The sequence below is a fragment of the Humulus lupulus genome, chromosome 2, assembly GCF_963169125.1.
Source record: "Humulus lupulus chromosome 2, drHumLupu1.1, whole genome shotgun sequence".
NCBI lineage: Eukaryota > Viridiplantae > Streptophyta > Magnoliopsida > Rosales > Cannabaceae > Humulus > Humulus lupulus.
The window spans coordinates 285707402-285779490 of record NC_084794.1 but is presented as its reverse complement, the minus strand read 5'-3'; the positions used below and the strand labels follow the sequence as shown (position 1 = coordinate 285779490).

Below are 72089 nucleotides of genomic sequence, written 5' to 3'. Positions count from 1 at the left end.
GAAAGAAGGAATGTCCACAGCTCAAGTAGAAAGAGAAAGGGGATTAAACGATGGTTCCAGACCAAAGTCTTTGCCTTGACCCAAGGAGGAGCCAATGCTAGTAACAAGCAGTTACATGTCAGATTCCTATCCTCGATAGTATATGTTCTAGTATCGCTTGATTTGGGAGCAATATACTTGTATATCTCGTTAGGAATGATAGAGAAATTAGACAAACCTTGTAGAACTAGGTTTGTGACATATTTGCCTTCGGGTAAAATAGTCCTATCATCACGGATAGTATGAGGCGTACCGATCAAAATTGAGGACGTAAGAATTAGAAGGAGACCTGATAGAACTGGAGATTAAAGATTTCAACGTGATATTAGGAATGGACTGGCTAGCAAGGCATGGCGTAACCATCGGTAGCAGACGTAAGCAAGTGATGTTCGAGACTCCTGACGGTAAAAAACGATGCTATATGGGAAAAGTTTTAGGACTACATACGTCGCTTATTTCATCTTTCAAAGCTCATAGGATAATAGAAAAAGGATGTCACACATTCTTAGCTAGCGTTACGGATGTAGTTTAGGGAACACCACTAAAGGTCGGAGATGTACATATTGTAAGGGAATTTCCAGAGGTATTTCCTGACGACTTGCCAGGATAGTCGCTGACGCGGGAAATGGACTTCACAATCGAATTAGTACTGGGCACCGAGCCTACTTCCAAGGCACCATACCGGTTGGCTGCTACCGAACTCAAGGAGTTAAAGATGTAGTTAGAAGAACTCTTAGACTTGGGTTTCATTAGAACGAGTCATTCGCTATGGGGGGCACCGGTACTATTTGTGAAGAAGGATGGAAGCATGCAGATATGTATAGATTATCGCGAGCTGAATAAGGTGACAAATAAGAATAAGTACCTGCTACCCCGAATTGACGACTTGTTTGATCAACTCCGAGGGGTAACCATTTTTTTTAGATTGATCTACAGTCCGGGAATCACCAGCTCAAGGTACGGGAATAGGATATTCCCAAGATGTCTTTTAGAACTCGTTATGGACATTATGAGTTTCTAGTTATGTCTTTTGGTCTTACCAATGCTCCAGCCACGTTTATGGATTTAATGAATAGGGTCTTTATGGATTATTTGGATAAATTCGTCGTAGTGTTCATCAACAATATCTTAGTATACTCCAAGGATGAAGTAGAGCACGCGGAACATTTGAGGTTGATTTTGACGCGATTGAAGGAGCATCAAATCTACACCAAGTTCAAGAAATGCAAATTTTGGCTTTCGCAAGTGGCGTTCCTCGGGCACATTATATCAAAAGATGGAGTTGCAGTAGACGCATCAAAGGTAGAGGCCGTGATGGATTGGCCCAGACCAAAGAACGCATCTGAAGTAAGAAGCTTTCTAGGGTTAGCAGGTTATTATAGAAGGTTCGTAGAGGGATTTTCTAAGATAGCCACTCCACTCACCAACTTGACCCGAAAACAACAAAAATTCAACTGGAATGATAAGTGTGAAGAAAGCTTCCAGTTGCTTAAGAATAAGCTTTGCTCAGCACCAATACTCTGTGTACTGACACCCAACGATAAGTTCGTAGTTTACTGCGATGCATCGAAGCAAGGGTTGGGTTGCGTGCTGATGCAGAATGACAAGGTGATAGCCTATGCCTCACGGAAGCTGAAGGAGTACGAGCAGCGCTATCCCAACACATGATATGGAGTTGGCAGCAGTGGTCTTTGCGTTGAAAATCTGGCACCATTATCTTTACGGAAAACGGTGCAAGATTTATACGGACCACAAAAGTTTAAAGTACTTCTTCACACAAAATGAGGTCAACATGAGGCAGCGCAGGTGGTCAGAGCTAGTGAAGGATTATGACTGCAAAATCATATACCACCCGGGAAAGGAAAACGTAGTTGCCGATGTGCTAAGTAGGAAGAGTTATGGAAGTTTAGCAGTGCTAGCAGGAATAGAAAATACGCTACAGCAGGAGCTGATTAGTGTCGGAATAGAAATAGTTGTCGGTAAGCGGGCTAATTTGTCTGTCCAGTCAAATCTGCTAGAAGATATACGAATTGGGCAAGGGCATGATGACACACTAGCGGCACAAATGGATGCAGTCAGAGAAGGCAAGGCCATAGATTTCTCAATATCAAGTCAAGGATTATTGAGATATAAGGATCGGGTATGCGTGCCAAATGATCAAAGGATTAAGATGACGATTCTAGTAGAAGTGCAAAGTACCCCGTACTCAGTTCACCCAGGGTCGACCAAGATGGCACACGACATCAAGGCAATGTATTGGTGGCCAAGGATGAAGAAGGACATAGCAGAATTTGTTTCTAAGTGTCTAGTATGCCAGCAAGTGAAAGCAGAACATCAGCAGCCTGTAGGCTTATTGCAACCACTTAGAATTCCAAAATGGAAATGGGATGATATAGCCATAGATTTCGTGATGGGTTTGCCACGAACAAGTAAGCAGCATGATTCGGCTTGGATAGTAATAGATAGATTAACCAAGTCAGTCCATTTTCTGTCTGTTAAGACTTTGTACACAACAGATCAATACGAAGACGTTTAAGTCCAAGAAATAGTACGACTACATAGAATCTTTAAGAAAATAATATTCGATAGAGGATCAGTGTTTACATCGAGATCTTGGAGTGAGTATTTGCCGCTGATAGAATTCTCCTACAATAATAGCTACCAGTCAACGATCAGGATGGCACCTTATGAGTTGCTTTATGGAAGAAGGTGTCGATCAATATTGCATTATGACGAGGTAGGAGAAAGGCAATTACTTGGAACTGAAGCTGTTAGAGGAGCTCAGGATGTAGTAGCCCTAATTAGAAAGTGTATGCTCGCTGCTCAAAGCCATTAGAAAAGTTATGCGGATGCCAAGCGGCGTGATGTGGAATTCAAAGTCGGAGATCAAGTTTTCTTAAGAATATCTCCTATGAAAGGTGTGAAGCGGTTTGGGAAGAAAGGCAAGCTTAGTCTCCGATTTATAGGTCCTTTGGAGATTTTGGACAAAGTGGGAGCAGTTGCGTATAGACTAGCCTTACCGCCAGCACTAGCAGATAGTCACAACGTGTTCCACATCTCAATGCTATGCAAGTATGTGTCAGACCCATCTCACGTCCTCAAGTACGATATGATAGTACTCCAGAAAGACTTGAGTTACGAGGAACGACCGATTAGCATCCTAGATAGAGGGATGAAAGAATTACGGTCTAAGAGTTTTCCGATAGTCAAAGTCCTATGGAGAAATAGTTCTGAATAAGAGGCAACGTGGGAGTTGGAGGAAGACATGTTAGATCAGTATCCGGAATTGTTTGATAAGTAAATTTCGAGGACAAAATTCTTTTTAGTAGGGGAGAATTGTAGAGTCCAAGTACTTTACTTAGCTAGTTAGATAGTAGTAGTAATAGTAATAGCTAGTAGTAGTTATAGTATGTTATTACTGTGGATTTTGTTCTCATCATCTCTGTATATTGGTAAGGAAAATAGGATAGTTTTATATGCTTATATGTTATGTTGATATGTTATGATAAGTTATGCTATAGTATGTTATGTTATGTTTTCTTATGTTTCATGGTTATGATTTACCCTACCTCAGATATTAGACAGAGGACGTAGATGGGTTATCATAAACCTACCATGTGATCTAACCTACCTCAGATATTAGAAAGGGGACGTAGATGGTTTATCACATGTTTTAATGGCCATTATTAGTATAGTCTTATATAGTATATGTTATGATATGTTTTTAGCATATGTTATGATATGATTTTATGTGTATGTTTATGTGGTTAGTAATTTTTCCTTGCTGGGCATTAGACTCATTCCTTTATGTTTATATGTGCAGGAAAATAGTTATGGCGGAGGAAAGATTCTTGGCAGCTTGAGGATGTGTATTGAGGCAGGATGGAATCGGTGGATTGCGCGTTCGATTCGAGGATGAAGTTTTTAAGTCTTTTAGTTATGATTTCTATGTATTATTATTTTTTCGCACTTAATTTTGTAACCAATTTATTTAAGTTATGTTTTGTTTTCAAAACAATGGGATCCCATATCCTAAATGAATTTTTATGTATTTAACCTTTACTTAAAGTTATGGTTATTTCATATGTACGTTTTCTTAAGATTAGTATAGTAGTCATTAATGGTCCAAAGTCTAGAATAGTTGGGTCGTTACAGCAGCACTCCCTGCTGGAGCCTGCTGTCGTAAAAGAAGAATATGTTCATCTTGGCTCTGTAATCGCGCTTGCATATCTGCCATAAGTTGCTGCCAGTTTTCAGGGACTGGCGGAGGAATCTGACCCTGGTCATCACCTCCGGTCCCAGTCCTAGTGCCGGCTAGTCGCGTAGATTTTCTTGGATGCATAGCTATCCAAGTCAATCTCCAATCAACGACTCGGCAATCAGACCATGATGACAGGGTAAAAGCTTCTCCAAAATCCACCAAAGGAACATAACCAATCACAAACAATCAAGATATAAGAATTTATTCACATGCACCGACATTGCTAATAAGCATACCCCAGCATTTCCACACAACAGCTAAGATACAAACACCCATCCATACACAATATACAGTTAATCACTTATATATTCATTTACATGCACGGAAATGCTAATAAGCATGCCTCCATATCTTCACACAACAGTCAAGGGCCAGGCTCTATCAGTATCTCATGCTTCCTATTAATCCAATAAATAACAACATTCATAAGTCATTTCAAGCATGCAAGCACATATACACATTACCAAACCCTGAATCGAGCTTGTCTCTAGCAGCAAATGTACATGTCCAACCGGTCTTTAGGGACCCTTAAACCTAGGACGCTCTGATACCAAGTTGTAACGCTCTGGATAGCCAAGACCGTTACACTATGTATTTATAAAGGTGCAGGACTTGCTAATAAAGTCAACTAGTTGAAAACGTGTTTGCTAACGTCGTTAGTGCGCTAGGGTTAAAAGGTTTTGGTCTCAAAAGATACTTTTTATATAATTAGACAGCATTTAAAAGTTTGTTTACAAAATTTCCAGCATATAGACAACCACTAGCCATTCTAAAGGCAAAACAAATGTTTATGGTTCTCTTGTCCCTGTCTCCCCTCAACCGTGGCAGCTGAGCAGCTGTTCATGTACATTCTGCTCCTAGAGCTCTCCAAATCAGGGCTGGTCAAGCTTGCCCTTGCCTTTACCTGCACCACGAAGCACCCATGAGCCAAGGCCTAGGAAGAAAGCGTAATATCATAACACATGTACTGATAATAATCATAAACTGTTTAAGCATGTCTAAACTGTGACAGTCAGAATCCCGTGATCCGTAAGGGGAAAGACCGGGTAAGCTGTGCAATCCCACACCGCCTGGGGAAGGTCAAGTGTGATGATTCTAAGACTGTTTAGGTATGGGACTGCACAGTTGAAGATGGCTTAAATGGATTGGTGGGTACTACCTATATCAGCAAGATGCATCTTCTTTTCGGTAGCCCATCACTTGAGAACTCCAAAGTTAAGTGTGCTTGACCTGGAGTAATCTTAAGATGGGTGACATCCTGGGAAGTTTTCCCAGGAAGCGTGCGAGTGAGGACAAAGCACGCTGGAAAGACTCGTGTTGGTTTGTAGGGCCAGTCGTCATTCCAGAAAGCAGCCATAGTGACGTGGGGCGTTACAACTACTCATCTTTGTTCCAAAGTTAACCATATTGAGGGAGGGCTGGGATCAGTAAAATCGTTCCCACTACTATGGCCCCCTAACTCTCAATATAGAAACTTGGTTCATTGATTTGTATCCACCCTCACCGAACTTAGTCATTATTTATTTTATTTATTATTTATTATGATCGCGAAATAAAAATCAAACTCATACATGATAACAAAATAACATGATATTAATTTGGAAAAGAGTTTCACTTATTACAACCATAAAACAAACAATGAAACTAACTATTCTAAAAACCAGGATCTTCTACATCCGATCCTTCATCTAGCATATCATCATCTAGCTCTTCATAATCTTCATTATCATGTGCCTCAAAATGTCCTCGAGGAAGGTTCGTAAAAATCCTATGTTTTTCCTCATTTGTAAACTGAAATTCTGATTTTGAAGTGAACCTAATTAAGAGAAAGTAATATCGCATTGCTGCTGGCAGTTCATCTTCATCATCCATTGTTTCCCATATCTCCTCTAAGGCTGCAATTACGGGATGAAAATCTCTAAATAGTCTAATTACTAAAACTGTAACGCCCTACTACCTTAGAGCCGTTACTAAGTGAGTTTAAAACGAAAATTGTGCAACTAACTGACTCTACGAGGTTTCTAAAACCAAAAGTGTGACTAAACCAGAAATTAAGGCTGTAATCTTTGAAAATGCTTAGCTTCATTGAAAACATTAAGTATCAAACATCTGGGATCCCAAAAATAAGGTTTACAAAATATTTACAACTCAAAAATAGATTTACACTTGGTTAACTATCAAAAGAACAAGTTAATACAACCATATTCAAAAATGCCCCCAACCAAAGTAGTCGGGCAGGCCGAACATGTACGCGCCGCCCCCACGCTCTCCATACTCATGGCTAGTTGACTTTTTCTTTGCCTTTTCCTGCAACACGGAGCACCCGTGAGCCGAAGCCCAGCAAGAAAACTCAAACAGTATATAGCATATGCATATTATATAGTTAACATATAATCCACAGATAAACAGGTCAACCATCAGACTAAGCAAACACGGCCATGCCGCCCCAAAAGCCTTACCAAGCTTGGGGTCTCGGTCCTTACCGTAAGGATACCCCAAGTATCCATTGGGTCCTACCCTGACTATAAGCACTCCATGTGCTAAGTGTTACTTCCAGCCTCACTGCCATTCCCGGCCTTCGCCACTCTCGACCTTGCCGCTCTCGACCTTAGCCGTTCATTTCACTATAATTACACATATCGTGCAATTCGAAATAATCCTTGAAACGTATAATAATTCAAATAACGTTATATCCTAGCATGTAATACAATCTAGGGCCATGCCCTGCAATAACACTATGGGCCCACCCCCTGTTCTCGAGTGCTACAGTTTTCTTACCTTTCAATTCGATAGCTTTGATCACTTGACTTCTCGAGCACGATCCCACTCGAGCCCTAGCGCTCACCTAAACACAATTCATAGGTCAAAGTCATCACCAAAACTCAAGTCCAAAACCTAGCCTCGGGACCAATCCCGAGCCCCCCAGGAAGTCCTAGATCCACAAAACAAGGTGGTGGAATCGAACCCCGAACCCTAGGTCAAAATCCCTCAAAAATAACCCAAAAACCCCTTTCTGGGAATAGGGTAGCGCTACACGCTCAAAAGAGGGCGCTATAGCGCTACAAGTAGAACCGAACCTCCCCAGAAACAGGGCCTAGCGCTACAGCGCCCAAGGACTAGCGCTGTAGCGCTAGTTGCAGACAGGCAACACCCAATTTCATTTTCTGTGATTTCTTTCAACCAATTCAACCCCAAACTTGTCCAAATCTTTCCCAAACCCAAAAACAAACTTATCAGCACCTCCCACTCATCCCAAGCATCCCAAGAACTCATAACCCAAGCTCAAGCAACCCAAATCTCAAAGTCTACCATAGTTAACCCTAAACCCAGAAATTCAGTCAAACATCAAAGTTAAAGACTTAGAATTCATACCGTGGATGGAAATTCGACCTTGAGTTCAACCCTAGACCTCCTTAGCTCGATCCTCCTCAACCTTGGCCTGAATTCCCCTAAAATCCCCATCAATTCAGCTTAAATACACAACTCAAACCAGTCAAACCCTAAAACTAAAATTTCTAAAAACTTACCTCAATTTTTGATGTGTTCTTGCTAATCCCTTGCCAATCTTCAAGTCTAGCTTAGGATCCTTGATGCTCAGCCTACCATAGCTCTCCTCTGAGCTTTTCTCCAAGAAAAATGAAGGGAAATGGTGGGAGAACCACAAACCGTTCCTTTTGAGACAAAACCCCTCTGTTTTTCTCTCTTTTCTTTTTCTTCTTTTTTCTTTTTTTCTACAGCCTTATAACTCTTTTCTACCAATCCCAATAAGTATAAAGCTTAAATAAACTTAACTCTAATAAGCCTATTGAACAAAATGCCCTCCCTATTAATTCTACACCCTTCTATCCATGTAGGGCCACTTTAGTCATTTTACCCAATTCCCACTAATTCCTCGAGTGTCTATAATAATTTCTCGCTTTGACTTTTCCACTAATCCACTCATTCTAGGATCGTCTCGAGTCACAGATCACAGATATCAAAACAGTTGTGCCCAAAATGGACAAAATTACAATTATGCCCTTTTTCACACAATCAGGGCCTACATGCATACTAATACACATAGTCATGCATCTCAAATAGTCAAATAGTCATATAACATGCTTTAAATCATAATCATGCATTTAACTCATTAAAGTCACACACATAAATCCCATTATGCTCTCCAGGCACACTAATCAAGGCCCTTAAGCCTTATTAGCGAATTTGGGTCGTTACAAAAACATATTGTTCCGTTGCTCTCATCATGATTTGCTTAGACTCTTGAAGGTGACCTATTTCTCTGTGGAACAAAAGCAGTCTCCGAGTGATTCTCTCTAGTGTTCCTATGGTGTTTCTCAGTTCTCTTATTCTCTTTAAAGCCTTAATGGCTCGGATATCCTCATAGGTTAATGCTCCGTTCATACTTAACTGAAAACATAAATGCTAAAATCGTTAGCTATACATATAAGCATAATAACTATAACTTAAATACTTACTTGGCGGTCAGATTCCGAGCTTTAAGTGTGTGTATTGAGGAGAACTTCATGTAAATGGACCGTTTCTCTTATACCAACTGTAATGACCCAACTACTCTAGACTTTGGACCATTAATGACTACTTATACATAGACACTAATCTTTAATAGAACTCACTAGTGAAATAATTATAACTTCATTAAAACTTGTAAGACAAATGTTAAACTACATAAAATTTATAGTAGGATATGGGATCCCATGGTTTTTAAAATAAAAACATAACATAACTTTAAATAAATGGATTACAAAATAAAGTGCGGAAAATACATATAAAGCATAATTTTTTTAAAAGACTAAGAAGTGACTTCATCCTCGAACCGAACGCTCAATCCAACCATTTATTCATTCATCAAGCTAAGTTCAGAGGCTGCAAGCTGCTAGGTTATTTTTGAGTGCTTAAACACTTGGGTTGGGAATATAAGCTTTAACTTTATAAGCTTAATAAACACTCGGGAAGTAAGGTTCATAGTATTTTTCGGTTCGAGGTGTAGTTCGGTTATAGAAGCATTCGAGGTATTCATTATTCTAATTCATTTCTATATTGTTTCCTTAAGTTCTTATAGTTTTCTACTCAAAATCCTAACTCTATTGTTTATTCTTGGTTAGGAAATCTAAGATCTTGAACATAAGATTCTTGGTAAGTATATTTCGATGGTTTTTAGGAGTGTTTCCAAAGTCCCAATCATGTTCTCATATCCCGGTATATTTGGTAAGGAAAATAGGATAGGATATTATATGTTATGCTATATGTTAACTTATGATTTATGTGTTATGTTATGTATGTTGTAGACTTGAGCATGTGACTTGTAAAACTAACAAGCCCCAGGTATATGACTTGCTTAGCTAGCAAGCCCCACAAATCTAATGGGCATATGACTTGTTCAGTTTACGAGCCCCAAGTAATAATGGCCATTATAGTATATGTGACATATGTTTATGATATGTTTTAGTATATGTTGCGGTATGAATTTTATGTATATGATTTATGTGTTAGATTTTCCTTGCTGGGCATTAGGCTCATTCATTTATGTTTTTATGAGTAGGAAAATAGCTATGGTGGCAGAAAGGTTCTTGGCAGCTTGGGGATTGTGTATTGAAGCAGAATGGAAATGGATGGATTGAGCGTTCGGTTCGAGGATGAAGTCACTTCTTAGTCTTTTAAAAAAAAATTATGCTTTATATGTATTTTTCGCACTTTATTTTGTAATCCATTTATTTAAAGTTATGTTATGTTTTTATTTTAAAAACCATGGGATCCCATATCCTACTATAAATTTTATGTAGTTTAACATTTGTCTTACAAGTTTTAATGAAGTTATAATTATTTCTAGTTCTATTAAAGATTAGTGTCTATGTATAAGTAGTCATTAATGGTCCAAAGTCTAGAGTAGTTGGGTCATTACATAAACATTCAGCAATCTCTAATAAACATATAACTCATTGACATAAACATGAAATCACAAGCTAACACTTAGCCATTCAGCATATCATATTCAATAATCAACCACAACAACCAGATTACACAACAAATAGGGTCGACACCCTTAGGTCGCACCCTCTGTTTACCCCACTGACTCCGGCCCGCTTAAACCGAGCTCAGTGCATAATAAGTTGTCCTCAGCTACCAGTGGCTGAGTCGCACCCTGTGCGCTAATGTAAACTCCAGCACTCTTAGACCGTTTGTCTACTATTTACATGGCATAATACCATCCTCTATAGATAATACAAACAGGGGAGCCCTTAGTCCCATTATGAATCTACAACCGGGTGCACTTTTCTTACCTTTAATTTCCAAATGCTTCGATTACAAGAAATGCCCCTTGAGCACGATCCGTCTCCCGAGCCCTAGCTTTTACCTAGTCACAACCAAGATAAGGGATTCCATTAATATTCAAATAAAGGTTTCCGGGTGAAGTTCTAGCTTCCGGGACATCGAATTCCACCAAGCACGGTGGTGGAATCGATCCTGAGCACCCTAGGTTAGGTTCCCGCGCTTAAAACCTTCAAATAGCCAAAAATGCTCTTAAGGGTCGCGGCCCCAAGAACCTGCGCTGCGGCCCGCCCCCTAAAACAGAGGCTAGGCCTCTCTGATCACAAACACGCGCCGCGACGCTTCCCTACTGCAGAGCCTCCTTGGCTCTTCTTTGATTCGCAAGGCCATGGAACTCTAGAACAGAGCCGCGGCCCATCCCCTCGTGCCCAGAAAATCCACCATTTTTAACATCCCAACCTTGCTCAAAACCACCCCAAAGCACCCTAATTTCAAAACCCATTGATCGCAAAACTTCTAACGTGATTCTAGCAACATAATCCAGCAAAAACCTAACTTAGAAACTCATTAAAATCCCATTTTAATTTCTGAAACCTAGAAGCTCAAGAACATAAAAGCCAGCTGTGAAACACCAGAATTCAACCATTAGATCATAGATTCAAGCTTACCTCCATTGCAAAACTAACTCCCTTAATGATTCCTGAGCTAAAACCCAAGCTTTCTAGCTTCAATTCAGTCCTTAAATTTCAAAACCATAAACACTTTAAAACCCAGCCAAAACCCAGAATTAATCGCCATGCACAAAGCTTATATCTTACCTACGTTCTTGATTGAACTCCTTAGCTGAACACTGGACTAATCCTTCAGGATTCCAGCCCAAACCACTGAATTCCCAGCTGAATTCCTTAAGTTTTTTGTGGTTTTTCTTTGAGAGAGAAAGGGAGAAAGAAGGAGGGTCGGTTCCTTGTGTTCCACTATGTTCTAAGATTTTACTTAGTCTATCCCTAGGTGATTAAGTCAATCCCAAGGCTCGGGGTGCCGGAAACGTCCCCGAGGGCAAAATGGTCAAATTCCCCAGTATTCCCGCCTAAGCTTCTTAACCGAAAATATATCTCCAATTATTTATTTCCATAACCCGTTAATCTAAATAGCCTTCCAGTACTTAAATTACCCCTTGACTTGCCCAAAGTCAAGTATTAAGCCTCGTTGTGACTTTTCCGCTTACTAGCTCCCTAGGATCGCCTCAAGTCGCATGCTGCAAATTTACCCACATGATAATGTGGTTCTCACAATTATAGCATATATTCAAATTTATATTCATATAACCATACAAGCATGCTTATCATATAATCATGCATTAAATTAATAATCGCACACACATAAACCACGTATGCCCTCACGACACACTAATCAAGGTCCTTAAGCCATATTAGTGATTTTGGGTCGTTACATAAATTATATGACATTAACTCAAAACAACTTTTCATATTAAGAAATGTTGTATTTCATGAATCTATATTTCCTTTTTCTAAATTACAAAACACTGATGTTATTTCAGATCCTTTTCCTCAAATAATTTTGCTTGCTATTTCTATTTCTCACACTCCTATCATAGATTATAATACTACTACTTCATCAAAAGAAAAAAAATTAGCAACTAACTCCTTGCAGCGTGATGGTAACTCTTCGGATCCTGCTAGTATTCCCAGTAATACTAACTATTCCATAGATGCTTCTCATCACTCCATTCCTACTGCTTCAGATACAAGCTCAACTATTGTTCCTACAACTCCTCCCCTATATCTAATTCAACCAATCATCCTATCTGCAAGTCTACTAGAAAACAAGACCTCCAACTTATTTACAAGATTTTGAGTGAAATTCCACATCTACACATATTTACTCTACTCCATATCCCTTATCTAATTATTTGTCATATTCTAAACTATCATCTCCTCACAAAGATTTTGTTTTTGCAGTATCAACACATACTGAGCCAACCATATATAATAAAGCTGCTCAACAAAGTCAGTGGGTAGAAGCAATGAACCAAGAACTTGAGGCATTACAAGCAAACAATACTTGGACCATCACCACCCTTCCTAAACACAACAGTCCTATAGGTTGTCGATGGATATACAAAATCAAGTATCATAGTGATGGCACTATCGAATGATACAAAGCTCGTTTAGTTGCCAAAGGTTATGCTCAACAAAAAGGCCTTGATTTCTTTGACACTTTTTCTCCCGTGACCAAAATGGATACATAAAGATTCTACTTGCCATTTCATCCATTAAAAATTGGCATACACTTCAATTAGATGTTAACAATGCTTTTTTAAATGGTGATTTGAATGAAGATATTTATATGTCAATACCACAAGGTCTTACTATTTCTTCTTTTCCTTCTACAGATCCACCACTTTTCTGCAAGTTGAACAAATCCCTCTATGGCCTCCGTCAATCATCTAGACAATGGTACACCAAGCTATCTGAGGCACTTATTCATGAAGGCTTCCAACAATCACAATCTAACTATGCATTGTTCACTAAAGGCTCGATTGATTCCTTTATTGCTCTACTAGTTTATGTCGACGACATCATAATTACGAGACCTAATATCTCTGCTCTACACCAGCTCCAACATTCTCTAGTTCAAACTCAAAACCTTAGGAAATCTCAAGTATTTTCTTGATTTTGAGATAGCTCGTTCACCTACTGGACTGTTCATCACTCAACGATAGTACACCATTCAGCTTCTACTGGAAACCGGTTACTTAGGCAGTAAACCCACCTCTACACCTATAGATCCTCAGGATAAATTGAATGCTACTTCAGGACATCCTCTATCTGATCCATCACAATACCGTCGCTTAATTGGTCGTCTCTTATACCTCACACTCTCCATACCAGACATAACTTATACGGTCCATTGCCTAAGTTAATTTATGTCAACACCTCGGACTGCACATCTGCAGGCCATTCACCATCTTTTGCAATACCTTCAAGGCAAACCGGGTCAAGGGTTGTTATGTCCATCTTCTTCTTTTCTTAACCTTTGTGCATACTCTGATTCAAATTAAGCTTCTTGCTCACTCTCTAGGCGCTCCACAACCGGTTACTATGTTTTCATTGGAGATTGCTTAATCTCCTAGTGATCTAAGAAACAACCCACGTATCAAAGAGCTCTGCTGAAGCAAAGTATAGGGCTTTGGCTGCTACTACAAGTGAAATCACTTGGATCCAGTATTTGTTGGATGCATTCCAAGTTGCTCAACTATCTCCTGCATTTATTTATTTTGACAACAACTCGGTGGTTCACATAGCAAACAATCCCACTTTCCATGAACGAACGAAATATATCGAGCTTGATTGTCACTTCATTAGAGAGAAGATCCGAGCATCCAAAATCAGACTCTTCTCAGTTAGTAGTCAGCACCAACTTTCAGTCTCTTTCACCAAACCTCTTCCTTCACCAACTCTTTTATCTCATATTTCCAAGATGTTTGTCTATGACATACATAGTACATCTTTAGGAGGGCTATTATATTTTATTTTGCTTATTTTTATATGATATTTTAGATTGTTATTTTTCTCTATACTTTTCTTTTATTATTGTATTTTCCTATTAGGAAAGGTTTGTTAGGTTTGTTACAGGTTGTTATTCTAAGCATAATATTGTTACTCTGCTTTATAAGGCATATCCTCTTTTGTATCGACTAACTGAATTAAATTCAATCATCAATGAAAGCTTTTCTAATTTATCTCCTAAATTCTCTCATGAATTCTTGCTTCCATTCGCTATGCAATAGATACAAACAAGGGTTAGTAAAATTGTATCACTGCTCTTATAAATTAGAGTGATTGATGAAAATAAATCTTTTTTATGTCACTTAGAAATATGAAATTCCTTTGATGAATTTTTGTAAAGTGGCCTCCAAAATGGGAGTTGTAAAAGGGAAATTTGATAAATCATGCTTATATTAGCTTAATAATTAAAATTTGAACCAAAGTTAACCACCATATGATACCAATGCTCATCTTTCATTTAATACCAAAAATACCCCTCTCATAACACCTTTCCTCTCTATTCTCCCTCTTCCTCTCTACCTCTCTTCCCCATACATTCTCTCTCACTCTCTCTTAACCATACGTATTACACACAATATTTTCATACTAAAATCTTGCAAGAAAGATACACATTCGGACATTGTGGATTGTTTGAGGAGAAACACCAAGCTTTGTGTTATTTTTGCTCATAGTGAAGAGATTAAATGGGTAAGTGATTTTCTTTGATTCTTGTTGTTGTTGGTTGTTTTTATGATTTAGAATGTTGTTTAGATGTTGGATCTGTAGTTTGTTGGTATTTTTTGCTGTTTTTTGGGTGAAAATCGTGTTATGTGAAAATCTACATTTTTTTTGGGTTCCCTAAGTTTTTTCTAAATGCCCGATAGTGTCCGATAGAGGCCCGATTCGGGCACGATAGTTGTTGAGTTTCAAGGTTAAGGATGAAGTTCCGATGGCAACTCGATGGTTGCCCGATAGTTTTGGTTACCCGATGGTCATAAAGGTCCAATGGCTACCCGATGGTTGCCTGATTATTATTTTGAATCTATACGCCCTTTAAGTACGATAATGGATCAATAATAGTATGATATATACTCGATTTTTGTTTTTAAGCTACTGTGGACCTAATAGTACGATGGTACACGATGGTACCCGATACTTGCCCAATATTAGTGTTTTAAGTGATCAAAAACATAAATAAAACTTTGCCTGATACCGCCCGATATGGCCCGATACTGGTACGATGCTAAAAAATGCCGAACTAAATTTCGACATTTTGTTGCCATTTACTGATTTTTTTTTCTTTGTACATGATAGGGTCAACTTTGTTCGCGTACTTGATGTATAATGGTGTTTGGGAGCGTGAAGGTAGAGATTGGGTTTTTAATGGAGTCGAAAATTTAACGTTCGAGTTGGAGAAAGACATAACTTACTCACAACTTGTTGAACTTTTGTACTCAGAGCTGGAGGTTGACAAAGTGCAGTATGACCTGAAATTAGAAGTGAATTATAAGTACATGAAATGGTTAATGTATCGGCCTGAACTTATAAGGAATGACAAGGGTGTAAGCTTATATTTGTCAATGCTTTTGAAGAAGCCAGATGAATTTGTTCCCCTTTTTGTGACTTTGGTGGAGAAGAATATCATTGTTGATCGTAATCCTCCACCAAGTACTGTTAAGGATACTCGTAGTGAGGTTGGGACTTATGTTCCAGAAACAAATCCGGAGGTGCTGGTAGCCACTGCTGTACCTGAATCAAACCCTTTCATACCAAAAGTTGATCATGTAGCACAAATGTCATTTCATGATGATATTCCTAATTGTCCTGACCCTGAAGATGATTTTGAGGGCAATGACGATTTTCCTGATTATCCTGAACCTGATGCTGATTTTGATTGCAATGATGATGTAAGAGACAACCAAGAAACAGAGGTCTGTTCTCAAGCTTTGAGCCTGAGTCCACTGTCGTACCAAATACCGAGGCAAACAACATGTAGAAGTAGACCCCGTAGAGAAGATCGCCAAACACCTGGTACTAGTAGTAGTCGTCCAGACGGAACAAATGATGCTAGAGAATTTAGTGATCCACTCTCTTCTTCGACATATTATAGTAAATTCAAAGCTCAGATGTTTACAAGAGAAGACATTGAGGATAATAGTCACTATATATCTATGGGTGGCACATCGGGCGGAGAGATTCATTTAGGAAAGTTTTTCAGAGGCAAGGAACATTTAAAGAAGGTTGCTGGCTTGTTTGCAATGAAGAAGGGATTTGACTTTATAGTTAAGAAGTCTGGTATTGATGTTTGGTACATTACATGCAAGGATCCTGATTGTGGGTGGAGGTTAAGAGGGAAGAAGAAGCAACTTTCTAACATGTTCGAGGTGACTGCATTTGAAAATGTACACACATTTTCCCTCGATGTTCAAAAAAAAGATAACCGTCAAGCATCACCTTTGGTAGTTGCCAACTGATCAAGGATAAATTCTCAGTTAACGGTTCAGATTATTTAGCCTCCAAAATAAGAGAATATATGAAGAATTCTTTCGAGATCGAAATGAGTTATGAGAAGGCTTGGAGATGCAGAGAGAAGGCACTCCACATAGTTAGGGGTACGCCTGAAGCTTCATATTCGAAGTTACCTGGGTACTTGCACATGCTGCAGTTGAACAATCCCGATTCCATTACTGATTTCAAGGTAGACGAGGGTCGCTTCAAGTATTTCTTTTTTTCTCTGGGTGCTTGTAGGCGGGGATTCAAGTTTTTTCGACCTGTTATATGTATTGATGGGTCCTTCTTGAAAACTAGGTATGGTGGCCAAATGTTGTGTGCTATGGCATTGGATTCAGACAGCCACATATTTCCGATTGCTTTTGCAATAGTTGATAGTGAGAACCACGACTCTTGGACCTATTTCATGAGGAAGTTGAAATAAGCGATTGGTGATGTTGAGAACTTAGCATTCGTATCGGATAGGCATCAAAGCATTGTTCATGCTTTGGAACCTGTCTTCCCTGATGCACCCCACGACGCATGCTACCACCACATTATTATGAACCTGGCTAGCAAGTTCAAGACTGATTGCTTCACGGATCATATTTACAATTGTGCATACTCGTATAAGAAGACAGATTTTGAAAGAGAATTTGAGAAGATAAAAGCAATGGATGTTCGAGTTGCACTATATCTTGAGGGCATTGGATTTGAAAGATGGGTTCGTGCGTACTGTCCAGGGGACCATTACTGTAATGCCCCAAATTTCCTAATAAGGTTTAGGACCTTGATTAGGAGTCCGGGAGGGCCATAATTGATTTATTATAGTATTTAATGATTATATGCATATTTACGTGAATTATATTATTATATGATGGTGAATGCATGCATATGGGCTCATATGTTAATTATGAGGGTAATTTGGTAATTTGGCCACTGTGGGCGTAATGGTATATTTTTGGTGCATGATTGTGATTAATTAATATATCCACATTATAAGGTGGATTGGTTCGAGCTAATTGACATGAGACGATCATGGGATGTAGGTGTTCGGTCTAGTCATAACGGGTTTAAGTTCGGGGCTCGGGGTGAGTCTCGGGGTGAATTTAGTGATTATAGCATTACCGGGGATTTTAGGGTAACGGGATATGATCTAATGGTATTTGAAAATATTGAGAATAGAGGGAATTGGAGAGCGTTAATTATGATTAACGGTATAGGTTGAAAAGGACGATTTTACCCTTGGGAGTGCTTAGAAGCCTTTAAATGACCTAGGGGAATTTAGATCATTTGGCTTGGATATACATGAGGTTTAGTAGGCTGTAGAAAACAGAGTTAAAACAGAGCCTATCCTCTCTTTCTCCCTTCCTTCCCGTACAAGTCCTCCTTCACCCTCTTCTTTAGGTTTTGAGAGCCTATCTTGAGGAAGCAAGCTAGGGAGTCAAGCTTGGGGAGGTTTAGCTTGAGTTCAGCCATTGAGAAGGATTCAAATCGTGTTTGGGGTAAGTTTCTCCATTGATTTCTGGTACATACTCTGTTTTGAGTTTTAGCTTTTAACTTGTGAATCACTTGTAGAAAGTTTGAATTAAAGGAGGTTTGGGTGATGTTTACTTTGCGTTTTGATGAGGGTGAGTTGTAGAGGATGTTTGGTGGTTGAATTGGGTGTTAGGTTGGGGTTTGGGACAAGTTTGAAGGGATGGCTTGAGAGGAAAACGCAGGGGAGAGTTGGCTGGTGCGTGCTGGTTTCTTGGCTGGTTTGCGAAATGAGTCGCGGCCTGTCTATGGTGTGCTGCGGCCTGTGATGGATTTAAAGGTGAAAATGGCTCTGTCAGGAGGAGGGTGAGCCGCGGCATGGCTCTGGTGAGCCACGGCCCATCAAGGCAGATTTGGCCAAAAATGGGTTTTTGGCCTAGGGATGCTAGCTTAAGGCCTCAGGGTTGATCCTAGTACCCGGTTAAGTGGGGATTGATGTCCCGGAGGCTAGATATTGGTTTGGGAACTTATGTTGATCATTTTTATTGATGATACCTTATATTTGGTTATGACTAGGTGACCGCTAAAGACCTAAAGGTTGATCGTTCTCAAGGGTTGTCCTTTAAATCATTCTAGCTCGACTTTGAGGTAAGAAAACTGCACCCTATGTATATGTGACATGCATGGCTATTATGATGCATGTTGGTTGATTATTGAGTATGACATGCATGGCTATTATGATGCATGTTGGTTGATTATTGAGTATGACATGCATGGCTATCATTGGTGCATGTTGGATTGTTGGATATATTGCATATGATGCATGAGAAACATGTGATTAGGACATGCTTTGTATACTGGGTATGATATTGTTCAGAGCTTGAGCCTCTGTGGTTGTGCATGGTCCTAATTGTACTGGTATCTGTTTAGTAAGCATGCTAAATACCTTGTTTATGGATATTGAACATGTGGTATACGATTGGTGGCATGACTTGCTTGTGTATGGCACTGACTAGTCAGGGACCGACTCTAAAGTCGAGAATCACTCATTGAATGGCTCTATGGCATTAATGCTAGACCGACCCTAGGGTCGAAGAACTTATAAGCGCTTACCTGGTCTACGATCAGATGACTATAGCCAAGGTATATGACCCCGGTGACCGTTTGTCACATGGCTAAGGGACGTTGTCCATAGTTTCGACTCTAGAGTCATGAGGAAGGTTATGTTGGTGACTAATCACCTTGCACCTGTCCTAATCAAACTTAAGAAAGAATCACTTATCGGTTAAGCCCTGGTGACCCTATCGTCACATGGCTAGAAGGAGCGATGCTCATTATTGTGACTTTTGGCTATTGTCACCTATTTGCTTGGGCTGATAGTCCTGAATGGTTATTATGATCGTTGTTGATATTATATCATGCTTTATTGTGTTTTCTTGCTGGGCTTTGGCTCATGGGTGCTACGTGGTGCAGGTAAAGGCAAGAGGAAGTTGTACCATCCTTGAGTTGGAGAGCTTAGGTGATGATGTGTACATATGCAGCTGCTCGTCTGCCACGGCCGAGGTTTAAAGTGGAACTAGGGTTGAACCCTGTTTTGCCGCTTAGAACGGCCTGTTGTAAATATTTTCTGTAATGAACTCTGAAATTATATTTTCGGGATCCCAATGTATATATTAAACGTTCTAGTGAAATGTTACATCTTATCCAAAATGTTTAATCCCTAAACCGCTAATCATGCTTAGTTCACGATTTTGGCCAAATGACTCGGTTAGCGAGTTTAGCACTGTTTACAAGGCACACCGTAACGGTTCCTAGGGTTGGGGCGTTACAGTTACAATGTAATGACAAGTAATTGGGCTGAAATTTTCAACAGTAAAACTAAGGACACAAGAGCCTTCCCGATCACTGCTTTTGTTGAATTCATCAGGTTTACTATTCAAACATGGTTTGCTACTCGAAAGGAAAATGCTAAAAAGTGTAGCACGACTCTATCACCAGTTATGGAGGGGGACTTGTCATGTCAATTTGAGAAATCTCGCTTCTTAAGCGTCGACAGAGCTGGACCTTATACATTTAATGTCCACCCCGGAGGAACAGTTCAGAGCGGTGGTATAGTTGATTTGGAGGCATGAACATGCAGTTGCGCCCTATTCCAAATCATGAAGATTCCTTGTCCACATGCATGTGCTGCTGCTCAAGAACGAAATATTAGCATGTACTCATTGTGCTCTCAATATTACACAAGAGTGTTGGAAGAGCACATATGAGGGGACAATTATGCCAATTGGTGATGAGGATGATTGGGAATTGCCTGAAGACATTAAGAACATCCAAGTTGGAGTACCGATTGAGAAGAAACCTGTAGGCCGACCGAAGAAGCAAAAGGTCGGACGAATTAGGAAAAATCGATATCCTTCTAATGGAGACAAGGTTGTGATACAACGATGTTGTAGCAAGTGTGGTGGTAAAGGGCACAACAAAGCATCTTGCAAGTGCCGAGGTTAAATTGTTTTTTTTTTGTATTCTAGTTGACCTATTATGTTTTATTTCTGCTTGAACTAGTAATATTTGTTATGTGCTGGATTTTGCAGGTTTTTTTCTCCATTATGAAACTCTTAAATATGTAATAATCCAGTGTTGGCCCGATAGTGCACGATGCCGATACGACAATGCATGATATCGTTTGTTGTATGATTATTTAAATGTATCTTACAATATGGTACGACGTTGCTCGATGTAGTACGATAGTTAATGTACGACATTAGGGTACGATAATGTACGATATTGGTTCGATAGTGGTACGATGGTATGATTTTAGTACAGTTTCGTGAAATTTGTGAGACATGTGAGGGTACGATAGAGTACGATAGTGATCGATGATAGTACGATTGCAAAGATTAAACACATTAAAATGTAGTAATTACAAAAAGAGCAATCAAAAAAATTATACAATTCAAAAAAATTAAGACCGTTCAACATAAGTTTTGGTAGAATAAGTCTATACACCACCTTTGCCTAAAAAATTTCATATTATTGTCAGTTACATTATCAAATGGTAGTTGTAGAAGCTTATGTTCAATATGCTCAATTACGTAACATCCGCAATCGCCACTGCATTAGAAAATAAACAATAATTTAATAAAGTTTTGTAATTAAGAAATAATAATTAATATGTGATATTTAATAAAGTTCACCTGGATTTTGTTTGCGGTACGAATTCACGTGGAGTGAGTTTCCAATCGAAGGGTCTGACCTGGCTCTCTGATGCTGTCAACTGAGGCACGAGTATAACGTCATGGTTCTCAAATAAACTGGACTGTCGCAAGACCGACGGGAAAATGGTACACCAGTCAACCATCATACTGATCAAATCGTTTTCGGAAATTGATCCAATACTGGAGTCAAAGATGTTGAACATCCACCCATTCAGGTCTGCCTCTACAGCTACCCAATGCAATTGGTCTTTCAAGAAGAGGGCAAAATAAATGAACTCCTTGTTCTGTCAACTCGGTAAGAACTGGACTGCATCACCCCTAACTAGGTCCAATATACTGTCATCCCAACTAAAGCCAGAGTAGTCAGAACCTAGAAAAGCGTCCCACCGAGCCTTCAATGATTCGGGAAAAATTGTAGGCATACAACACAGTTCTGAGGGTACACGTCAAGATAAAATTGTAGACGCCTCCTCATGAGATGGAATGCTGCATCTAAATGCTACATTAAAGGAAAATTAAGTCAGTAACCACATTATCGTACCAAAATAAATAAACAAAAAACTATCAGACATGAATATAGTAACTATCGTACCCCAATCGTACATGAATATAGTAACTAAATAACAACAATAAAACCTTCTATCATACCCATATCGTGCTAATGTCGTACCATCATCGTACCTTTATGGCAAAAACTACAATATTATACACCATCGTACCCACTAGCGTCCCACTGTCGTACCATCATCGTACGATCGTACTACCATCGTACCTATATCGTCCCACTACAAATTCTAAAATTACGATGTTAATAATAACTACTTAACAAATTATATCGTACCCCTATCGTGCTAATGTCGTACCACCATCGTACCATTGACAATATAAACACTTTATAATTTGACACTTATAATTATCGTACTACCATCGTACACCAATCGTACCTATATCGTACCACTACATATAGAAACATTTAAATAAAATTTCAACATTCTTTAATTATGAAGTTATAGAAAACTTACAGAGTCAGAAAGCCATGTCCTCGGAGTATGCAGTTTCAGGAACCAAGCAACATCGTGTGTCCCTGAGAAGCATTCCCTCGGATATTTATTCCCAATGGTGCCAAGTAACCACTTGTGAAAGGTCATAACTAATTTACCATCAACAACCCTCAATGGATCCCCATTCACTGCTGTCTTCGATTTCTTATTCATTTTCTTCATTACAGTGTACTCATCGAACCACCTAGGCCTCTTTCTTTCTCTCCTCTTCTCCGGTGCTGGTGGAGCTATGTCTAAGAATTGTACTTCAGAATCTTCAGTATCTCCGATTATAGTAATTTGCCTATCCTCTGGTGTACGAAAAATGTGAGCATCTACATCATCAGGTCTGTAATCGTTAGGGAGAATGTCTTCATCTACACGAGACTGAGGGCCTTCTTCAGTGGACTGAGGGTGTGGATCTAGAGCTGGCCTACTAAGATCTTCCATCATTGTCATCAGCTTCTGCAATTAACCCAAGATCTCGGACTGACCTTTAATAAGGGCACTTTGTTGCCCTTCAACCTTTTCCAACCTGGCCAAAATCATAGAGTAGCCTGGTTGCTCAGCTTGGGAGGAGGTGCTGGCATGAGGTGCTGATGGGGGAACCTCAGGTGCCTCAGGTGCTAGAGGTGGTGGAACCTCCTTAAAAATATTTGCTGCTTCTGCTTGCTCAGCTAACTTTTCAGCAAGCTTTTCAGCCTAGCTCTGTAAGGCTTCCTGTGTAGACTGTCCATCGGCATCCACCTCTAGTTCCTCTAACCCCATGTCCACATACAATGGGGCTTCATTGTCTGTAAGGGTCCTCACATACTGTTCTTTAGCAGGTCAGGCACACAGGTTGGGGTATATTGTCAACTGCCACCAAAAATAATGAATATTTAGATTGGAAAGTAAAACAATATAAAAAAATAAGTAATTGTCATCGGTGAACAATGGTAACCTATCGTACCCCAATCGTACCACAATCGTACCATATCGTACCCATATCATGCAATTATCGTATCTCAATCGTACCATATTGTACCCATATCATGCAATTATCGTACCCATATCGTACCCATAACATAACAATATCGTACCCATAAGTGAGAATTACTTGCTAACTATCGTACCATCATCGTACAACATCGTACCAATAGCGTACCTCTACAACTACATTAATAAAGAATACATATCGTACCCCAATCGGACCATCATCGTACCAAATCGTACCCCTTAGCCAGTTTTCAAACAGTTGACAAAAAACCACAAAATAACCCCCACAATCGTACCCTATCGTATTCCTATCGTGCAATACCCATAGAATTGCATATCTAGAAAAAAATATAGAACATTCAAAATATTTAAAAAGTAAAGTAAAAGCTCACCTTTTTGGCAAAAAATTTAATAAGTTGCTCTTTGTGTATCTCTACTTTCTCCTTGCTCTGCCAGTTGATCATTCTTGGAATGCCTTGGCCCAATCTCACAGCATAACCCTGACCCAACTCAATGATGGACTCAAAAGCCCAATACTACAATGCTGCAGCATACCCATAAATAGAGTACTTGGCCTCCTTCTGAGTCTTTCCTTTCTCAATCTTCTTCTGTAAATGCTTCTTCATTTCTACAAAGTCTTTTTGACAAGTTTGTAACAACTTCTGGTATGATATCTTCCCCCACGGGTACTGGAAAAATAAGTCAACGTCATCTACCATCTTCAGCATGTCAGTCCAAACCATCAACTTCTCCTCACGACCTTTCAAAACACCCTCTACTAATAAACACAAACCCATCTTGTACACATCATCAACTATTTGACAACTCTCAAAAGTTCTGCGTAGTTGCCCTATGCTCACTGGGGAATGACCATTGAAGTACTCAAGAATCAACCGATCCGAAGTGGTCTTCGCTTTAATCTCAGCTTCAGACGGTCCAGCCTCGAAATTTAAACCAGTAACTAAAGCGAACTCCAATTGGCTAAATCTACATCGTTTTTTCCCAATATAAAACTAGACTTCGTCAATCTTCTCCCCTCTGAATTTTTGCAACAACAGCTGATGGACTAAGGCACCAGAAAAATTTAATGGTTCCGCCATGAAGAATTGTTTGAAAGGGGATTCCTTCACCCTATCCAATAAACCACACTATATAAATTTTGCTTTAATCTTTGGAAAGTACCAACTGCCGCGCCAAGTGATACGTCCTGTAAAATGTTCTTCTACTGGAACTATCAGTTGTGGAGGTCTTAAATTCTGCATAAAAAAAATAAATACCCAATTAAATAGAATAACAAAAAAAAAGCATCAAATTTTATATTCTGCAATCTACTATCGAGCAACTATCGGACACTATCGCACCATATCGGACACCACTGAAAAAAAATAAAAACAGGAACTATAACATTATCATGCACCATCGTACCTCACATCATACACCATCGGAATATAACAACACAACAATTTGTTCCCAATATCGGGCACACATCGTACCCAATATCGTACCCTATCGTACCTTCATCTTCAACCTCAAGTTATCAGAAAACACAAAACTATCGCACAAACGTCGAACCACTATCGTACCCCTATCTTACAGTCATCTTCAACCTGAAGTTATGAGAAAACACAAACACTATCGTATCCCTATCGACCCACTATCGTACCCTATCGTACCTCTCAAAAAACCCAGAAAAAAATTCAAAATTTTACGGTTTATCAGATTTCACACAGTTAAATTCAACAATACATACTATAACATTTTGCAATGGAAAAGAAATTGAAAAAAACACATACCCTAGACATTTTTGCGTAATGGGGTGTCGGTTTTTCTTTGGGGTCTGAGTTTTTCTTCGTCTCCGGTGGTGGTTGGGGTTTGGGTGAGTGTCGGGGTTTAGGTGAGGCTTGGTCTCCAGTGGTCTGGGTTTTCCTTCGTCGGGTGGTGGGGGTTTTTCTGACCGTCGGGTGAGGGAGAGAGATGCGTCGGGTGAGGGTGGGTGAGGGTAGTTATGGGTTGCTCGATGGTTTTGTGGGAGTGAAGAGTTTTGGCAGAGAGAGGGAACGGGAAATGGCAGGGGGAAAGTTACGGTTTTTATTTATGTTTTTTATCACTATCGTGTACCATCGTGTACCATCGTACTATTGGGCAAGTATCGGGTACCATCGTACTATTAGGTCCGCAGTAACTTAAAAACAACAATCGGGGATATATCGGACTATTATCGATCCATTATCGTACTTAAAGGGTGTATAGATTCAAAATAATAATCGGGCAACCATCGGGTAGCCATCGAACCTTTATGACCATCGGGTAACCAAAACTATCGGGCAACCATCGGCTTACCATCGGACCTTCATCCCTAACCTTGAAACTCGACAACTATCGTGCCCGAATCGGGCCTCTATCGGACACTATCGGGCATTTAGAAAAAAACTCAAGGAACCCAAAAAAAACGCAGATTTTCACAGAACACGATTTTCACCCAAAAAACAGCAAAAAATACCAACAAACTACAGATCCAACATCTAAACAGCATTCTAAATCATAAAAACAACCAACAACAACAAGAATCAAAGAAAATCACTTACCCATGTGTATCTTTCTTGCAAGATTTTAGAGAGAAAAGGTATGAGATTTTGTTATGAGAGGAGTATTTTTGGTATTAAATGAAAGAAGAGGATTTGTATCATATGGTGGTTAACTTTGGTTCAAATTTTAATTATTAAGCTAATGTAAGCATGATTTATCAAATTTCCCTTGTAAAATTCCATACCTTAAGAAAAATTTGGACGGAACAACCTAACTCATCTAAGTATGTGCATTGAACTATGTTGACTCGCATTTAGAAAAGGTTGCCCCACCACCCAACATGACCCAGAGGCATTCGGGTTGTGTCTTATTTGACCCAACCTATTTTCTCTATCCAAGCTTACCTATTTTCTTTATTCGACCTTAGTACCTTATTACTAAAAACAAATAAGGATGAAGATTTGAACCCCAACATCCTCTCGAGTAGTTAAGTTACAAATCACTAAGCTAACTATATATATTTTGTTATTTTTATACGCGTTTCAGTAATATTTTATACAAATTTATATTAAAAATATTTATAATTATTAATTATTAGAATTTGAATACCTATTAAAAATATTTTAATTTTATATTTTAAAATTGTTGTAATTATAGAACTATAAATTACTTAAACTTATATTATACTTTTATTATCAATTTAATTTCAATATATAGCTCTGTTTATCCATGAATCAGCTGCTAATGATGTGGCAAGGATTTTCGACACGTAGCAGAGATACGGCTCGCCTATCGACCAGCATTATTTCTACACGAAGAAATCAAGTTCTATATACGACCAGCTTGGTCGTATATTTCGCTCATTTATGTAAAGATCTGTATAGTTGTGATGATATCCGATAATATCTCTTCATTATGACTTGCAGATCAGATCATTAAGGATAAATATTATTTCCTAATTCATGTAACTCTTCCTGAGCCTATAAATACACAAGAGATAGCTCAAGGAAGGGGACCGATCTTTTTTCTTTGAGAATTATATTACTATTATCCATCGTTGTATTGTTTTCTTCTTCTAAGGTCCGCGAAACTCAGGAACCCTAGTTCTTTGATCACACCTTGGGAGCTCAATATTAATAATAGTATCAAGTGGACGTAGGTCATTACCAATCACTGGGGCCGAACTACTATAAATCTTTGTGTTCTTTATCTTTCCATTAGATTATTTTCAAGCTCTATATCATTTTCCTGTCGTTTCCTAGACTCCGTGTCGTTGACCAAAATCAGGGTCAACAAACTCATAAATAAATATTTATTATATTTTTATTAGTGTAAAATTATCGAGCTTAATTTAATTTTTTTTTTACCGTATCATGCTTTCGAACTAGTTCATTCATGATAAAGTGTCATGTTATGTCTTCATGCTTATAACATCCTAGCCAAACACGACTTGCTACATTGTGTTGTGCCTGACCGAGGCCAATATTTTTTATATCATGTTGTACTCGTGCCAAACTTATGCCATGTCAAAAAGTTTGGCTTACATTTTAGCTTTACTCGACATGGTGCCTCGAGAAGACTATCTAATATAAATTAATTTAGAAAAGTAATATTTTAAATGTGAAGGTCTTCGTTCATTACTCTCTTCAAACAAATGAAGTGTGTTTGTCAAATGTCACGAAGCCAAAAGCTTTTTATTGATTTTAGTATTTAGTCTTGGTGCTATATATGTTCTTGGGCTTATGGATTAGACATCACTAATAGCCATAATTAAAAGTATTTGAAATTGGAAAAGTGACTAAAGGAAAGGAAATGAAATTTGTAATTTATAATTTTCTAACATACTCGTGCTCATTTTTGTTTTTAATGTTGAAATTGATGCTTAACAAGTCGTTAGAGTTTAAACGTTGAATAATTGTATATCTTGTCATATATGTCTCAAATCGATCGACAATTATAAACTCTAAAACAATCCCAACAAAATTAACTCAACAACGCATTAATTAAAGGCATAAAGGCATGCCTGAAATTCAAAATTTCAAGTTTAGTTAGCAATGCCCACGTACTAAATTTCCAAATATTCATGTACATATTTGACTTGCTATAATTACTTGACTTTTGTATACCATTAGTAAAAGGATTAGAAATGCAATAAATAGGGAGGGAAATGAGGATAGCCACCTTAAGCGAGGGCCACTTAGAAATAGATATATAATATTTGGTGATGCTACCTTATTGGTAGCTTTAATTGCAACGCCACATAACTAGTAGTCACTCTATAATTAGTCATTTCTACCTTCACCTATATATATGTTACAATTCCTCTATAATTCTCTTCAGTGTTAGGGCTCTTGCCCATTGATTATTTACTTATTCCATATCCAATATATTTATAATCTAATTTTTTTTCATACAAGTAATAAAAATTATTACTTATGAGTGGGAAGGTGAGGATAGCAGGACTAGCCTCCGTGAATACATTCACGGTGAGATTAGTGATTACCGTTGTGGTTGCTGTGAGCTTACAAATTAGCAGCGGTCAGCTTCCATTTGGACATCTAGGAGGCTTTGGGGGCGGTGTTCACACTAATGGTGCTCTTCATGGCAATTTACCATCATTCTCGACAGCATCTCATGCGGCAACTATATTCTGTGGAACATGCGCTTACAAAGATGCATGCATTGGAAGCATTGGATCTATGGTCAACAATCCCAATGCCAACCCCAAAGACTTTTTCCAAGCTGCAATACAATCTAGCATCTCTCAAGTGAGCACAGTCTTAAATGTGTCTGGTAGCATAGCAGCCAGTTCTTCGGGCTCCAAGAAAATGTTCATGGAAGATTGCCAAGAATTGCTTGGATTCGCAGTTGATGAACTCCATGCTTGCTTTTCGACTGTTGGAGGAACCGACTTGAATGTCTTCCGCAACAAACAAGCTGAACTCCTCAATTGGCTGAGCGCTGTCGTATCTTACCAGCATACTTGCCTTGATGGCATATTTGACTCTCAACTCAAAACAGAGATTATGTCAAATGGCCTCTCCGCTGCAAACCAGCTTGCAAGCAATGCCTTGGCGATTGTCTCCACTATGTCCACAATCTTTAATGGCTTCAAAATCCCTTTTGGGCTTGGAACAGGTGGTAATTCTCGTGCACTAACTGGTTTTGGACACGGTAGTTTTGGATTTGGTCTTGGTGGCTATAAAGCTAGCGGTACTTGGAGTGGAGGTATAGGTGTTGGGAATGGTTTAGGAGGTGGTGGTGCAGGGGCAGGTGGTGGGGGTGAAGGTGGTGGTGCAGGGGCAGGTGTTGGTGGTGAAGGTGAAAGTGGTGGTGTAGGTGCTGGTGCAGGTGCTGGTGGTGGGGTAGGTGCTGGTGGTGCAGGTGACGGAGGTGCCAGTGGTGAAGGTAGTGGTGATGGAGGAGCTGGTGGTGGTGGGGGTGAAGGTGGTGGTGCAGGGGCAGGTGCTGGTGGTGAAGGTGAAAGTGGTGGTGTAGGTGCTGGTGCAGGTGCTGGTGGTGGGGTAGGTGCTGGTGGTGCAGGTGACGGAGGTGCCAGTGGTGAAGGTGGTGGTGATGGAGGAGCTGGTGGTGGTGGGGGTGAAGGTGGTGGTGCAGGGGCAAGTGGTGGAGCAGGTGCTGGTGGTGAAGGTGAAAGTGGTGGTGTAGGTGGTGGTGCAGGGGCAGGTGCTGGTGGTGGGGCAGAGGTAGGTGGTGGGGCAGGTGCTGGTGGTGGTGCAGATGATGGAGGTGCTGGTGGTGGAGGTGGTAGTGGTGAAGGCGGTGGAGAAGGTGCCAGTGGAAACGACAGTGGAGAAGGTGGTGGTGGTAGTGGTGAAGGTAGTGGTAGCGGTGGTGGTGCCAGTGGAGGTGGAGGTAAAGGGAGTGATGGTGGTGGTGGTATCTATAATGGTAGTGGTAGTGACAGTGGTGAAGGTAGTGGTAGCGGTGGTGGTGTTGGTGGAGGTGGAGGTGAAGGGAGTGTCAAAGGTAGTGTCAGTGTTGGTGGTGGTGGTGGCGGGGCTAGTTCTGATGGTGGTAGCGGCGGTGGTGGTAGCGGTAGTGGTGGTGGTAGCGGCAGTGGAAGTGGTAGTGGTCAAGGTAGTGGTAGCGATGGTGGTGTCAGTGGAGGAGGAGGAGGTGAAGGGAGTGGTGGTGGCGGTGGCGGTGGCGGTGGCGGTGGCGGTAGCGGCAGTGGTGGTGGTAGTGGTGGCGGCAAAGGTAGTGGTGAATATGATTGGAGTGCACAATTCGGTAATGGTGGCGGAGGTGGTGGTGGTGGCGGCGGCGGGGGTAGTGGTGGTGGGGGTTGGGGTGGCAGCAGTGGTGGGGGTAGCGGTAGTGGCGGTGGCAAAGGTAGTACTGAATATAGTTGGAGTACAGAATTTGGTAATGGTGGAGGAGGTGGTGGTAGTGGCAGTGGCGGCGGCAGTGGTGGGGGTTGGGGTGGGGGTGGCAGCGGTGGTAAAGAAGGTGGTTTCGGTTTTAAATTTACTAAAAACTCACATGGGGAATCTACCGTTGGTACTGGTTCTAGACGACTTAAGGAGGTATATCAAAGCAATGGTGAGCCATCGTGGTTGTCCGGTGAAGATAGAAAACTATTGGGTGGCAACAATGGCAATGGAAATTTAACACCTAATAAAGTTGTAGCTAAGGATGGGAGTGGAGACTTTAAAACTATTGGAGAGGCTCTTTCTTCCTATCCCAAGAACCATCAAGGTAGATATACTATATATGTTAAAGCTGGGATATACAACGAGTATCTAACTGTTACAAAAGAACAAGTCAATGTGTTTATCTACGGAGATGGACCCCGAAAGACGATCATCACAGGAAGAAAGAATTTCAACGAAGGCGTTTCAACCTTTAGAACTGCTACATTTTGTAAGTTTTTCTTCTTCTTCTTTTTCCATTATATTCTCACGTTCATTTTCTCTACTTTCTTCTTCTAATAATGACAATTTTACTTGTCATTTCTTACCTTGCCAGCTGCTATTGGAAAGGGATTTGTGGCAAAGTCGATTGGATTTCAAAACACAGCAGGACCAGAGGGACACCAAGCAGTGGCACTTCGAGTTCAATCAGACATGTCTGCATTTTACAACTGCAGAATAGATGGTTACCAGGACAGTTTGTATGTTCAAACTCATCGTCAATTCTACCACAACTGCGTCATATCAGGCACAGTTGACTTCATCTTTGGGGATGCGGCTGCTGTTATCCAGAATTCATTGATCATTGTTAGAAAGCCTGGGAAAAACCAGAAGAATGCAGTGACTGCCCAAGGGAGAGTTGACCAGTATGAAAGTACTGGCATAGTAATCCAAAACTGTAGGATTGTCCCTGAACAAAAACTCATCTCAGAAAGATTGACTACTCCCACATACTTAGGTAGGCCATGGAAAGAATACTCTAGGACAGTAATTATGGAGTCCACAATCGAGGACTTGATCCAACCAGCAGGATGGATGGAATGGGATGGTGACTTTGCTCTTAACACACTCTACTACGCTGAATATGCAAATAGAGGCCCTGGAGCTGCAACCAACCAAAGGGTTAAATGGAAGGGTTACAAGGTCATCACTAACAGGAATGAAGCTATGCAATTCACAGCTGGCCAGTTTCTCCAAGGAAACTTGTGGTTAGGAAATACTGGTGCACCCTTCTTCCTTGGATTAAAGCACTAATTAAATCATCAACTGTTCAATGAGAAAAACTCGTATGACTACTCATATAGGCTTATTTTGAGGATGAGAGGATGGTACTGAGTTCCACCCCACCTCATCATTGACTAAAAAAATAATTTGTGCATTAATTTTTGTTATACTGATTCTTTATGTCGTGTTTCTATATGGTCCAATATTGTAGGCTTCTTGCCCATTCAAAATAAATATATACATTTGCCTAGTACATTCATTTATTGTGGTTGCTATATCTCCTTTGTTCTAGAAGAAAATAGTTAGTAATTATTGAGTGTTGATTAAAGATATTCAATGCTTTCTGATTTGTTTAAACACAAACATAATTATGATGTGTAATTGCTATTGTAAATGCACTGGAGGTTGTAAATAAATGCGTTTAATATGATAATATATTTATATTTAATGTATATTTGGCTCTCGATTTCGTTAAGCAAACTTGTGTGACGAACTGGTAACTTTGTGTAATCTTGTTTATGCATGGTGTGTATTCATAACTTGGTACATGTCTAGTTAAAGATAATATGATTGTGCAATTATAGAGTAAGTCATGCAATTTGAAATGTTATATATGCTCCAAGTAGAGTGATAAAAAGTTGAGTTATGATATATTTGCATACTAATGTATATACATATAATTCTATAAAAATAAATTTCAATTTTAGAGATAACCAATATAAATTCATAAACGTATTTGTATTAATTTTTTAAAAAATATATAGTATAAAAATGTAGAAAAAGATAAAGTTTAAGGGAACAAGAAGATCACAAAAGTTAGCGATATTGGTCATTATTGTCCATACTCTTCTTATTGAGGATTTGTAGCCTTTTGGAACATTTTGACTCACAATGGTAATTAGATTTTGCAATATTTCAAGTTTCTAAATGGATAAAAGTTATGCCCATACTTTTCTTGGTCGGGATTTTTAGCATTTTTTTTTATATTAGGAAAGAAGGATTCGAATTTGGTATCTCCTTTTTTTATGAGAGATTTTAAACCTTTTAATTGGTGCATTATGATTCATAAAGTGACTAGTTTTCACCATTTTTTAAGTTTAAAAATGTATAAAAGTTATGCCTTAACAACATATGAAAAGAAAGATAATAACCCAGCCAACAATGAAACTCCACAAGAACATATTTTTAAAATGTTATTAATTTATGAGAAAATAACATTTTTGGACTTTTGGTTTTAGCTTCAAACTCAATTGGATCATCTCTTTTGAAAAGTACTTTTTGGTTTTTGTGTTCTGTACATTCATTCTAAATGGTCTCTTATAATCAAATTTGGTCAAAATATTTTTGAATATGATTTAAATACGATCAAATTTTATTAAATATTTAATTTTTAATTAATTTTAAATATTAAAAATATATTAAATTTTAAAAAATACTAATTTTAATTAATTTAAACAAAACATATACAATTTAAATTTAATAATCAGATTCAGAAAAACACCTAAACCATTTTATAAAATGTTCTTCGTGTTCTTTGTGTCATTTCTTTACAATTTATATCTTAACTTCATGTTGAACGAAAAAAAAACAGCAACAAATTATTATTATTATTATATAAATATTTCCTTTATAAGTTGTTTAAAACTTGAAAGGAATATTTAGTTATTAAAATAATAATAATATATAAAAAAAATGGATGAGTCAGTCAAGATGAAAGAGCAAATAAAGAAGATATTTTCTCCACTTCCACTACTTTTATGTTGAGTGGGTTTTTATTAAAAATAAAAATAATAAAATAAAATGTTCTATAAAAAGGTAGAGAGCAGAACAGTTACTGAATTTTTTTTGGGTTTTGGACAAAGAAAAATTGATAGGCAAAAGTGAACCAGACAAATTGAGAAGAAAAGAAAAACACTGCATATTCCAGAGTCATCCTTCAAACTTTACAAGGGTAAGTGAAGATTCATAAAATGGATCTATATCTTCTTCTTTTGACACTTTTATTTTTAATCTATGGTGATTAAGAGTCATTCTAATCCCCTTTGATTCACTAGACTTCAGAAAATAAGTTGATGTGATATATAATCAAAGGGGAAATGAAAAGACTAATATTTTTATGTTGCCAATTTCATTATGAATTCTTATATTTCTCTTTGATGCATTAGACTTCAGAAAATAAGTCAACATGTGATACATCATCAAAGAGAAAAATATGAATTTTTCATGGTGTTGTGCTGCTCGATTTATTGTAAATCTTCATGGCTTCCTTTTGGTTCTCTAGACTTCAGACAATAAGTCAATATGTGGTACATAACCAAAGGAAAGAATATGAGATTTAAAGAAATTGTCATGCTGCCAAAATTATCACTAAGTTTGGGTTTTAATGAAAAATAATAAAAGCAAGATAGAAAACTTGGTTGAATATCTCATACCTCACTAAAATTGCAAATAATCAAAGTATTTGTCTAAGCAGTGCTAGGATTGGCTAGTCAATTTCCTGGTCAAGTTCAAAAGAGATAAAATCACTCAGAAAGTTTGAATGAATATTGACATATATGTGTATAGTTGTACACCAAAACAAATAAATGAAAACTGGAAGGACTCATAGTACGAAAACTGGATGAATATTGACATCTGTTTGCAAATAAATAAATTCAAAATTTATATGATATACACATATATAAATGGCAAAAGGAAACCGTCTGGTCTTGCATACCATATATACAAAGAAACAAATGATTTACATGCATATGTTATAAATGTATTTTTGTTTTATACGGCCAGCAAAAAAACTATAATGATAAACAAAGCAAAATCAAAGTTTGTATTCTTCAGTGCTTTTCAAAATGAGTCATGACCCAGTATTCGGTCGACCATATATACATATATATGTTGAGCTTGAAAATATATGTGTACAACTTACAAGATGATTATCCAGTTGTGAAACATTCAGAGCTTCTCGTCTTTTACTCATGCGCATGAGTATCGAATTTGAAACAAAATCCAAAAGTCCCAAGTCAAACGACTAAAGCAAAAGTAAATAAATATCAGCTGTAAACAAAACAAAATAAAACAAAATTTTATTTTAAGTTTTGCGATTAGTCTAATATGTGAGCCAAACCCAATATATATGTATGTATTTAATTAAACTGGGAAGAATATAACATGTATATGTATATACATATAAAATCAAAAAAATTGAGATGTATTATGCATGTACAAAAATATATTTAAAAGGGGATTACCGTGAGTATAACAAAGTTGGGTGTATGCTCTGTCGAAGAATGACAGCTTATCATATAACTCTCACTTTATCTCTGTAAAGCCATTAAATAGACCCAGAGATATAACTAATAATCAAATAATATAAAAAAAAACATGAAATATCTCAAATTCGAAACCAAATTTAAATTCGAATTTTAAGATATTTATATTATTTGATAAATTCAAAACACAAATACAGTCAGATTTTATCTCAAAATTTTTAATTCAAATTGAAAAATAAAATTTGAATTTTAAAATAATGATATTATCTAATATAAAATCTTAGATTATTCCCCACAAATTTTGGAATCATCAATTAAAATTTTGGTCAATAATCTCTTTATATATAAATCAAATTATTGATAAAAAAAATATAAAGAGATTTCAAGACATAAAATTGTCACAAAAATGACAAAATTCTAAAACCATGTGATATGGTATAAAATTCCAAATGAGTTCATCAAAATCAATTCAAATGATGAAATATCATTCCAAAATTTCAAAGAGGTCGTTAACCTCACAAAATCTTAAAAATTGTAATTTTACCTCAAAATTAAAAGTGCACTAAAATTCAAAGTCGTAATAAATGGTATCCCAAAAAGAGGTCATTCATCTCTTAACTTTCAAAGCATCACAAAGATACACCAGAACTGCGTTTGACTTGATTCCTAAAAAAGGATACGTAGGCAACTTAGTTGCTAAGACTAAGTGCAGTCGCCAATACCGCAAAATAGTATAAAAACACAAATCTCAAAATTCCATAAAAGATCATCCACCTAGGAATTTTTCCAAATTTTCAAATGGCAAAGAATTCCTGAAAATGGTCATATACCGGAATTCTTATATTCAAATTCTAAAATATCTCAATACGAACTACAGGTGGCTTGATCTTTCACAAAGAAGGTATGTAGGCAACTTAGTTAGCCAAAATTACTGAGCTGCATTTTCAAATTTTTCTCAGTTCTCCCTAAATTATTTCAAATTATTTAATATCATCGTAATTGGAATCAAAAGTTATTTCCTTTAAACAAAAGAATTGTAATTAAGAGGTTATTCTTATAATTTCGGATGGGTCGAACTTAAATAAATAAAATTTTATGCTATAAATTTGGCATAAGTGAAATTGTGTTTTTGCTTTTTTTTTTTTTTTTTTTTTTTTTTCTTTGTAATTTTCTAAATATGAAATTTTTGCTTAACACTTCACAACCCAAATCAGCATTCGTCGGGGTCGCCGATCCCAAGCTTCCTCCTCTATTGATTTGTGTAGAAAGGAGAAGAATAAAAAGAGAGAAAGAGACCCAAACCTAACACCTTCGCCAAAAAGACTTGTCACCATCAAGGAAGGCCAGCTCTTCGTCGTCGAGGGAGCCAAGCAGCTTCATATGATCCAAATCAATAAATATCCTTATGTCATTATGCCTCTCCATCGACATCGTTGTTTGTCTTTGCCACCATCTTGTGAGCCCAGAACTACGTCTACCACTGTCAACTTTGGTAGCCATCATATGCAGAAAGAAAGTGCAGAAAGAAGAAAGGAGAAAAATAAGAATTATTTTATTTTTGTTTTTAATGTCAATTTAGGATGAATTTATGTATTTATTTTTTAAAAAAATTAATTAATTAAAAGACAATATTACTTGGTTTTATTTTGTCTTTACTTTTTGTAATTTTTTATTAATTAAAATATATAGTTTTAATAATTATTTATATTTTATTTAGGGTTTTAATTTGTTGTTTGTTTTGTTTGAACTAATAATTTATAAAAGCAAGATTATTTCAACCAAAATTAGGTTGAGGGGAATATTTTAAACTCTTTGGCAAAACATGGGATTCATAAATGTATATTTAAAAAAAAAAAAAAAAAGAGTCTAAACGGGTATTGAGGTAAAATAGAAGGTCCAAAGTTATATGTATCCTTATTTTTATAATTCGACACTTTTTATAAAATTTATTTTAAATATTATAATTATTTTACTTTTAGTTTCAAAATAAAATAATTAAATTATATCTATTGTAATAAAATAAAAGTAAAATTTTATTTATTATAAATTTATGGACAAATTACTTTTTCCCCCTCAAACTATAGTAGTGGTAGATTTTTGTCCATCAAATTTTTTTGCGTTGTCAAAAATACTCTCGAACTATACTATTTGTAAACTTTTGCCCCTTCCGTCTAAAATTGTAACGGCTTGCTGACATAGTTGTTTAAAAAATATCCAAAAATATTTTTTTATTAATTAATTGATTTTAAATTAGAAAAACTAAATAAAAATAAAAAATAATTTTTAAATTTATAAAATCCAATAAATAAAAAATTAATAAACATAAATAGCTTTTAATCCAAATATAATTTTAAAAAAAACTAAAAAAATTAATATTTCTAAACTAAATTATATCTGAACTAAACTAAACTAAAAATTTTAATTTTTTGCTCATTTGTTTTCTAAATGTATTTGATTATCTACATTTGAAATGTAGATTTGGTTGAATTTTTAATTTAATTTAGTTTAAAGATTTTAATTGAGTTTAGAAATAGTGATTTTAGTTTTTTCAAAATTATATTTTGATTAAAAAACATATGTTTATTATTTTTATAGGATTTTATATAATTTCATAAATTTAAAAATCAGTTTTTTTATTAATTTTCTATTTTTTAAAATGATTTTTAGTTTTTTTTCTAATTTAAAATCAATTAATTATTAAAAAAATTATTTTAAAATATTTTTAACTACCACGTCAGCAAATCATTACTATTTTAGACGGAATGGACAAAAGTCTACAAGTGCTATAGTTCGGAAAGAAAAATAATATTTTTTCCTAAATTTATATTTATTAATATTATTTATTTTTATTTCAAAAATTAAATATTATATTAGTGGTAACAAGGGTAAAAAGTCTTATATTAATTTTTTTTTACCAAAATGAGACGTAGGATTAATTTTAGTAAATTTTATAAAACTAAGAATATATATCATCGAAATTTTTAAAAACAGAGGGTCACGTCTAGTATTTTGCAAAAATACAAAGAGCTACAATGGTATTTTGCCGTTAAAATACAATAAAAATGAATCTCTTATAAATAAATAAATAAAAACAAGTATTTAACCAATAATTATAATGATGAGCAACATTTTCATTTTTTTATTTTTTAAATACCAGTTTAATTTATTATATTTCAGCTAAATATCAAATTTTATCTTCTCTGTTTAAATTTTTTTTAATAATAATGTTGACGCCGTTTTTCGTCAACAGATAAAAGAAGAGCACAAAAACAATGAATGACGATGGCCAAACGAAACAAACAAATCAAACACACGATTTTTTACGTGGTTCAGCAGTTAAATCTGCCTAGTCCACGAGTCTCTGTTATTAATCTCAAGATTATCTCTGAAAAATTCTTTAGTATGAATTCTCCAGAGTTTTCTCTCAAGGATCAGAATTTCGGTCCTTTACAATGGTGCATGGCTTCTCTATTTATAGAGAAGGATGCAGAATATTATCCCACATATTTTGGGTAGTTACTCTTTTGTGAATAAAATAAATGGCTTTAAATGCCAATAATCAGATATAAAAGGAAACGTCCCTGAAGACCAGGAAACGCATAACTGACCAAATAATATCCCACGATTCTTGGGGATTTACATTAATAAATGAGGATTACATCTCATATTTATAACACTTGTAAATATTCAAGGTGATTATCGCGTATCTCTAAGGCTTTAGCATCTCAGGTCTCACGTCATTGTTCGAGCTAAATGACATCTCCCGAGATCACGTGTCTTTCGAGATCGTACGTACATCTAGCTCGAGACCCCCGGTCCGAAGTCGTCCCCGAAGATGAGTGTGTTCTCGGAGCTACGTTTCGAGCTCATATATTCGAGGTCATATATCGTACTTTGCAGGCTCAATATACAATCCTGGAGCATACTTCAATCCTTACGAGACCATTTGTTGCGAATCCATCTTTCGAGGTCATATTTATCATGGCTCGAAATCTGGGTATAACATCTTGCCCCCTCAAAAGTATTTGTTCGAATCCTAAGAAAAGGAAACTTTTGAACTACTTTCTCTGAGAACTGTACCGTCACACCTTTGAAAATGGACACGCGTCAGCTGGGTATTGCTCATTTTAGGTACTTGAGTACCTTGGAAACACGCCCACGATCGTCCGTCTGACAACTTTTCGGCGCCTTCTTGTCATTGATCCCCATCCGTTCGATCTAGTGAGGATTTTATTCAACGCTCCTGATTAATTCCGTTCTCCCACCTATATATACAAGACCCCGCTTCATCATCTCCTTCACTTTTGTTCCTCGTCTGCAAGAGAAGAAGAAAAACATCCCCAGAAACCCCTTGCCACAGTTTCTACTCTGTGCATGTTCTCTCGGCCAAAGAAACGCAGGAATCCTGGTCTGTTCGAGTCAGTGAGTTCTTTCTTGCAACCTCTTCTTCAGTCGACGATTTCTCTGCAATCACCATCACTGTGTAAGTATGCCATTTCTGTTTTTTTTTTTTTATATACTGTTTTTGCTGTGTATGCTAGTTTACGTTCTTAGCATAATAAGATAGGGGGTTTCATTTCGATAGGCTTTCAAGTTTCCTAGACTTCCCCTGCTGGATTTCGCATCACTGGTTTATATCCAGTTTTAACGTTTGAGCAAAGTTTCAATTTTCTGGGTTTTGAAAATTTTAGGCCATGTTTCTTGTCTAATAAGTTTTCGGGTAAAAACCCTTGTCCTTGACAAATGCACGAAAACCGAGAATGCCCTTCCTGGCTAACCGCCACCTTTCTTTCCCTTGAATTTCGGGATTTTCAAAAAATCTTCCACGCTCCTTTTCTCTCCCGTGGAACACACGCTCTGACTCTTTAGTAAGGGTCTCAATATTTGATTTCTTGTTCCTAAATCCCCGAGCTCATACCATCGAGCTCGTGATTCTTGCATGCATGGCCCTCACCATTTTTTCTTTCTCGTTAGATGTCACAGAATCTGGAAAGACGGTGGGGGTCATTGCGAGCCATCCCTTGCGAGCCTAAATCTCCGAGCCCAGAATCACTGTTCGTCTGGAATCAGCGTCGGATACAAGAATACGAGCTTGCGCGCGAGCAAGAGGACACTCGAGCCCACTATCGCCGTCAGATAGACGAGGTCATTGAAAAGAAGAGAAGAGTTCTTCGGGAGGCCATCTATCCGGAGCCCAACCCAGGACCTAGGCCAATTCCCCTCGACCCTGCGTTAAAAGTCACGGTTGCATATCATCCGGGGGAACTCCAATTTTCTTTAATGGCGGAACCTTCGTCCTCGCAGCCTCGGAGAGAGATGTTCAAAGCCGAGCTCTACCAGAGCTCGGTTACCACCACCGACCAAATAACTGACATTTTGGCCCTCCATGGCCTTAGTTCGTTGGACACCCTGAAGTGTCGAGCTCCGGCTAGTCATGAACGGAGCTGTTTCGCCCCTGGGGGCCGTGACGTCAGTGTGAAATATTCGGCCTGGAGCCAGGAACATATAAGGGCAGGAGGGCAGGAGCTCTGCTGCCCTTGAAATCCTTTTTCAGAGACTTCACTGATTTCGTTGGGTTGGCTCCATTCCAACTCAACACCAATTCATACAGGGTGCTGTCTGCCCTGAGGTCCTTGTTCCACGAGCTGGGGTGGGAAGGACCTTCACCTCAAGAGATCTTATATCTCTTTTGTTTGAAAAGTAACTCCTCCCGAGCTCGGGGAGGAGATGGTTTTTATTATCTTTCGAGCTACCCCAAAGAGACGAAGATTTTTGAAGATCTTCCAAACCACCCTCCTGACTCCAAAAAGGCTTTTTTCTGGACAGACGGTTTGTCCCTGTCTCGACATCGATCGTTCAGGCGGATTCGTAAGTACTTTTGTTACCTTTTTTTTTTTTTTTTGAGCTCGGAATTTTAGCCCTTAAGACCGTACTTAGCTGAAATGTGTTTCGCTTTTCAGCTAATTTTAAGCGTCCCTCCCCCACCAAGGCAATGGGGGAGCACAGAGAGGCCTTGCTCTGACTTCCTTATGGCAGGAGGTCTCTTTCGTATCTTCTTCAAGAGGGCAAGCTCCGAGCCTGTGGGTTGTTGGGAGAAGGCCAGTCAACCTCTGACTGGTCTAATAAAAAATATGAACGTTGGGAGGAGGTGCCCCTGCCTACAGGCGCCCTTCCTCCGAGGAGAGAGAGGAGGCCAACACTCCCAGTTCGTCTGAGGAGTCCACGGTCCGGTAATGAGGCCAATGATGAAGCCTCGAGCTCGGACTCAGATGAAGGTAAAGTCCTCCCTACCTCGAGGATGTGGTCCCCCACACTACTAGAACACAGGCCCAATAGGTTAGTCTCGTGCCCACGGGATAGATACCACTTCTACATATGGAGTTGGGTAGACGACTGTGTCCATAGGTTCGATAGTGGGCTCGGGAAATATGATACCATGTACACCACGGATGAGGTGTGGAATGGGATAGCGGTGCAGTACGGGACCAATGACTATAGGAACCTCTCGAGGTTATCCCCTACTTATAGGGAAGGCACTCCCCCCGCCTCCTCTGAAGATGGGGGAATTTCATGGTCCCCAAGCTCGAGCTCGGGGGAGAGTTCCAGTTAGGTTTCCTCCATATCACTCTATGTGTCTGATACCGAAATTACATGCTGTAAATTTCTCTTTTACTGACTCAGTGTTGTGACTTGTGCAGGCGAGATGGACTCCGACCTCGACGCCCTTATCGACAATGCAGGCGCCAAGAGGAGAAAACGCCCCAGGGCAGGGTCGCTGAAGACCAGCCAGCCGGGGAAAGGCTCTAAGAGATCTAAGAAAACGCCTCCTCCTCCCCCGCCGGCTTCGAGTTCTGCGGCTACGTCGACTGGCCAGATCAGCGCTCCCACGACCTCGCAGGCTGTCGTCTCTGCGGTGGCACCGGCCTCGCAGGCTGGTATCCCTGTCGTGGTCGAATCCCAACCTCCTGTGGCGGGTCAAACGTCTTCTGCTCAGCTCGCCAAGAGACCTTCTGCTTCTCGAGCTCAGAAGCTAACCATCTCCACCCATATGGACTCATATGTGGTGGATAACGCTGCCGGACCTCATGGATCTACGCTGATTTCGGATGTCATGTCCCGGATCGGCCAGAGCTACGGCAGTTTCGAGGCTCCTCAGTGGCAGTGCCTAACTGGCACCCGAGACCGCACTGTCCTGTACGAGAAGAGTATCGAGCACACTGCCGCGGTAAGTATCCTTCTATATTCCTTTTTCTTACATTCATACTGTCCTGAGGCTAATGGTGGTTTCTTCCTTTTTTCAGGCTCTTGCCTTCACTGCCCAGCTCAATTACGAGCTGAACAACGAGATCCATTCGAGCAAGACTCATGCTCAAGAGGAGAGGGACCTCCACCTTAGAGCGAACGACGATCTGAAGGCGGCGAATACTAAGCTCGAGGCAGTGGTTAAGGAGCGTGAGGAAATGGCCAAGGAGCTCGGAAAGCTGAAAACTGAACTCGAGGAGCAAAAGAAAGATAACATCCAGCTTCGGGAGACCAACAAGAAGCTCGAAGAGGACAAGGCCGCCACCCTCGACTTCATAGATGTAACGCCCTACTTCCTTAGAGTCGTTACTAAGTGAGTTTTTAAGACAAAACAGTGTGCAATGAACTCGCTAACTGAGGTTTTGAAACAAAAGTGTGACTAATTAAAAGTTAAGGCTGTAATCTTTGAAAATGCGTCGTTTCATTAAAACTTCTATTATTAAACATTTGGGATCCCAAAATAAGGTTTGAAAACTAATTACATCTTAAAATAAGGTTACAGTTGAGAAATCATGAAATCATAGATTATTACAGCCATTTTCGAATAAACCCCCAACCAAAGCAGTCGGGCAGGCCAAACATGTACGCGTCGCTTCACGCTCTCCGTACTCATGATTGGTTGACTCAGTCCTTGCTTCTACCTGCCACACGGAGCACCCATGAGCCGAAGCCCAGCAAGAAAACCCAAATAATACATAACATATGCAATTCATATAGCTGGCATAATTCACTGATAAATAGGAAAAACCATCATAATAAACAAGCACGGCCATGCCGCCCCAGAGGCCTTACCAAAGCCTGGGGTTTCGGTTCTCACCGCGAGGATAACTCATGTATCCCTTGGGTCCCACCCTGAATATAAGCATCCCATGTGCCTTGGGTCCCACCCTGAATATAAGCATCCCATGTGCTGAGTGTTACTTTCGGCCCCGCTGCCGCACCCGGCCTACGCCGCTCTCGGCCCTTGCCGTTCATTTCAGTATAATCACACATATAGTACATTCGAAATAATCATTCACACACATCATGATTCATTTAAGGTTAAACATTTGCACATAATACAATCTGGGGCCATGCCCTGCAATCACACAGTGGGGCCATGCCCTATTCTCGGGTGTTACGGTTTTCTTACCTGTATTCCGAGCCTCCTGATGCACTCAAGCCGCGAGCACGGTCCTCTAGCACGAGCCTCCCAATAGCCTAGTCACAACACACATAAAACATCCTTTAATACTAATCAATTCATAACCACTTCCCGGGACCAATCCCACACTCTCGGGACTCCCAAAATCCTAAAACAATCCATCGGAAACATCCCCCGAGCCCCTGGAACAAATGCCCAAAAATGCAAAATTTCCCATCCTGAAAAAGGCGTAGCGCCGCGGCGCTACCCGCAAGGGCCGCGGCGCCCAGCGAAGTCAGAAAGCTCCCCTGACTGAAAACAGCCTCGCACCGCGGCGCCCAAGAACAGGGCCGCGGCGCTCCTTCGCGAACCCAGAAAAACTGGGTTTTTCCTCTGCATTTCATCATCCAAAACACTCCCAAAACATCCCCAACTCACACCTAAGCCCCAAAACCAATTTCAAACTTCAAATGGACCATCTAACAACCCATAAACACTAGATTCAAGCTCAAAACACAAACATAACCAACAATCCACCCTTAGATTGCAAAAATCAGCAACTTCAAAACTCAAACTTTAAAAACTTAACTCAAGCTTTAAGTTTCACAAATCTAAACATAATCAAACTTAAATATGCATAAATCCTTACCTTAAGTAGAGAATCCCATCCTAAGCTCCCTTGATTCATCTCCTAAGTCTCCAAATTTCAGCTCCTTCACTTATCTTCTTCTTCTTCTTCTTCTCATTGCCCTAACTTTCCTTCTCTTTAGTTTTTCTTCTCTTTATTTCTAACAAAACCAATCCATGACCAAAATGACTAAGCCCCCAAACCGTGTACCCCATATAACCCAGCTGCCATTTATCTAATTCCCAACCAAATGACCATTTTTCCCCTCCTTGCCTATCATTTCCCAACTAAACCTCAAGGGCACTTAAGTCCTTTCATTTCTATTTCATATCTACCATTTTCTTTCTAAAACTTGTTACTCTCAGCAGTAACAAATGGTTACCCAGGTTACTAAATCTCCAATAACCATTACCCGCTAAATCTCAACTTAACCATAAAATTCCCGAGGTACCCCTAGGTTCCTCCCGAGCCGGGTATAGAAATCCCGTTGTGACTCTTAAGTTAACTAGCTCTCTAGGACCGTCTCGGCACGTGCATCACAATAATAAAACCACACCCGTGCGGTACAATTCATAGAATACAATTATCACATATCAATACAGTTATGCCCAACATGGCCAAAATTACAATTACGCCCTTCTAACACGATCCGGGCCTACATGCATACTAGAAAACATAGCCATGCATCTCAGTTAAACAAATAGCCAAATAACATGCTTTAAATCATAACCATGCATTTAACTCACAAAATCACACATAAATCCCAACCTGCCCTCCTGGCACACTAATCAAGGCCCTTAAGCCTTATTAGCGAATTTGGGTCGTTACAATAGAGGATGTCAAAGCTCGCCTTACCGCCGAGTACAAAGAAAAGAAGGAAAAGGTGGTCGACTCAGCCATGTACCGGATGTGGGCTTATAACGAAGAGCTGGACACCAGCTTCTTGGGTCCCCACGAGGCGCCGCTTCTTGAACGATGGAATGCCCGGCTCGAGAAGGAAGAGGCTGAACGGCTTGAGAAGGAGAAGGCTGAGCAGCTCGAGAAGGAAAAGGCTGCTCCGGGCACCATTTCGGAGGAAGCTCAGGAGGATAGCCATGCTATTCTTCCTGAGGGGTCTGGTGCCACTGATGCTGAGAAGGCCAAGGAGACTCCTCTCTCTTGAATCTGACCTCGGGGAGATCAGTTATCGGGGCTGCGTCCCCTTATTTCTGTAACTATTTTAATATATGCCCATGGGGCTGATACAATTTCTTTTACCATTCTTTTATATGCTTTAATTGCTCGAAATATTTTGCATATTTTTAAATGGATGAACCGGTTATGTTTATTTATTCATACAAACATAGTTTGGACTTGGGCTCGAAATTCGATGCATTCATGCATAGTTTATTCGAATTATCCGCTTCCGACCTCGTTACTTATCAAGGTCGGATATTACTTTAACCACGAACTCGAAAGTACTTATATGGTATGCAATATGAATGATTTGGTTATCTTTTTAGTCACTTTTCCTCATCCTCAGTATTTTTCCTCCGAGGTTATGAGTTCGAAACTATTTTTCTTTAAGATATTCCAGCCTCGATCTCAACATATTTCGCAATAGGTTTAGGCTCCCATTTATCATCGATCGATAATTTGGCTGGTTTGTTCCAAACCTGTTGTGTTTGCACATCTGGTTAACTCCAAATATTTTAAGTTCTTGATGGTCGGTTATATCCGATCTATCTAAGCTCGCGTATTAGGTCATATCCAAATACTTTGTTTTTGATAATTCGGTTATGTCCGAACTATCTAAGATCACGTATTTGGTTATATCCAAATACTTTGTTTTTGATAATTCGGTTATGTCCGAACTATCTAAGATCGCGTATTTGGTTACATCCAAATACTTTATGTTTTTTATAATTCGGTTATGTCCGAACTATCTAAATCGCGTACTTGGTTACATCCAAATACTTTATATATATTTTTTATATATTTTATTTTTTAAGCTGGTGGTATGTATACCAATGATGCCCCCTTAATATCCTATGAGTGTGACCATAGGTTATTAAATTAAGGGAGATTGCAAAAATAAAAATACATTACATGTGAAACAAAGCAGGCCTTTTATTTGATGAAATTCAGAAACAGACAAACAAACAAACAAACAAACTAGTACAGATAGAAATTCATGGTTACAGGCAACACTTCCTACACTATTGATAATATGGTCTAAGGTGTTCGCCATTCCATGCTCGTGGTATCAGGCTCCCATCTAATCTCGCAAGTTTGTATACGCCAGGTCGGATGACTGATTCTATCTGGTATGGTCCTTCCCAGTTTGGCCCGAGCACTCCAGGTGCTGGATCTCGGGTTGCTAAGAATACGCATCTCAAAATCAGGTCTCCCACTCTGAACTTTCGATCTCGAACCCTTTTATTGAAATATCTTGTGGTTCGTTGCTGGTAAGCAGCATTTCTCAGCTCAGCCTCTTCCCTTTTTTCTTCGATCAAGTCTAGGGTTTCTTCGAACTGAGTGTGATTTGAATCCTGATCGTAAATTTGAGTTCGAATCGTTGGGATTTCGACCTCGATGGGCAACATTGCCTCGCATCCGTACGCTAGAGAGAACGGGGTATGTCCCGTTGATGTCTGAGCTGTAGTTCTATATCCCCAAAGGACTTGAGGTAATTCCTCGGGCCATCGTCCCTTTGCCTCTTCCAACTTCTTCTTTAGAGAACTCTTGAGGGTTTGTTAACGGCTTCGACCTGACCATTCGCTTGAGGGTGAGCCACTGATGAAAAACTCTTTATTATACCATTCTTGTCACAAAAGTTGGTGAATAAGTTGCAATTGAACTGGGTTCCGTTATCAGATACAATCTTTCTTGGTACTCCATATCGGCATACGATGTTCTTTACCACGAAATCAAGGATCTTTTTCGAAGTTATGGTCGCCAATGGTTCAGCCTCTGTCCATTTTGTGAAGTAATCAACGGCGACCACAGCATATTTTACTCCGCCTTTGCCAGTTGGGAGTGAGCCTATGAGGTCGATGCCCCATACCGCGAAAGGCCATGGGGATGTCAACATGGTCAGTTCGGAAGGTGGAGCTCGGGGTATCGTTGCGAATCTCTGGCATTTGTCGCACTTTTTCACGTACTCGAAAGAGTCCGTTTTAATGGTTGGCCAGAAATATCCTTGGCGTATAATCTTCTTGGACAGGCTATGCCCCCCGGTATGATCTCCGCAGAACCCTTCATGAATTTCTTCAATGATCTTTTTAGCTTCGGGAGGAGTTACACATCTAAGCAGCGGCATGGAGTACCCTCTTCTGTATAACTTTCCATCCATAATGGTGTAACGAGGAAGTTGATACATCAACCTTCGAGCTTGATTTTGATCTCTTGGAAGAATTCCATTTTCGAGATAATCAACTATTGGACTCATCCAGGTTGGTTCTGTTTCAATCATACACACATCTTCCTCGTCTGGCTCAGTAATGCTGGGTGCTGATAGGTGTTCTACGGGTATAACATTCAGCTCTTCATTTTCGGCGGAAGTGGCGAGCCGAGCTAAGGCATCTGCATTTGAGTTTTGTTCTCGGGGAACCTGTTCAATTGCATAAAACTCGAAATACTCTAATGCGGATTTTGCCTTCGCCAGATAAGCTGCCATTCTTGTGCCACGAGCCTGGTATTCCCCCAAGATTTGATTAACCACGAGCTGGGAGTCGCTGTAGCAATGTATAGCTTTGGCCTTGAGCTCTTTTGCTATTCGTAGTCCCGCAAGTAGAGCCTCGTATTCAGCTTCATTATTAGATGCTTTAAAACCAAATCTTAAAGCAGAGTGAAATTTGCTCCCTGCAGGAGTGATCAGAATAACTCCTGCCCCCGCTCCATTTTCATTTGACGAGCCGTCGACGTAAAGTTTCCACAGCTCGTGGGCCGTGGTTATTACCTCGTCGTCGGCTATACCAGTGCACTCCACTATGAAGTCTGCCAAGGCTTGTGCCTTAATGGTCGTTCTTGGATGGTAAGTGATCTCGAACTATCCAGCTCAACAACCCATTTAAGGAGCCGACCTGACGCCTCTGGTTTAGACAGGACTTGCCTAAGTGGTTGATCTGTCAGTACATGGATGGGATGTGATTGAAAGTAGGGGCGGAGCTTGCGAGATGAGTGGATTAGGCTGAGGGCAAGTTTTCCATCAATGGATATCTTGACTCTGCCCCCAGTAATCTTTTGCTGATGTAATAAACGGGTTTCTGCAATTTTTCTTCTTCTCGAACGAGCACCGCGCTTATCGCGTGTTCGGTAGTTGAGAGGTATAAGAACAATACTTCTCCCATCTCAGGCTTCGATAGGATGGGCAGTTCAGCTAAGTGATTTTTGAGCTCCTGAAAGGCCAGCTCGCACTCCTCTGTCCATTCAAACTTCTTACTTCCTTTCAATAAGTTGAAGAATGGAAGGCCTCGATCCGTTGACTTCGAGATGAACCTGCTCAGGGCGGCCATCCTGCCTGTCAAGCTTTGGACATCTTTATGCTTCCGAGGTGAAGGCATATCAACAAGGCCTTTATTTTTTCGGGATTAGCCTCGATCCCTCGAGAGTTGACAATAAAGCCCATAAATTTTCCCGAAGATACCCCAAAAGTGCACTTCTGAGGATTTAGCTTCATGTTGTATTTCCTGAGTACGCCAAAGCACTCTTCGAGATCATCAACATGGTTCTTGTTAAGTTGAGACTTTACAAGCATGTCATCAACATAAACTTCCATGTTGTTCCCTATTTGCTCTGAAAACATCATGTTTACGAGCCGCTGGTACGTGGCTCCAGCATTCTTGAGTCCGAATGGCATAACATTATAACAGTATAGCCCTTTATCTATAATGAAGCTCGTATGTTCTTGGTCGGGGGCATGCATGGGAATCTGGTTATATCCAGAATAGGCATCCATGAACGACATCAGGCCATGCCCCGCCGTGGCATCCACGAGCTGGTCAATTCTTGGCAGCAGAAAACAGTCTTTTGGGCAGGCCTTGTTGAGGTCTGAGTAGTCAATGCAGGTTCTCCACGTCCCATTGGGCTTCGGGACCAACACTAGATTGGCTACCCAGTCAGGGTAAAAAGCGTCCCTAATGAAATTGTTTGCTTTCAGCCTGTCAACTTCCTCCTTTAGTGCTTTCTTTCTGTCTTCGTCCAGCTGTCTTCGCTTTTGTTGCTTCGGGGGAAAGCTTTTGTCTATATTCAATGCGTGGCTCGCTACATTCGGGCTTATCCCCACCATGTCTGAGTGTGACCATGCGAAGACATCCTGGTTTTTCTTCAGAAAGCAAATTAATTGCTATTTTGCCTCGTCTTGGAGGTGTTTTCCGACCTTCACCTTCTTTGAGGGATCAGCTGCCTCGAGCTGAACTTCTTCGAGCTCCTCCAAAGGTTGGAGGTCAACTTTTTCCTCGATCCTCGGATCGATCTCCTCATCAATTTCTAAAACCGTCCCATCTTTATTTTGTATGATAACGAGTGCCTGAGCGCTCGTTTGTTTCTTTCCCCTCAAAGAAATGCTATAGCACTCCCTTCCTGCCAATTGATCTCCTTTTAAAGTCCCGACCCCGCTTGGGGTTGGGAACTTAAGGGCCAGGTGCCTCACAGATGACACTGCCCCCAGCCCGACCAGGGCGGGTCTCCCGAGCAGTACATTGTAGGCAGATGGTAAATCTACCACCACGAACTCCATCATCTTGGTCACCGAGACTGGATAGTCTCCCAAGGTCACGGGGAGTTCAATGGATCTCATACAAGCAGTCCCTTCTCCTGAAAAGCCGTACAAAGTAGTTGCACATGCCTTCAGGTCGCGAAGGGAGAGTCCCATTTTCTCGAGGGTCGCCTTATAAAGAATGTTGACCGAGCTCCCATTATCTATGAGAACTCGGCGGACTCTCTTGTTGGCAAGCTGAAAGGTAATAACCAATGGGTCATGATGAGGGAACTGAACATGAGATGCGTCCTCCTCAGTGAATGTTATCGGTTGCGTTTCAACCCTCTGGCTTTTTGGTGCCCTAGGTTCGGGTTTATAAGGAGACCTGTCCCCTGTCTTCAACTCGTTAACGTATCGCTTTTGAGCATTTCTGCCCCCTCCCGCGAGATGAGGCCCTCCCGAGATGGTTATTACATCCTCTCCATCAATCGGCGGGGGCCTGTCTTCTTCCCGAGATCGGGAGTTATTATTTTGTGCCGTCGAAGGCGCGGCTACTCTCTGACTCGCAGTAGTCTGTCCAGTACTCTGGTTTTTGACATACTGCCGGAAATAACCTCTCGAGATCAACCCCTCAATCTCGTCCTTCAGCTGTCGACATTCATCAGTGGTGTGTCCGGTGTCTCTATGGAACCGGCAATACTTACTGGAATCCCTTTTTGACTTTTGATTTCTCATTGGGTCCGGACGCCTGAAGGGGACCTGGTTTTCATTAGCCAGGTATATGTTTTCCCGAGACTCGTTGAGTTCGGTGTGTACTTTATATACGGAGAAATACCTTTCTCCTTTCTTTTTCTTTCCTCCTTCAGCCTCGGGGTTATTTCCCTCGCTCTTTTTCCTCTTGGAGGGATTCTCCGAGGTAGGCTGTGGAGCTGCTTGGTCAGCCGAGGTTGAGGCGGAGTTAATGTTTATCGTTGTAGTTTCGGTCTGCGAGGTCGCCTTCAGCGTTGACCTCGCCTCCTCTACATTGACAAATCTCTGCGCCCGTCTGTTAAACTCGGTTATTGACCTCACCGGTTTCCCTTGCATGTCATCCCAAAGGGCACTTCCGGGTAACACACCAGCTCGGATAGCCATCAGGTGCCCACTGTCATCCACATCTCGAGCCCGTGCGACCTCTAGATTAAATCTTGTCAGGTAGCTTTTCAGTGTTTCGCCCGGCTGTTGTCGGACGTTAGTCAAAGTGGATGCCTCTGGTCTGACTCCCATCATGGCTCGGAACTGCTTCTTGAAGTCTCTAGCAACTGATCCCATGAAGTTATCGAGTGCCTCTTGTACTTTTCGAACCAACTCTTAGCAGGTCCGGCCAATGATGTTGGAAACAACATACACCTGAGCTCGTAACCCACGTTACTAGCTCTCATAATAGTGTTGAATGTACTCAGGTGACTGCATGGGTCGGTTTTTCCCTCAAACGCTGGGACGTGAGGAATCCAGAACCCTTGAGGAAATTGAGTGTTAGAAATATTTGGAGCAAACGGCTCGAGCTCCTCGTCAGAGTCCTCATATCGACCGTTCCCTCGTTCATTCTTTAAAAGCCTAAAGGCTTTTTCGAGCTGATCAATCCTTTCTTGGGCTGGGTCCTTAGGAGGTGTCTGGAATTGACAGTCATTGATCATGATCCCAGGCTCGCGTCTCCGTGAGGGATCTCTACGCCCATTTAGGTGATTCCTTAGGTCCGGATTTGTCTGATCTCCCTTCCCCCTGCTCTGATTCAGATGATTCCGCAGGTCAAGACGGATCTTGCGGCTTCCAATATTTTTACGACCTCGGTCGCGTTTACTGACGGACCTGGTCTCTCTGGACTCGTCACTGATGAAACTCATTGATCGGTCGTTTCGAGATGGGTTCTTCCCATGTCGCCTTGTCTCCGCAGTGCGAGACCGGGACGTCTGACTTCTCTCAGATTGTGCGCCTCTCCGCTCCTGGAAAGTCTCCCTGTGTCCTTGTCTATCCCCCGTACGCCCTTGATCCTGATTCCGAATAGGTTGAGCGTTTCTGCGGGGAGGTGAAGGATATCTTATGGGAGATGGAGGGAACCGTATAGGCGACGGTGGCTGCCTCCCTTGCCTCGGCCTAGAGGGTCCAGAATTTTCCCGAGGTGGGTCAGTCGCGTTCGGTGCGCTACCAGGAATTTGAGTCTGAGCCTCGGTAGGAGCTCGGTTATTCTCAGTTCCTGCAGGCGCTTCCACAGGTGGATTAGGCGGGACCCGAGCTCGGGTACTCCTCTGGGGCCTAGGAGGAGCAGATGGCTCTGCTGGTGCCGGAGGTTGAGTCGGCCTCCTCGTGGCAGCATCTTTTCGTGGTCGTCCACGGGGCCTCCGGGGAGGAACATGCACGTCCCTTGGAGGAGGGACTTGGTTTTCGCGCGAAGGCGGGGGCTGAGCCACCTACGCCTCCGCGGCCATCCTAGTCAACTCCTCATTCCGTTTGTTGGCTTCTGCCAACAGTTGTTTCAACTGCCGGTTTTCCAGTTCTACAATAGGAACGTAACGTTCAGGATTGTAGTACATATCCTCATCCCTCGGTGGAGGCGGTGGTCCCCGGGAATCGGAGGACCCACTTCTCTCCTCAGACTCCGGGTTCTCCATTGGTTGTTTTCCAGGACGCCTTGGGTAGCTTTTGTCAGGGGTGTTCTGATTGTTTGTAGCCATGAATCTCTCAGGGATGAATGCTTGAGGCTCTCAATGAAAGCACCAAACTGTTGACGCCGTTTTTCGTCAACAGATAAAAGAAGAGCACAAAAACAATGAATGACAATGGCCAAACGAAACAAACAAATCAAACACAAGATTTTTTACGTGGTTCAGCAGTTAAATCTGTGATAACTCTACAAAATAGAGTTATTTTACCACTTTTTATGTGCTAATTGTTGCTTAATTCTTGAGTTTTTAATTGATTTATTAAGTTTTTAAGTAATTTTGAATTTATTAGTCTTATTTTGATTTTATATTATTTTGTGTGTTTTTATAGTTGTTTTGTTGTAAAATATTGTAGTTAATTATTTAAATTATTATTGTTTAGTTTGAGGTAAAAAAATGTTGTATTATTGAATTTAAATGTTAAATATAAATTAAGTTATAATTAATGTTCTCAAAGAATTAAATTGATTTATTTTATAGTTGAAAATATTTTATTATGATTTAGTTTATGTTTATTTTGTAGGAAAGTTGTTGCAATTTTGGGCTTTGAAAAGTAAGGAAAAGAAGGAAGAAAGGTGGCATTTTTGAGAAAAAAAGAAATGAAAAGTTGGTATTTTTGAAGACAATTTAGCCAAGGCCCAAGTAGCAAGCCCAAGGCCCATTGCCAATCCTTCTTCAACCAAGCATCAAATGACCACATCAACCACCTTAGCCTTCCCACGTTCAGCCAAGCATCAAATGCAAGCTCCATGGGCTTGTTCCACTCCTTTGGCCCAAGGCTAATCCAATTGAAGCACCACATAGCTAGCCTTCATTTCCACGCCTGCTGCTTTCCCTGCCACCAGCCGAAGCCACCAAGACCAAAGCAGCTGCCATTTCATTTTGAGCCCACAAAAAAATGCTTTTGTACCATTTGTCCCCTATGACAAAAATACAACTTTTTACCATACTTTCTACACATTTTACCCCAAAACATAATTATTATACCCTATAATTTACCCCTATTTGCCATATTATAATTAATTAAATTAATTTAATCAATTTAATTATTTTAAATTGATTATTTTAATAATCCCATTTTGGCTATAAATATGGTATGTCAAGACCATTTAGGGTGTCCATTTTTAGAGGGAGGTTACTATACCAAATTCTACACATTTCAAAACCTCTCTATTCTCTTATTCTTCTTCTTCTTTTTGGTTATTTTCTATGTATTTTTAGAGGAAAATTTGGGGGTTTCTCCTCCAAATTTTCCTATTTATGTTGTAATTTTTAGTTTGTATTTGTTATTCTAGTTATGTGTTTCTAATCTTTTTAAGATTATTAAGGTGATGATGAAACAATATGTAACTAGATAGTGTTTATTTTGTATGTTGATTTCCCATTTTGTGCAACAAAGTTTATGGAATTTTCTTCTTCAAATATCTTCTTTCATCTTAAATATCATGTATTTTGGATTGTTAGCACATATTTACACTTTGTTCTTCATTAGTGCAAAATCATAATATTCTTTGTGTAAGATGTGTCATTAAATTGTACACATCCATGCTTAGAACAAAAATATTATGTTTTGCCTTATAAATAATGTTCATTGATTTATTTGTTATTTCATTAGATTGATTTACACTAAATGCTTTGAAATTATAATTTTGAAAAGTGAAGAAAAATCCTATATTTTTAGAAATAATTTGTGCTTAAAATTATAAATTTATTTAGAAAATGATAGTTTGATTTATTTTAACTATCACTAAAACTTGGGAATCAATGTACTTATAAATATTATTGAACTTATATTTTGTGGATTTTAATCCTTAATAATCTTATTTTACCATTTTCATTTCTATTATTAATTTATATTTATATATATTGTCTTTTATTTATTTATATATATTGCCTTTAATTTCAATACTATTGTCTTTTATTTTATTTTTATTATACAAAAATCTCATCAATCTTTGGAGCTAGGTTATAATTTATTAATTTTGGTTTAAAATAGTTTTCTTTTCAATTTTAGACAACTCCTTTGGGTTCGATCTCGTGCTTACACGAAAACTATTCTATAAATACGATTCGTGCGCTTGCGGGTATAAATATTTAAAACATACCCGTTTTGGGTCTATCAATCTGCCTAGTCCACGAGTCTCTGTTATTAATCTCAAGATTATCTCTGAAAAATTCTTTAGTATGAATTCTCTAGAGTTTTCTCTCAAGGATCAGAATTTCGGTCATTTACAATGGTGCATGGCTTCTCTATTTATAGAGAAGGATGCAGAATACTATCCCACATATTTTGGGTAGTTACTCTTTTGTGAATAAAATAAATGGCTTTAAATGCCAATAATCAGATATAAAAGGAAACGTCCCTGAAGACCAGGAAACGCATAACTGACCAAATAATATCCCACGATTCTTGGGGATTTACATTAATAAATGAGGATTACATCTCATATTTATAACACTTGTAAATATTCAAGGTGATTATCGCGTATCTCTAAGGCTTTAGCATCTCAGGTCTCACGTCATTGTTCGAGCTAAATGGCATCTCCCGAGATCACGTCTCTTTCGAGATCGTACGTACATCTAGCTCGAGACCCCCGGTCCGAAGTCGTCCCCGAAGATGAGTGTGTTCTCAGAGCTACCTTTCGAGATCGAGATCGTTTCGAGCTCATATATTCGAGGTCATATATCGTACTTTGCAGGCTCGATATACAATCCTGGAGCTTACTTCAATCCTTACGAGACCATTTGTTGCGAATCCATCTTTCGATGTCATATTTATCATGGCTCGAAATCTGGGTATAACAAATAACCTTCTATGTTATGTTATAGATAGTACCAAAATTAATCTTCTATTTGATTTTTGTCAAATATTTTTTCAATAAAACATTTTTACTATTGTGTTATTACAATTAATAAAATTTAATTAACATTTATTTTATTTTAAACTAAAATTAACTTTACTTCTTTAATATTTCAGTGGTTTTATGATTATTTTACTTTAGTTTAAAAATATATATAATAAATGGATTTAAATTATAACAAAACATTAATAATTAGTATTATTTTTAAAAATATATATATATATAATTTGACAAAATCAGGTACAAGGTTAATTTTTGTAATGTTCTGTGAAACATAAAATTATTATTGGAATTTTACAAAATAAAGAGTTAAGTCGAAATTAGTAAAAGCGACCAAAATTTTTGTCAAAAAAAAAAAGCGACAAAAATTATTTTTATTTTTATGTTTTTAGTTTCAATTATTTCTTATAATGCATATGCAATGACTCATAGTATTTTTTTCACCAATAAATAATTATAAAACGAAAAATCTTATTTCGAATATGGAAATTATATATATATAAATATTAGGTGCAAACGTTTTCTAAAGTTTTATATATATAAATATATTAAAAGAAAAATGAACCAAAACATTATTTATAATTTTTTTAAAAAAAAAATAATATGATAATAACTAAAATATTTAAGATATAAAACATTTATAATATTATTCAAATCATACATCAATAATTAGAGAATAAACTTATTTATTATTGATATTATTTATAAACACACGACACTAGTATATAAATTATTTAATGTGATTTTTTTTAAAATTTTCACATTAAAGCAATTATTTTGTGTTTGTTATTATAATTATAGTTTAACAATTATTAAAAATTATAGTTTTCAAGAAAGTCTTGTCTTCTGACATGGTCGTGAGGTCGGAGGGATATCCTCTGTTTGGATTTTTCCGGTGACTGTTTTTCAAGATTTCGGGATGGAAATGGCTAGCGAAGAGGGAAGGCAACACACAGATACACTATCGACAGAATCGATCCTCCTGGCTGAGGAGGAAGATGAAGTTCTCACGTATGGGGCGGAGTCAAACACAATTCAAGATGGAGGAGTTAATAGTGCAGATAATTTGTGCCTGGTTGGTCGTTTCTTAACAGAAAGAAATGTTGATTTTGACGCTATGAGACATTTGATGGCATCGTTATGGCAGCCTGGGAAGGGAATGTACGTTAAAGAATTGGAGTCTAACAGGTTCTTGTTTCAGTTCTACCATGAGGTGGACATTCAGAGGGTGATGGAACGATGCCCGCGGACATTTAACAATGCTTTACTGGTGTATCATCGTCTAAAACAGGGTGAAGATCCGAGGCATATTCCATTGACGCATGTGGAGATGTGGGTACAACTTCATGATATACAGATTGGATTTAAAACGGCTCAGGTGTGTCAGGACTTGGGTAATTTTATTGGTACATTTGTGGAAGCAGATTCGAAGAATTTTCTGGGATTATGGAGAGACTATCTACGCATCAAAGTAAGTTTGGATGTTATGAAACCCTTGAAAAGAAGAAAGAAATTATGCAGAGCAGGAGGTGAGCCATTTTGGGTTAATTTTAAGTATGAACACATGCCTACATTTTGTTTTCTTTGTGGGATAATGGGACATTCTGAAGGATTTTGCCCGAAGCTTTTTGATATGCCTAAAGATATGTCAAAGGATACTATCGTGAAACCATATGGAGTTTGGATGAAGGCGATGCCGAGAAGAAGAAGTTTAACTATGGGGGCCAAGTGGTTGAGAACTTTGGAAGATTGCACTGCGGAGGAATCTGGGGCTGTTGGTGATACATCTACAATAGGATCCCATGTTGATTCTCGCCATGTTCCAATGCTGGTGAATAATCAAGCGGGGCAATTGGCAAGTACTCATGCATCTGGAGGAAATCGAGACTCACGACCGCGAATCTTTATGCACGATTCCATCCCACATGATGATATGGATCAAGATTCAATCTTAATTATTGAAACTAAGAGGAAAAGACTGGCAGCTGAGGTTGGGGTGGATAAACGTACTAGTCAAGATGTTCATATGACTACAAAGCCTAATCTGGATGTTCAAGATGGGATGAATCTCATAATGGTAGTCGACTGGGATACAAATGCACAGCAAAAGGCCGATCAGATTAAAGAAAAGAAGGGAAGTGGTTCAAAAAACTTGAGGAAGGTGGGTGCTGGAATTCAGCCCCACCAAGAATCATGAGTGTTATTAGCTGGAATTGCCATGGGCTTGAGAACCCATGGACTGTTCAATTCCCGAAGGATTTAATTATCCAAAAGAAACCCAATTTTATTTTCTTATGTGAAACGATTAGTAAGAAAGATAAGCTGGAAAGGTTGAGGATCTCTATTGGATTCAGTGGCGTCTTTACAGTGGATCCTCGAGGAAAGAGTGGTGGTTTAGCATTCTTATGGAGGAATGAGGAGGAGGCTAGTCTTCTGGGCTTTTCTGAGTCGCATATTGATGTAGAAATCAATATTGCTGGAAAACAAAAATGGAGGTTCAGTGGACTGTATGGAAATCCTAATAGAAGCTATCGTCATCTTACTTGGGATAATCTTCGAACGTTATCTATGCAGTCTAGTCTCCCTTGGTGCGTTATGGGAGACATGAATAATATTTTATCTCATGCTGATAAAAGGGGTGGTAATCCTTATCTGAGTTCTTTGATTAGTGGTTTCCAGCAAGCTGTTTGGGATTGTGAGCTCCAAGACCTGGATCTAATTGGTAGCCAGTTCACTTGAGAAAGGGGTCGAGGCACTCCTCAGTGGATTGAAGTCCGTCTAGATAGAGTTTTATGCACTCAAAGCTGGCTCGATATTTATCCTCACGCGAAATTGTACAATTTGGAGATAACCACTTCAGACCATTGCCCTCTTTTCCTTTATCTTGAGAGTGAGCGTCCGGCTATTCCGAAGACGAAGTTTCGATTCGAAAACTGCTGGTTAAGGGAGCCTTTATGTCATCAAATTGTAAAAGACAATTGGAATAGTAATCCAGATGCTACAATTTAGGACAAAATTCGGTGTTGTGGAGATCGTTTAGGGAGTTGGGGAGAAGTTTATACTGGAAATTTTAAGGCTCGGCTGAAGGAGTGTGAAGCCTCTTTAAATCGGTGGAAACATGGTCGAGATTTAGTTTCAACAACCAAATATCGGGAAACTCAGCAAGCTTTTCAAGAGATTCTATTTCAAAAGAAATTTTTTGGAGGCAAAGGTCCAAACAATTATGGCTTTAGGCTGGTGACAGGAATAGTAAGTATTTTCATGCTATGGCCTCGGCTAGAAAGAGACTGAACACTATTTCGAAGTTAAAGAACAGTCAAGGGCAGTGGATTTCTTGGGAGGAAGGTTTGGATAGGCTGGTGGTGAATTACTTTACGGATATTTTTACATCTACGGGGTCTATTTCTACTGAGATCATTGATTATGTTGCTCCTTGTATTTCGGATTCTCATAATGCCTCATTGCTCCGTCCGGTTGTGGTGGAAGAAGTCAAAACAGCGTTATTCCAGATGCATCCTGAAAAAGCTCCAGGCCCTGACGGCATGTCTCCTGGGTTTTTCCAGAAGTTTTGGCCCCTTGTTCAAACGGATGTTGTTCGTCAAGTCCAGCATTTCTTTGTTTCTGGTTCGCTGCCTGTCGGGTTGAATCACACTAACATTGTTTTGATTCCGAAAAAGAAGCAGCCTCAAGTAATGGGGGATTTCAGACCTATTTCTTTGTGCAATGTGCTCTACAAGGTGATTTCTAAGGTCCTGGCGAATAGGCTTAAGGTGGTTCTCTCTTCGATTATTTCTGATACGCAGAGTGCGTTTGTTACTGGTCGACTCATTTCTGATAATGTTATTGTCTCGTTTGAAATAATGCATTATCTTAAAAGGAAGGTTAAAGGGAAGCAGGGCTTCATGGCTGTAAAGCTAGATATTAGTAAGGCCTATGATAGGCTGGAATGGGGGTACCTTAGAGCTATTCTGCTGCGTATGGGTTTTGATGGGAGATGGGTGAATCTGATTATGTTTTGTGTTAGTTCAGTTTCTTATACAATTGTTCATGGTAATAAGGAGGTGGGCACAATTATTCCTGGCCGTGGGATCAGACAAGGGGATCCTTTATCCCCTTATCTGTTTATTTTGTGCTCTGAGGGCCTTTCTGCTATGTTTCGTCACTATGAGAAGGCTGGATTGATCACTGGTTGCAAAGTTGTTCGTGGGGCGCCTACAGTATCCCATATGTTGTTTGCTGATGACACATATGTATATTGCAAAGCTAATGACAGAGAAGCAGTCAATGTTTCTCAGCATCTTCAGATTTATGAAGAAGCTTCTGGCCAGAAAATTAACACAGATAAGTCATCTATTTTTTTCAGTTCTAATACAGAGACTTCTATGAGAGATGTTATTTGTGATTTATTGGGTATTTTTGAAGCAGGTGATAATTCTACTTACCTGGGCCTCCCTAATACTATGAGTAAGAAGAAATCGGCTGTTCTGGGATTCTTAAAAGACAAATTGCGATTGAGGATTAATAGCTGGGAGGGGCGGCTTCTTTCTAGAGCTGGCAAAGAAACTCTATTGAAATCAGTGGCTCAATCTTTGCCAACATATGCCATGAGTGTGTTCTTAATCCCTATTGAGACCTGCAAAGAGCTGGAGAGATTAATGTCAAAGTTTTGGTGGGCTTCAAATCTGTCTAGAGGTATTAGCTGGATGAGCTGGAATCGGTTGAGCAGACACAAGCTTGAAGGAGGCCTGGGTTTTCGAAGACTTAGGGAGTTTAACTTGGCTCTCCTTAGTAAACAAGGCTGGAGGATTTTGACAAAGCCGTGTTCTTTAGCCTCTAGGATCCTAAAAGCTCGTTATTTTCCGAAGGGGTCTTTCCTTAATGCTAGTTTGGGTTCAAACCCGAGTTTTGTATGGCGTAGCATATTTGGGGCTAAAGACTTAATTTGTGCTGGAGTTCGTAGGAGTGTTGGTGCAGGGGCTAATATCCACATCCTATCGGATCCGTGGCTCCCTAGTGTGGATCCGCCGTATGTTTTATCTACTCACCCTGGGTTGATTAATCAACCAGTCTCTAGTCTTATGCTTCCAGATTCTCGCAGTTGGGATTTAGATCTCATTAAAGATTTATTTGTGGAAAGGGACAGAATAGCTATTCAGTCTATTCCCTTATGCTCTTCGGTGGATGAGGATAAATGGTTTTGGAAATTTGAAAGTTCTGGGCTCTATTCGGTTAAAAGTGCTTATAGATTTCTGGTTGATCTTAAAGCTGGCTTTTCTGCAGATAATTCTACTGGATTCTGGAGGAAAATTTGGGCCCTCAATATACCGCCTAAGATTCGCAACTTCCTTTGGCGCGCTGTCTCTAACATTTTACCGACTTGTGCCCAGCTGATGGCAAAACATGTGCCCCTTAGTCCTGCGTGTCCCATTTGCAATGAGCAAGTTGAAACCAGCTGGCACGCCCTTGTGAGTTGTCACTTTGCTCGGTCTTGCTGGCATAGGTCTAGCATTAATTCTTTCAATTGGACTGAGGGATCTCTTGCTGAATGGTGGCGCTTGTTGACATTAAAGTATGGAGACCATTTATTGGAGGAAGTTGTTATGGTGATGTGGGGAATTTGGCAGGCGAGAAATGCATTTGTGTGGAATCATAAGTCCCCATCTGCAGCATCAGTTGTTCTATCGGCTAGAAAGGTTCTTGATCAGTACCATTTTTCTCAGAAGACTCAGGATTGTTCCTTGTTAGCAGTTCAGGAGAAGCAACTGCAGCTTGAGCACTGGACTCCACTTGTTGTAGATCAGATCAAGGTTAATGTCGATGGTGCTCTTTTTGTCAATATGATTCGGTATGGTTTTGGGTGTGTAGCTCGGGGTCATGATGGGAAGCTTATTGCTGCCACCAACTCAGTGTTTCAGGGTGTTGTTCAACCAGAAGTGGCTGAGGTTATAGGCATCAAAGAGGCGTTAAGTTGGATTGCTAGTTTCCCTTGGACCAAAGTTGTGGTGGAGTCGGATAGTTTGGTTTGTATACAGGCTATAACTAATCCTATTTCTTTCCCTTCTCAATTTGGGCTTCTTGTGTCTGACTGTAAAAGCTTGCTAAAACAGTTGCCTTTTGTTTCTCTTAATTGTGTCAAACGTTCTGCTAACAGAGCCGCTCATTTTTAGCGCGGGCTTCTTGTTACTCCACAGATCGTTCTAACCAAGAGGGTTTTATGTCTCCTGAGTTAGATGCCATAGTTTTGGCTGATTTTTCGGTTTAATAAAGCTGAAGTTTTCTTTCAAAAAAAAAAAATTATAGTTTTCATTATACAATTATTTCTTGTATGTTTATTAAAAAAGTTATATTTAAAGAGAAAACTATATGAAATGGCTTTAATGAATAACATGAGAGAATGAAACTTATATTTATATATAGATGAAAACACAATACTATATAAATATATATATATTGGGGAATTTTTTTATAGGGGTTTCATTTTAAGCCCTACCAGTAGGGCTCTCAGTGTTCTCAACCCGTGAACAGTTTTCGGCATGACCTTTTTTTTTTGACGTGTATATTATAACTATTTAGAGTATCCTGCAAATTTTCAGAAAATTCTGAATAGTTTGCAGTACTGAAAACTAGGTTCAAACATGTTGTTGCACACGTGACTAATTTTTTTTATGCTCGTGGAAAAAAACATGTTTGAACCTAGTTTTCGATACTGCAAACTATTCGGAATTTTCTGAAAGTTTGCAGAATGCTCTAAATAGCTACAATATACACGGTCATAAAAAAAGTCGCACCGAAAACTGTTCACGGGTCGAGAAATACTGAGAGCCCTACCGGTAGGGCTTAAGCCCCTCTCTATATATATATACTGATTGCAAATTTCTTTGAATTAGCATAAACAAAGTACAACTTTTCCCTATATATCGTCAGTATTATGACTACTAGCTGCTCATGTAATCCTATATTATTATGTGAAGCTCCCAATTTAAAGTATTAGTGAACTTTCAAACCAAAGAGCATACAAACACCCTCAAAAAAAATATATATCCATACATACAAAATACAAATGAAGCTTATTTAATTTTCTTCGAGCTAAAGCTTTAATTAATTTTAGTGATTAGGTACTACATTTTTTAGAAAATAATATTATTTACCTATCTGAAAATTGTAAATTGTATATATATATATTCTATTGTTTGCTATAATAGGAGATTTCATTATTAGTAAAAGTTATTTAAGTTAGAAAGTAAATGTAAGAAGTAAAAGATGAAAATAAGGAGAGGAATGAGGTTGACCACCTTAAGCGGTGCATAGAGGAAGAGAATAGTTAGTGATGCTACCTTATTGATAGCTCCAATTGTTGAAGACCCCATAATTTGTAGTCACACTCTCTATATTTAGGCATCTCCATCTTCACCTTCACCTATATATATGTAACAATTACTCCATTCTTCTCCTCAGTGTCGGGCTCTAGCCCATTGATGATTATTACTACAAATTCTATGTCCAATTAATACATGTATACTTATAGCTATTAATTAACCAATCTAATCTTATTATAAAATTACTTACTTTATGAGTGGGAAGGTGAGAATACCAAGACTAGTCTCCGTGAATAATGCATTCACGGTGGGATTAGTGATTATTGTTGTGAGCTTGCAAATAGGCAACGGTCAGTTTGACTATGAGTTTGGACCTGAAGGCGTTGAGAGCGATGCGGCTGTTGATGGTGCTCTTCATGCCAGGCTACCAGCATTCTCGGTCGCATCTCATGGGGCAGCTGCTTTCTGTGAGGCATGCGATCACAAGGAAGCATGCATTGAAAGCATTGGGTCTGTGGCAAACAAGCCCAATGCAAACCCCAAGGACTTTGTCCAAGCTGCTATACAATCCACCATCACACAGGTCAGCACTGCATTGGATGTGTCTGGTAGCATAGCAGCCAACTCCTCCGGCTCCAAGAAGATGTCCATGGAAGACTGTAAGGACTTGCTTGGGTTTGCTGTTGATGAGCTTAAGAATTGCTTTACAGCTGTGGGAGGAACTGACTTGCACGCCTTGCGCGACAAACAAGTCGACCTTCTTAATTGGTTAAGCGCTGTTATTTCCTATCAGCATACTTGTCTTGATGGCATATTTGACTCCCAACTCAAGGAAGAAATTATGTCAAGTGGTCTCTCAAATGCAAACAAGCTCACAAGTAATGCCTTGGCGATTGTCTCCACCATGTCTACGATCTTTGATGCTTTCAAAATCCCTGTGAAGGTTGGTGGTGGGGGTAATGCTCGTGCACTCACTGGTTTTGCACAAGGTAGTTTTGGATTTGGTCTTGGTGGTCATGGTGCTAGTGGTACTTGGAGTGGAGGTATTGGTGGGGGTAAAGGTGGTGGTGGTATAGGAGCAGGTGGTGGTGGCAGCGGTAGTGGTAGTGGTAGCGGTGGCGGCAGTGGTGGTGGTGGTGGTAGCGGTAGTGGTGGCAGTAGTGGTAACGGCATTGGTACTGGTGGCGGCAGTGGTGGTGGTTATGCTAATAAAGATAAAAAAACTAATGAAGGTAGTTGTAAATGTAGTTGTGATGATAAAGCAGGTGGTGGTGGCAGCAGTGACAGTGGAGGTGGCGGTGGCAGTGGCGGGGGCAGTGGCGGCGGCACTGGCAGTGGCAGTGGCGGCGGCACTGGCAGTGGCAATGGCAGTGGAAGCGGCAATGGCAGCGGTAGTGGCACTGGCAGTGGCAGCGGTAATGGCGGTAGTGGTGGTAAGAAAGGTAATGGTGATTCAAGCAACCACAAAGCTACTAAAGAAGGTGGTGGTAATGGTAAAGGTCACGGCAATGGTAGTGGAAGTGGTGGTGGCAGTGGTGGTGGTATAGGTGGTGGCAAAGGTAGCGGAAGTGGTAGTGGTAAAGGAAGTGGTGGTGGTAGTGGTGGTAAAGGAGGCAGTGGTGATGGTAAAGAAAGCGGCGGGGGTGGTGGCAATGGTAGTGGTAAAGGAGGTGGTGGTGGCGGAGGTGGTGGTGGAGGCAGTGGCGGTGGTGGAGGCGATGGTGGCAATAAAGGTGATTCAAGTGGTGATGGCAGTGCTACAGGAGGAGGGGGAGGTAATGGTAAAGGTGGTGGTAGCGGAAAAGGTAGTGGGAGTGGCGACGGTAGCGGTAATGGTAAGGGTAAAAGTGATGATAGTGCTAGCAGCGGTGGTGGTGGCGGCGGCGGCGGCGGTGGAGGAGGCGGTGGTGGTAGTGGTAAAGGAAGTGGTAGCGGTAAAGGTGACAGTAGTGCTAGTGGAGGAGGTGGAGGTAGCGGTGGTGGTAAGGGAAAAGGTGATGGCAATGGCAGCGGCAGTGGTAGTGGTACAGGTAATGGTAGTGGCAAAGGCGGTGGAGGTGGCAGCGGTGGTGGGAACAATAACGACAGTGGTAAAGATAAAGATAGTGGTAAAGGTAATGGTAATGGCAAGGGAGGTGGTGGAGGAAACAGTGGTGGTGGTGAAAATAGTGGTAAAGGTAGTGCTAAAGGTAATGGTAGCGGCAAGGGAGCTGGAGACGGAGGTGGTAGTGGTGGAGGCAGCGGCAGCGGAGGCGGTGGTGGAGGAGGCGGCAGTGGTGACAAAGGTAGTGCCAAAGGTAATGGTAGTGGCAAAGGAGGTGGTGGTGGTGGAGGCGGCGGCGGTGGAGGAGGCGGTGGTGGTAAAGGTAGTGCCAAGGGTAATGGTAGTGGCAAAGGAGGAGGTGGTGGTGGAGGCAGCGGTGGTGGTGGCGGTGGAGGCGGAGGCGGAGGAGGTGGTGGCAACAATGAGTTTAGTTGGGGTAATGGTAATGGATTTAATTGGGGTGACAGTAGCTATGGTGGTGGTGGTGGAGGCGGCGGCGGAGGTGGCGGTGGAGGTGGTGGTGGTGGTGGAGGCGGCGGAGGTGGTGGTAGTGGCAGTGGAGGTGGAGGCGGTGGTGGAGGTGGAGGTGGAGGTGGAGGCGGAGGCAGCTGGGGTGGTAGTAAGTATAGTGGCGGTGGAGGTGGAGGTGGTGGAGGAGGCAGTGGGACTGGTAAAGAAGGTTTTGGTTTTAATTTTAATAAAGGCTTTACCATCGGTTCTGGTTCAAGACGACTTAAGGAGGTATATCAAAGCAATGGTGAGTATCCATCATGGTTGTCCGGTGAAGATAGAAAGCTATTAGGCAACAACAATGGCAATGAAAAGTTAATGCCTAATAAAATCGTGGCCAAAGATGGGAGTGGAGACTTTAAAACTATTGCAGAGGCTCTTTCTTCCTATCCCAAGAACCATAAAGGTAGATACACTATATATGTTAAAGCTGGGATATACAACGAGTATCTAACCGTTACAAAAGAACAAGTCAATGTGTTTATCTATGGAGATGGACCCCGAAAGACAATCATTACTGGAAGAAAGAATTTCAACGAAGGTGTTTCAACCATTAGAACTGCTACATTCTGTAAGTTTTTTTTTTATTATATTATCACCTTCACTTCTTCTACTTTCTTCTTCTTCTTCCTCCTCTAATTTAACTTGTTTCTTTCCTCGACAGCTGCTATAGGAAATGGATTTATAGCAAAGTCAATTGGATTTCAAAACACAGCAGGACTAGAGGGGCACCAAGCAGTGGCACTTCGAGTTCAATCAGACATGTCTGCATTTTACAACTGTAGAATGGATGGTTACCAGGACACTTTGTATGTTCAAACTCATCGCCAATTCTATCACAACTGTGTCATATCAGGAACAGTTGACTTCATCTTTGGGGACGCAGCAGCTGTTATCCAGAACTCACTGATCGTAGTTAGAAAGCCTGGAAAAAACCAAAAGAATGCAGTGACTGCTCAAGGCAGAGTTGATAAGTATGAAACTACAGGCATAGTAATCCAAAACTGTAAGATTGTCCCTGAACAGAAACTCTTCTCAGAAAGATTGATGACCCCCACATACTTAGGCAGGCCATGGAAAGAATACTCCAGGACAGTAATCATGGAATCCGTAATAGATGACTTGATCCAACCAGCAGGATGGCTGGAATGGGATGGTGACTTTGCACTAAACACACTCTACTATGCTGAGTATGCAAACAAAGGCCCTGGTGCTGCAACCAACCAGAGGGTGAAATGGAAGGGATACAAGGTCATCACTGACAAGAATGAAGCTCTTCAATTCACACCAGGTCAATTTATCCAAGGAAATCTATGGTTAGAAAAAACTGGGTCACCATTCTTCCTTGGATTAAAGAGCTAATTCATCATATATTTTAATTAATTAATAATAATAATAAAATAAACACTTAGGTAGGTGTAATCCGAGGATGAGAGGATGGTAGTGATCATTCCCACCCCACCTCGTTGATTAAACAAATAAAGAAAAAGCATTCTCCAATTTGTGGTTAATGTTTGGTTTCTTTTTTTCTTTTTTTTATGTAATACAATATTGTAGGCTAATTGCCTGTTTCAATAATAGTATGCATCTACACTAAATCCTTATCTTTATTCATTATATAATTATATTGTTTGTTATTTAAATCTTTATCTTTATCAACAAGGCAAAATCTAAAGAAGTTATATCAATATGAGCACAAGATGTTAACTTTAGTAAATGCTTAAACTGTATGAAAAACATACTAAGAAGGAACCAAAGAGGACACGTGGCATTCCATTTTCCACAAACACATTCCAAAAAAAAAAAAACAGAACCAGAGAGAGAGAACTAACAGAGGTATCGACCAATAATGGAGTTGTGTTCGGTTTGGGTGGGAGTGGAGACTTTGCATCTTCTTCAACTGAAACCAAAACCAAAACCAAAACCACTCTCTTTTCCTAATCCTAGCTGCCATGTTCATCAAACTCGCCACTTATGCGTTTCAGCCACCACTACCACCTCCGCCGCCACCACGGCCTTGGAGCAGGCTGGAGACGGCGGTAAGAGAGTGGTGGAGCTGGTCGGAGCCTTCAACCAACTCACACATAGAATGGGCTCCACCAGTTCCTCTTCAATTCTCTTCAAGGCCCTTAAGCTCTCCATTCCTCTTCTCCACGCTCTTCCTCTCGCCCCAGACGGCCGTTCTCCTCTCTCCAAGGCCTTGTCCGTCGCTCTACTCCTCGCTGATCTTCATATGGACGCTGAAGTCATCTCCGCCTCCATCCTCCGCCAGCTGGTCCAGTCGGGGACTATTTCAATTACCCATATCAGGAATCGGATCGGCACCGGCACCGCCCATCTCCTCCACGAGAGTCTCCGAGTCAATAACCTTCCTTCCACTTTCAAAGACATCGACGCCTTGGACGAACGAGACGCTTCTGCACTCCGCAAGTTTTGCCTCACTTACTACGACATCAGAGCTCTCATTCTCGAGCTCGCTCTCAAGCTCGACACCATGAGGCATCTCGACTACCTCCCTCGCTATCACCAGCAATTGCTTTCTCTCCAGGTAATGAAGATTCACGCACCTTTGGCTCATGCCGTCGGGACCCATCTCGTCTCCCTCGAGCTTGAGGATCTCTGCTTTCGCTATCTGTTTCCTTATTCCTATTTGTATGTCGATACTTGGCTGAGAACCCATAACGAGGCTCATGAGATGGGAAAGGATCAGTCTTTGATTGACGTCTATAGGGACCAGTTGCTGGTGTCTTTGAAAGCTGATTCTTTGTTGGCTGAAATGGTTACTGATATCTTCGTTAAGGGTCGGTATAAGAGCAGATATAGCACTATGAAGAAGCTCTTGAACGATGGCCGGAAGCCAGAGGAGGTGAATGATGTTTTGGGGTTGAGAGTCATATTACAGCCCAGGAGGTTTGAGAGTCAGAGTGCTGATATGTTTGAAGGAATTGGGGTGAGAGCATGCTATAGGACCCGTGAAGTTGTACGGTCTATGTGGAAAGAAATGCCTCACAGAACGAAAGATTACATTGCTAATCCAAAACCCAACGGCTATAGGAGTCTACACATGGCGGTTGATGTGAGTGAGGAAGGCAGGAGTAGACCCATCATGGAAATACAGATTAGAACTTCTGATATGGATGTCTTTGCTGCTGGTGGGACAGCATCCCATTCCTTGTACAAGGCTGGTCTTACTGACCCAGAAGAGGTAAACTTGTTTCTTCATTTTCTAATGGTTTTTTTGGTTTAGTTTTTACAAGTTTAGTCTCATAGTCATAGAGAATGAGGGTATTGAAAGCGATTGATTTGCAGGCGAAGCGGCTCAAGGCCATAATGGTGGCTGCAGCTGAACTTGCAGCATTGCGCCTTAAGGATTTTCCATCTACAAATCATAAAGGTATTGAAAATGACCAACAAAATAGGGTGTTTCGCCTTCTAGACAAGAACGGAGATGGTAGGATCAGCATTGAGGAACTTATGGAAGTTATGGAAGAGCTTGGTGCTCCTGGGGAAGATGCCCGGGAGATGATGAGGCTCCTTGATTCCAATAGTGATGGATCCCTGAGCTCTGATGAATTTGACTTGTTTCAGCAACAGGTGTGTGGTGATGTCTTTAATAATAGAATAGAAGTAATCATGGCCATGAGAACATAAATGAGAAGTAATTTGATATATGCAAGCAAATGCAATACTTGTTACTGTTTTGTAGGTGGAATTTATGCGTAGTTTGGAAGACAGAGATGGTCAGTACAAGTTGATGCTGAATGAGAAGCTTCAAACGGCAGGAAACAGCAGCTCCATTCAGGAATGTAATGAAAGCTAGCCATAATTTCTTGACCATGTAAAGGTTAGAAATTGTTAGTTCAATTTCTTCATTATGGGCTTAAGATTTCTCTGCACTTGTTATTTTATTATGAGTTGACTCAAGTGTTTGAAGATTTTGGGATTGAATTGGGTTTTTAAATGGTGCATATATGATGTTTTAGTTTTGTTTTTTATTTTGGGGGAGAATTGAATAAAGGTCTATTAAGAGATTTTGTACCACGATTAAGCTTCGAACAAACTGCTAATGTCGCTTACTTGTTGGTATCTGCAAATATGTTCTGACTAATGTTGATTTAACAAATTACCTTTATGCATAACATATTTTTTGGTGATGTCTAGTTGCTAGAACATTTTTACTCGATTTGATTTACAATTGTAAGGCCTATTTCCAATTATCTTTAAATTATAAATGATTCTGTCTTTGTTTCAACTGAGGTTGAACTTTGCATTTTAAAAGTAGTGCTTTGTGTTTATATAACAGTTTGAAATAATAGTTTGGATTGTGTCAATATGCATACATTTTTCATGAAATAAAAAGTGGGGCCCTGCGAATGAAAGTTCTGAAAAAATGGATTTTCTAGCATGTTAGATATTGTGTAATTTGACCTGATGATGTCCTTGATGATTGTTATAAAACATGTTAGCATGCCTAAGAAACTGGTGAGAAAACTTTATTCTAAAAAGTCTCGAAATCCCTGTACCTGGATATTTTGAAAGCATATCAATCTTTGGTTTAGCACTTGTTTTTCCTCTTCAAACTTATTTGCTTCTGGTAGGGATGGCAAAAAAACCCGGTGGATCGGGGCGGGTCGGAGCCCCGATCCTTCGGAGCAACCTATGATCCGAAAATAAGCGGGGCAAAACCGGAGCGGGTCAAGATCTCTGGCATGATTTGGCTCGAGCTTTGAAACATTCCGTTGGTCTTTTATCAGATTATGATTAGTCTCTCACTGCCATTGTTCTTTTGTGTATTGCAGCGATGTGAGCGACTCTGATGACGAGGAATCAGATTCTTGCATGTGCATCACAGTGTAGATAACCTTTCACTTCAATACACCAGTTATCAGGAAATTCAGCTTCTATATCAAACATTTGGGCATTCTCTGCATCTGTTTCGACAATTTTTTTGTTGTTGATTCGAATGGCCGTCTTCAATAACCACTCAAACGATAGACAACAAAGATCCAGATAGCAACAACTTTGTTTCAAATTAGGTTGATTTCCAGTCAAGGAAGGCGAGAGTGTCTTCCTCCATGTGTAACATATTTACAGCAAATGAGCTATTTTCATATTCTTACTACGTATCTTGGTATGTATTTTATGTGTATATATATAGTACATGTTTCACTTTGTGCAACTTGATTTACTATTGAACAACTAGAGTGTTTGGCCGTTCAGGTTCGGAATCCAGTCCAACAGATAATGCCTTGTTCTTGGAATCAAAAATCTCACCTTATTATAAAACAAAATTTAGTGATTTCAGTAAATAAAAAAATAAAGAGAAAAGATTGTCCATGCACTAACAGTCTTATTCTAAATAGAAAGTTGAGAATTTTGCACGTATATTTGGTGAGCGGTAGAAGGAAATTCTTGAATTTGTTTTAGCACAATCTAATTAAAGTTCTCATATTTTTTTATCACATTACTATGTAGCTTTGCCATCACAATTGTCAGCCGTTTTCTTTTGACGAGAACATGTTAGGTTCATCTCCATGTTCTATTTTGGTCGATTTAAAATTATAACTCAATCACTACTTTTTTTAATATTTAAGTTATTTGAGGTTCATTTAAAAAATATATATATAAATAGAAATAACATTTAATTTTTTTTCATAATTTATATATAAAAAATTATCAAATATTTAGTTAACAATTAGATAAATTAATTTCAATCATGCAATTTTATGGTTCAATAGTGTGATAGCACAAAGAAAATTGAGAAAGAATTCTATTGAATCTTTATTATCAAGAAAGGTTATTGCAAGTGATATATCAGCTTGTATATATATCAAGCTGTAAAACAGAATAACAGAACTATAACCAACTGTCATAACTAATCCTATGTTAAACATAACATAAAAGAAATTAGTACAGCTAATTATCTCTAACAGCCCCCCTCAAACTAAGTGTGGAGGCTGAGACTACACTTAGATTGTCTCTAAGCAAGGCAAAACGGGAGCTGGAGATAGGCTTTGTTAAACAATCAGCAATTTGATGGTCAGCTAGTACATGATGCACTTGAATCTGTCTTTGAAGCACTTTGTCTCGTACGAAGTACAAATCTATTTCAATATGCTTAGTCCGAGCATGAAGAACCGGATTAGCAGCCAACACGACAGAACTGAGATTGTCACACCAAATAGAAGGAAGACCAACCACAGAGACATGTAACTCACTAAGAAGTGAATGAATCCAAGCAATTTCAGACACAACAGTAGCAAGGCTGCAGAATTCTGCTTCTATGGAGGAACGAGATATGGTACTCTGCTTCTTGGACTGCCAAGCAACAAGGTTGTCACCAAGATAGACATAGAACCCAGTAGTAGAGCGCCTATCATCAGGATCAGATGCCTAATCAGCATCACAAAAAGCTTGTAAAGACAGAGTTGTAGCTGGACGCAAGTGTAAGCCAAAGTCTAAGGTACCAGCCAAGTACCGTAAAATTCTTTTGACGGCAACCCAATGAGATTGGAGGGGAGAATGCATAAACTGGCAGACCTTGTTAACACTATAAGCAAGATTAGGTCGTGTAATCGTAGCATACTGTAAACCACCTACAATAGACCGATAAAGCGTAGGGTCAAGAACCGGATCACTGCCATAGGATGAGAGACGAAGACCACTATTCATAGGAGTACTTTGAGTTTTAACACCTTGCATTTAAGCTTTACAAAGGAGATCTTGCAAGTATTTTCTCTGAGATAAAAGCATACCATCTGATGTATGAAGGACCTGGATACCCAAGAAATAGTCAACAACACCAAGATCCTTTAAGGCAAATGCATGACTGAGATCATTAACCAAAGAAGTAACCAGATTATCACTACTGCCAACCACCAAAATGTCATCGACATAAACCAAGACATAAGTGGTATGAGTAGAAGTAGCACGAATAAACAAGGAGTGGTCTACTTTAACTGAGACAAAACCAAAACCAATGAGAGCATTAGAGAGCTTTTCAAACCATGCTCTTAGTGCTTGCTTTAATCCATATAAAGCTTTGTGAAGTTTGCACACTTTGGTTGGAAAGGATGAATTTATGAACCCGGGTGGTTGAATCATGTAGATGTCCTCATTCA

The 72089-nt window shown here is 39.7% G+C and overlaps 3 protein-coding genes across 4 annotated transcripts; all 3 read left to right on the top strand.

The window, feature by feature from the left end:
• The first annotated feature begins 28314 nt into the window (after nt 1–28314).
• On the top strand, nt 28315–31569 carry LOC133815625 (pectinesterase-like). Its single transcript, XM_062248441.1, has 3 exons — nt 28315–28970; nt 30339–30766; nt 30872–31569. Exons 1-3 carry the CDS (start codon nt 28315–28317, stop codon nt 31567–31569), a joined length of 1782 nt encoding a protein of 593 aa, XP_062104425.1.
• Nucleotides 31570–62667: 31098 nt separating this feature from the next.
• On the top strand, nt 62668–66572 carry LOC133815624 (uncharacterized). The gene is made up of 2 exons (XM_062248440.1): nt 62668–65539; nt 65633–66572. Exons 1-2 carry the CDS (start codon nt 62668–62670, stop codon nt 66328–66330), a joined length of 3570 nt encoding a protein of 1189 aa, XP_062104424.1. The 3' UTR covers nt 66331–66572.
• A 114-nt stretch (nt 66573–66686) lies between these two features.
• LOC133819626 (probable GTP diphosphokinase CRSH, chloroplastic) lies at nt 66687–70192 on the top strand. 2 transcript variants are annotated; one of them, XM_062252919.1, is made up of 4 exons: nt 66687–68173; nt 68278–68562; nt 68675–68812; nt 69567–69681. In XM_062252919.1, exons 1-3 carry the CDS (start codon nt 66818–66820, stop codon nt 68786–68788), a joined length of 1755 nt encoding a protein of 584 aa, XP_062108903.1. In that variant the 5' UTR covers nt 66687–66817; the 3' UTR covers nt 68789–68812; nt 69567–69681. The 2 variants fall into 2 exon arrangements, with proteins under 2 accessions (XP_062108903.1, XP_062108902.1); XM_062252918.1 differs by lacking the exon at nt 69567–69681 and adding an exon at nt 69768–70192 and having other exon boundaries at nt 66689–68173.
• The last annotated feature ends 1897 nt before the right edge of the window (nt 70193–72089 follow it).

Coding starts and splice junctions, on each gene's coding strand:
- LOC133815625 (XM_062248441.1), top strand. CDS start 28,315: ATGAGTGGGAAGGTGAGGATAGCAGGACTAGCCTCCGTGAATACATTC. Junction 28,971..30,338: donor TTGGCGATTGTCTCCACTAT/GTCCACAATCTT, acceptor TGGGGGTGGCAG/CGGTGGTAAAGAAGGTGGTT. Junction 30,767..30,871: donor CTTTAGAACTGCTACATTTT/GTAAGTTTTTCT, acceptor TTACCTTGCCAG/CTGCTATTGGAAAGGGATTT.
- LOC133815624 (XM_062248440.1), top strand. CDS start 62,668: ATGAGTGGGAAGGTGAGAATACCAAGACTAGTCTCCGTGAATAATGCA. Junction 65,540..65,632: donor CATTAGAACTGCTACATTCT/GTAAGTTTTTTT, acceptor TTTCCTCGACAG/CTGCTATAGGAAATGGATTT.
- LOC133819626 (XM_062252918.1), top strand. CDS start 66,818: ATGGAGTTGTGTTCGGTTTGGGTGGGAGTGGAGACTTTGCATCTTCTT. Junction 68,174..68,277: donor GTCTTACTGACCCAGAAGAG/GTAAACTTGTTT, acceptor ATTGATTTGCAG/GCGAAGCGGCTCAAGGCCAT. Junction 68,563..68,674: donor TTGACTTGTTTCAGCAACAG/GTGTGTGGTGAT, acceptor ACTGTTTTGTAG/GTGGAATTTATGCGTAGTTT.